The following is a 72,089-nucleotide window of genomic DNA, read 5'->3' as shown; positions in this document are numbered from 1 at the left end:
GATAGTTGCTAACTTTTGTTTAGTTGCAAACTATGTTGTCAAAAGTGATACGTGGTTACCTAGTCAACTGGTACTGCCTACCCTACTTGTGTTCGCCTAATCCTCCCAGAGCCAATCCCTAGTTAGACAGCACAGAGTAGGATGACATTGTTTTTTATTTTTGAGGTCTTAAATTAATCCTATGCACTTAATTCCTATATGTTGTTTTTTGTGCTTATTTTCTTTATTACTTGAGAAAAATGATTGATTGGGCCTTGTTAGGGACTGTTGCAATCGGATTGATGTCAACATATATTCTTGTTAAAACCCACACACATACATGTGCACACATGCATACACAAAAATTTGCGAGTCTCTATTACAGCTAAATGTTTCTAGAAGAGATGTTCTTGTAAGAGTAAATATTTAGTGCTATGCTGCTATTATGCATTTTAGAGCATACTTGGATCAGCATAGAGAATCTAGTACAAGACTAATGTGTGTTGCCAATTTGCCCTTATCTTCCCTTTTTAAAAAATTTCACAAGGTCTATTATATTCAATGATAAAATGATTGTGGGGGTGCGCTTCTTAGGAGCCTTAGGAGGTCATTGTTAACATAATTCCTGCTTACATGAGTAATTCAAACCATTTTCATCTTCCTAGGTGTTGATTAAATGACATAATCGATGCCGATATTCTTTTTAGAATAATTTCTAGTGTATCAGTTGAAATTTTGTGTTGATTCTAGTGGAGTGGGTATTATTCTTGATCGTAAAGATACCAATGCTCGACTTTGGAGAGCATCACACAATTTCACTTTCGCCCACTGATTAATTGTCAAGCATTTCACAATTTACTAAGTTCTTTCCTCATTCATGTATGTTATTAAGGAGCTTCATTGTTTCCATTGGTTAATTGTTAAATGCAATTGAGTTTTCCAAATAGTCTGAGTCATATATTGCAAGTTTATATGACATGATTATTCAGGAGGTAGTGATGCTTTTTCAGTTTCCAGAAAGTAGCGAATTTTTTTTACTGAGATTCTAGCTAGATTATGGGCGTAATATCTTTCAATATATTATGGAATTATCTGTGCGCATACATTTGTTCCATTTTGTATAGTTGTCTTAAGGTGAGGCAATTAATTAACGATTTAACTTGAAATGCAAGTGTTTATGTTCATATATAGTTATGCTCATCATTGTTGTCAGATATCCTGAAGGTATTGCAAATCAGGCGCTCGACGACATTTTTGCAGATACTTTTGGTAATGATGTTGACAATGATTCAGTTATAGATTCAGATTCGGAAAGTGATGGTCTTCTTTCTGAGGTAATGTCATGCTCTTCTAAAAATCCGGCCTCATCTTTTTCTAATTCCTTATTTATTTATGAAAGAGTTCTGAATTCTGATATTGGTTTCAGGATTTGAATGGTTCTTATCTTGTTAAAGATGGAAGTGATGATAATTCAGGTTGGAACATAATTACAATAGTGAAATTTGGTGTTTGAAATATCCTAAATTTTTGTTTTAGTAAAATCGCAAGAGGATATTTTTCAATATAATTGTTGTTGTTGTAGATGAAAGCTACCATACTGCTCTATCTGAGCAGAACAAGACAATTCAGGTGGAACTCGTGAAGCAGAAAAGTAAGTTAGATCGGCTGAAGAAAAAGGTAAGAACGACCTTGTACTTAATTAAGACCTTGAAATGACCATAGATATGAAGCTCAACATGATGGTATGTCTAACTAATATAAACATGTAGGGTTTGTTTTAAAAAATTTCTCTCCTATTTTGAAGACAAAAAAATTGATGGCTCACATTCATCATTGTAATGCACTTAATTTTACCCAAAATGAACTAATGCTGGGGATGTCAATCGATCACGTTTGAGTCAGGTATCTGAAAAGTACAAATCTGATTAGTTGAATCGGTATAGCAAATGAATCTGATTAATAATCAGATTCGGATGCAATTTTCAGATTTTCATTTGAATTTGGATCCAAGGGTAATCCAACCCAATTCCTTATAAAATATATCTGATTAGCTAACCGAGTACAGGTTCAATATTTCCTTTTCCATCCAACTCTAAATTTGATTAAGCTAGATCCGGATAGGTCAGATTCACCAAGACCTATATCTCAACTGAATATTTCCAGTTTACTGCCCTGGCTAATGCTCAGAAAGATTTTCATGTTATGACCCTTGAAATGTTGTATTCTTAAGTATGAAGAGCATATTTAAAGCAATAGAAGTGCTTTTTGTTTTTTATTTTTGCTTTTGTGTTTGCTCATAAAAAGAAAACAAGTGCATCTTTTGTGATATAGACAACTCTTCATACTTCTTTCAGTACGACATTATTTCTGGATGCTTGAAATATTAATAAGGTTATGTTTGCTTCATTGTTTCACCAGGACCCAAATTTTGGTGAGTTTCTGGAAAAGCATAGTTTGGAGCTTCAAGCTGCAAGCAATGAAGAAAAAGTAAGACGTCCATCACTTTCCAGTTTCCACATGGCCATCATTGTACTGGCTTTCGACATTCTATTATCATTTTATCATTGGTAGGACTCCTATTGATATTAAAAAATTCTGATGCCATAAATGGTTGTCTTCTTAGGTTGTATGTCATGTTATCAAGCCTACTCTTCTCTGTTCTTTTTTCCTTCACCCTTTTTCTTTTGTTTTTTTTTCTAGTGTGTGTCTATTCCAGATTGGTGTGCTCAAATCAGGCCAGATTGGGTCCAACTAACCAATCCTGATTGATTCCATAGATTATCCATACCAGTGGGAATCAATTTTAGAGTCAAGTTGAGTCAGATTAGTATAAAGTGGAAAGTGTCTGGTTGGACCAATCCATTGATTAGATCACCCAATTTTAACGTTCTTCTCATCATTTTTTGATAACTTTGCAGTGAATTTAGGTGGTTTTGTTCTTAGTTGTCATAGGCGCTAGGCGAAGCCTAGGCGGTGAGCCCCTAAAAAGCCTAGGCAGTCTAGGCAATGCCCCAAATAAAAAAACAAAAAAAATATATACAAATATGTAAACAAACTACTAAAATTAATAACAAATATGTATACAACATAAAATCAATCAACAATAAGCAATAGACAAAACAAAATATGTCATCAAACACTATAAGATAATTATATTAAATAACCTGCTCAATACATTGTCCAACACAAAACATTTAACAACACAATACATTTAACTAAACATAGAATTCTGAAACATATGTCTATATATAAAAGTCATCTTCATTCTTCAGTATCAAACTTCATTTCAACGATTTCCTTCATTTATTGCATCTTTTAGTGGCTTGAGATGATGATGGCAGATCATCTTCATACAATTTCTGTCCCACAAATGTTGCAGGTACTTGTGCCTTTCTCTCATCATCTTTTTTAAGACTAGTAAGAAGCTCAACACAAATATCAGAAGGAATGCTATGTTTACATAATTTCACAGTGGAGTTAATATGTCCCACAACATGATATTTAAATCTATACAATCCTTCATGCATTATAAAATCACAAAAATTACACTTCACTATTTCTTTGGCATCTCTAAGTCAATAGTGTACAATATTTCAATGCAGGTTTCTTTGAGAGGCATCCTCCAAGACCTCTACCCTCCATCGACTTACTAGAACACGAATTAATAAATCTAATCACTACAAAGATGTAAAATAATGTAACTGATAACCATGTTAAAAAATGAAACAAAGAACAATGGAATAAATAAACCATGCAACTGATAACCAATGCAAAAAATTAAAACATAACCAATTAATCACCAAATAAAAATATAAGCATACAGACATTTAACAAATCTACACACATAACATAATTAACTTTAACTGTATTTAAGTATAAAATAGTAAAAAAAAACCAATAAGTTTATAATAACAACTTAAATTTAATCCTTAGATGAACTTGAAAGTCTATCATCATCTTCATTGATATATTGCTCTTCTTCTTCAGTTTTATTTGCAGAGTTAGCTTATTCCTCTTCTTCTTCCACCCTCACCACCTTCTTTCCTTTGTCAAACATTTTCTTTCTTAGGACATTAGTTACACGTATTTTTACCCCCACCCTATGCCTTAACGCTCTGGATGCCTTATCAACAAGATCTCATGTAAGTGATGTGTCATTTTCAAAGATTATCATTGACTTCTCTTAAGACAATGGGGTCGAGATCTCCTTTTTTTCATTCTCTCCTCATACCTTCGTTTCAATTTATGATTATATTGCACAAAAAACAAACCATTCAACTTTTTGTGCAAAAGTCAGTTTCTTTTCTTTGTATGAATCTATAAAAATATATATAAAGTTAAAATATATACAAACTGACAAATATTATTTAGTAATTAGTAGTAAATAATATTTTACTGCTTCAAAAGTACTTCAATCACGTTCACAACTGAATGTAATGCATGCGAGACCTAAGACTTGAACAACAAAGGTCTAGAGCTGGAGACAACCAATGGCAAAAGAAATCCACCAATCTACTATAAAAAAATCAAATTACATATAATTAAAGTATATGTTGAATCTTGTTTTGAGAAAAGATAGAAAAGTACCTTCACGATTAGCCCTAATCACCCTTAAGTAGTGATTAGGGTCAATAAAGAAAATTACACTAGAGACCATTGAAAGTTAAAATATAAACAAGACCACCCAATAAACCCCTCACGATAATAACTCTCAACACTCCCCCTCAAGCTGGAGCATAGATATCAATGATGCTCAGCTTGTTACAACACTTTGAGAATTCTGTGATAGGAAGGGGTTTGGTAAAAACATCTGCTACTTGATCTTCTGAAGAAACATGAAAAGTTGATATATTTCCCACTTGAACCATATCCCGAATATAATGACAATCTATCTCAATATGCTTAGTCCTCTCATGAAACACATCATCTTAATAGGCAGAGAAACCTTTATGCTCAATCCGGTAAGCATAGATTTTATCCAAATCATTTCAGTAGCAGTTTGTGCCATGACCCTATATTCTGACTCAACACTTGATCTTGCTACTAAAGCTTGTTTCTTGCTTCTCCATGAAACTAAGTTGCCACCAACAAAAACACAGAACCCTGTAGTAGACTTCCTATCATCAACCGACCCTGCATAATCAGCATTAGTATACGCAACCACATCAAGATTTGCCTCTTTTGTAAACAATAGACCTTTTCCTGGAGATGTCTTCAGGTATTTAAGAACCAGCATAGCTGCCTCCCAATGAACTTTTCTTGGTTTATCCATGAATTGACTCAATTTGCCAACAACAAATGATATGTCAGGCCTAGTTACAGTAACATAGAGAAGTTTTCCAATGAGAGTCCTATAGGACTTACTATCAACTGCCTCAGATTGCTCGTCATACAAGAACAGTTTAGGATTCATGGGAATAGTGGTTGGTTTTGTACCAAGCATCCCTGTCTCCTGTAAAAGATCAAGCACATATTTACTCTGAGAAAGAACCATACCTTCTCTATTTCTTGCTACTTCGATTCCCAACAAGTACTTGAGAGGACCCAGATCCTTTGTAATAAAGTATTTCTGCAGATATGCCTTGGTGCTTGAAATCTCCTGCTCATTATCTCCAGTTAAAATTATATCAACATAAACAACCATAGTCACAAAACCCTTAGAGCTATTCTTTATGAACAAAGAATGATTTGATGGTGACCTCTGAAAACCAAATTTAGACATCACCTCAAACAATTTGTGAAACCATGCACGCGGGCTTTGCTTTAGGCCATATATTGCCTTTTTTAGTTTGCACACTTTGCCACACTCTCCCTGTCGTTCGAAGCCAGGTGGTTGTTGCATGTAGACCGTCTCAGATAGATCCCCATACAGAAAAGCATTCTTCACATCAAGCTGAGTCATACTCCACCCATGATGAACAACCACAGAAGTAACTAAGCGTATAGTGCCCATTCTGGCTATGGGAGAGAAAGTCTCAAAGAAGTCCACCCCATATGTTTGGGTGTAGCCTTTGGCGACTAGACGAGCTTTGTGTCTCTCCAGAGTGCCATCAAAATGATATTTAATAGTTGTAAACACCCCAAATTTTCCTCACTCATTCTCAAACAATCCTCCTTGTTCAGTGCCAACCCTGTTAGGTCAGTGTAGGAGTCAAACCCCGAGTCAGTTTCAGAAAAGCACCATTTTACCCATTTTCATTAGGAAAATTACCATTTTACCCCTAGGTCATCCCGGACCCCAGTCAGTCGGAGTCAACCAAGCTCATTGGTCAGTTCAAGACAGTTAGAATATCAGTCATCTCAAGCTCATCTGAGCTCACAATGAACAGACCATTTTCATTTCTGACCATTCCTGCCAAAATGGGATCATTTCTTCAAAAATGAGCTCATTTCTCACTCGAATCCAAGCTAATTGTCTCAAAGTCAGTCATTCCCAGTCAGTCATGTTTCCCAGAGTCTAACTTGAGCTCACCAGAAGTTCAAGTGCTCCAATTTCAGTTCAAAACCATTTCCAAGTGTCTAGGAGCCCATTTTAGTCCATTTCAGCTCTTTCAGCTGAAATTGAGCCGAGTTCAGTCAGTTGAGTTAGTGTTTGAGACTTGATTTTAGTTCATCTCAGTATTACTGACCTTTGTTTTAGCTCAAACCCAGTTCAGGTTCGTAATTCACTTCATTCCAATGACCATTCCATACCATTTCTCTAAAAATGGCAGCTTTTCTTGAAAATTCAGTTGGAAAGGTCAGTTGAGTCAGTGTTTGTTGAGTTCATTTGAGTTCTGAAACTCTAAAACCCAGCTCAATCCAGTTCATTTCAGTTGAATCCAGTTCAAACCCTAATTTTCAGCTTTACTCTAGCTTGGCAGAGCTCGAAAATCATTTCTTCAACCATTTTTGCAAATTTTGTCAATTTTAACACTTTTTGAACTGGTACAAGTGTCAATCGGGGTCTAACATCCAAAATTCTTCATTCAGGGTTAGCATTTTGCATAGCATTTCATGTCATTTCTCATCATTTCATATCATTTCTCAGCATTTCATAACATTTCATCACATTTCATTTAATTTTTGAAGTCCAGAACTCTAGTTTTATAAAATTCAATCCAGATTGAGTTTTTAAAAGTTTTCAGAAATCAATTTCAAACCTCGGGTTTCCAAAATTGGCATTTTCACCCCAAGATTCTAAATTTGGAAATATTTTCTTGAGAAAAACAATCTGGATTTCTTCCAAAATCAAAATTTTAAATTCTATACTGGATTTGCTTCGCAACGAGCTATTAAACTTCAAAATCCGAGCTCGTTTAAAAAATTGCCAAAAATAGCTCATTTCATTTGGAAATATTTTCTCGAGAAAGACAATCTGGATTTCTTTCAAAATCAAATTTTCAAATTCTACACCGATTTGCTTCGCAACGAGCTATTAAACTTCAAAATCTGAGCTTGTTTCAAAAACTGCCAAAAATAGCTCGTTTCGTTTGGAAATATTTTCTCGAGAAAAACAATCTGGATTTCTTTCAAAATCAAATTTTTAAATTCTACATTGGATTTGCTTCGCAATGAGCTATTGAACTTCAAAATCTGAGCTTGTTTCAAAAACTGCCAAAAATAGCTCGTTTCGTTTGGAAATATTTTCTCGAGAAAAACAATCTGGATTTCTTCCAAAATCAAAATTTTAAATTCTATACTGGATTTGCTTCGCAACGAGCTATTAAACTTCAAAATCCGAGCTCGTTTAAAAAATTGCCAAAAATAGCTCGTTTCGTCTGGAAACTTTCTGAAAAGACTATTTTACCCCTCTAATCGTCAAAATGAATTTCAAAATCAAAATTTGGACCCGCTCTGAGATGGCCCATCCATGTGCATTTTCTTGTTTTAATTTATAAGAAAAAAAAATTAATTATCTTTTTCTTTATTTTTTTGGTTTGTTTTATTTTATTTATTTTACTTTTTTTTTTAAATTATTTTATTCTTCCTAAGGTGGGACCCACAAGGTGGTCACCCAAATCTCCAGCCCCACTTTCCATTTTTTTTCATTTTTTTCTTTCCCTTTTCCTTTTTCCCTCTTTTTCTTTCTTTCCTTTCTTTTTTCCTCTTCTTTCCTTCTTTCTTCCTTCCTTCCTCCCTTCTTTTCCCTCTTGCCCAGCCATTCACGTGGAGTCCCTTTCCCTTTCCTTCCCTAATTAAAACTAAAACTTAGGGAAAGATAGGATCTTCCCTAAGTTAAAAAAACCAAAAAAAAAAGAAAACAAGAAAGAGGCTACGGTGACCTCTTCACTCACCTCTTCCTATCTCTCTCTCTCTCCCTTGAACTCTCTCTTTCTCACCTCTTGGCTGTAGCTTCCAGCCATTGAAACAACACCCTCTCTCCTTCATCACAACCTTCTTTGGTGGCAGCAAGAGCCCAGCCACCTGTAGCTTTTCGTCAGCCACCCACCAACTTGCAGCCACCACAAGGGGAGTACCAGCAGCCTTCTCCAGCTTCAAGCTTCAGCAAGCTCCACCACAACAACCAGCACCTTCAGCCAGCAGCTGCACCACAGCCCACCTTGCTTCATCTTCAACGCATCAAAGGGGCAGCTGCTTCTTCCTCACACAGCTCCAACAATCACAGCAAAGGCCACCCTTTGCTCCAGCCCATCCAGTTTCCCTCTCTTTGGTTGCAGCCATAACCAACTTCTTCCAAGTGGCTGACTAATCCCCAGCCATCCCCTTCCACCAGTACAGTCACCTGCAGCCTCCAACAACACCCAAGCCATCTTCCCCGCCTCTTCCCAAACGATCCAAGGTAGGGCCTTTTTTTTTTCCTTTTTTTTTTTCTTTTTGTGAATGAACCACCATATGTGAATTCAATGCTATGAGATGAAGAGTTTAAAAATTCGAATGTTTTCAGTTTAGTAGGTTAATATTTACTTTTGTTTTGTGTGTTCTTTATTCCAAAAAGATGAAAAAGAAAAAGAAAAAGTATACATACTACATGTGTGGGCTAACTAAACGGTAAGATCCATCCGTTCAATGGATTTGATCTTCCATTTCGCAAGCCAACAACAAAGAATATATTGTATCCCCATTGATGTGCATTTTAATTTTATATTTCGTGATATTTTATTTTAAAAATACATGTAGATTAATTCATTTTCTTTTATTTTCATTCATCTTATATAGGATTCATTGTTACATAGTTTAAAATCTACAGAATCTTAGTTTTAGACAAAGTCCAACTGTTTTTTTTTATGTTTATTTGTTCATTGTTAAATCCCAAAAAAATTTATGTCAGTTGAGGTTATGTGTCAGTGATATTATGTCAAAAACCCAGTTTCATTCTGGTTTTGGAACCCACCTAAACCGATCAAACCCTACATCGGGTTTTCTGCCTTTTTGAATTTCCAATTTTCGCTTTAGCAGAAAAGAACCTCCGGCACCACCCTCATGGGAAATCCAAATCGACCTCAAAAAATTATAGCGGATTCATAATTGAATCTACTAATGATCTGGAAATTTTGAAGTTTTTCCAAGTAATTTTGACCTCTGTCAAAAATCGGATTTCCCAGCTCCATGAGAAAATCTCGATTTTCCTTCGTCAGGGTATAGACAGACCCTAATGCATCAAGTCCGCCAAATCTGTAGCTCGTCTGCAAAAAATTTCAACATGAAAGTTGTTCCTAACATGATTTCCTGTCATTTCCCAAAATTTTGGAATTTTTGGATCTGTTTAATTATTTTTACCGGATTTTCTCTTTCTGTCTAACAGATTCCAATGTCCAGAAATTCCAGAGATTTAGGTCTCTGATAATAGTGTGGTCTTTTCCAAACCGTAACCCGAATCTCAATAGTGTCAAAATATAAAATCTTCCTATGTTTGTCAGGGACATTTTCCCACAATTTCAGCCATTTTCCCATCTGTCTGCCATTTTCACCACATTTTCTACCGAAACCTGTCTGTTTCCTTCATTTCCTAGAGTCGTCGGATTCCGATCCGACTTGCCGGAGTGGCACAGCTCCGATCATAGGTCAAAAACAGAAAGTGTAAAAGGCAAAAATCCTTTCCTTACTGTCATCTGTCATCCCATAAAATTTGGGAAATTTTTATGGAAGTTTGATATCCTAAATCCCCTTTAGAATCAATATTTTAGGCAAAAATCATGAAATTTAGGGTTTTTATTTGAATTTCCATATTTAAAAATACAAAAAAATTAGATTTTTAAGCTTCATTCTATTTTTAGGGTTATTTTAGGTGTCCATGCCAAATTTGGTTTAATTCCAAGTTCATTTGCTCTATGTATTAGTTTATCTTTAAATTAAGAAGCGAAAATCAGGTTAAATTCGATATTTTATGATATTTTCGCCATTTTAGGGTTTTTATCATGTACATAAAGCATGTAGAATCATATTAGGGTTAATTTTAATCTCCTTTGCATTTCATATTTTTCAATTTTGCAAAATTTATTTCAGAAAACCCTGGTTTCAAGGCCATAGTCTTGTTATTGGGGGTATTTTGGTCATTTTGACCTAAATTTCGAAATTTCAATTTCTAATTCTCCCAAAATTTCATGCATATCATCATATTTCATCATATTATGTTTGATTTATTTCATTTGATTTTCAAATTTCCAAAATTTACAAAAATTCTTTCAGAAAACCCTGATTTCAAGGTCATCAGGGGTATTTTGGTCATTTTGACCCCAATTTCGAATTTTCAAGTTTATTTTCAAAATTTATTCATTATTTCTCATGTTTATATCAAAGGGGGTATGATTTTGGGTTTATATCTGAATAATGTCCGACAATTTCCCATATTTTCGGATAAATTCAGAAAAACCTACATTTTTGTGCTAACCTTGTTTTCTAGTTTTGCAGGAACATTCAAGAAGAAGACTTAGATTTTATTTTTTTTTTATTTCAATTCAATGTAATCTCAAATGTAATAATTTGGAATAAGAGTTACATTTCTGCTTAGAATAGGACTGCATTGCATATAGTTTAATTTATGCAAATTTTAATATGTGATGTATGATTCATGCATATTTATTTCAAATTCACTATGGTTTACACGAATGGCACGTGCACAAGCTTTTAAGAAGTTTATAAACTCGGTGGGATTCGTATTTATGGCCATAGTCAGAATACGAAGAAAACCAAGATTTATGATCTTCGTATTAGCCACATTCAACCTACACACTTAGGCTAACTTCAAAATGTACTGCATTTTTCAAAGTTTTAAAAGGATTTCCCAATTTCTCAATTGAAATTCCCTTTTCAAATTCATATTCATTCATTCATATCATTCAAATTGCATTATTCTCAAATTCGTTTTCCAATTTCAATTTCAGAAAATTCAGCTTTCTCAAGAATTTCCAAGTCTTTCTCAGGATCTAATTTTCTCAAAATCCTAAGTTTTCAAATGACATTTCAAAGCATTTCCCAAGTTCAAATCAAGATTTTCCTATGTTTTCAAATTCTCAAATTTCAAAATCCCAAGTTTTCAGAAATCGATTTTCTCATATTTTCCAGTTTTCCTGAGAATTCATTTTCCATTTCAAAAGTCATTTTCCAATAAATTTCTTAGATTTTCTCAAGATTCTCAAATCCATTTTCTCATAAAAGCAATTCCAAGTTTCCAATCTCAAAACCAATTTTCTCAGTTTTTCAAGCTTTCCTGAGAAATCACTTTTCAATGCAAATTTCTGATTTCCAATGAAATTCAATGATTTTCCCAAAAACTCCAATTTCAAGCACTTTTCCAATCATTTTTCCAAATGCATTTCAATTTTCCAAAGCAAACATCATAGTTTCTCAAACTTGCATTTTTTAAAAATTTCATAGCACAAGCCTGATTCTTTGTGCATTCTAGGAAAATAGAGCATAATTTAGCTATTTGAGTCAAATTAAAGCACGTAATTGATCCTTGGTTCAATTACCCCTGGTAAAGGCGCCAGGAACGGTTGAACCTCGTACCGACAGGCGGATCCCATTCCACGGAATTTTCCCGCAAATTTTAAAAACGGAGGCGAGTAAATTTTCAAAATCATTTTCAAAACTTTGGTCGAGTTTGACTCGCAAATTCGTTTCTCTCTCGCAAGGGAGGGGAAAAATTTTGCTTCTTCAAAAATACAACACTCCTCAATCTAGGACTTGTATGAAAACAATGTTTGCTTCTTCAAAAGTTTTCAAAATTCTATCTCTTTAGGACTTAGAGCCCTCTGTTTGCCTGCATGTGATCATATTTCAAAAACCACCCCACCTATGTCTACCCGGTCTTCACGTTGCTGGGCTCTCTTCCAGAACCATAGTTCGGGACAGAGCCTCACAACTGGGCCACTTATTTGGGCTAACGCCCCCCTGCCACGTACCAAGGGCCATAGTCCAATGTATATCGGCAGACGCTCAAGGATGTTGGGAAAACACAAGCCTAGACCCGGAGATGAGTTTTATGCCACGTACATCGAGCCTCGGCTCGAGTATATCGGCATAGCATGATTGAACACAGTTGATCTAAGCCTAGAGTCAGGATTAGGGTCCTAAAGCTCTTTCAAAATCAATGCATTTAGAGTTGGCTGCCTAGGGATTGCTGTATGTGCATAATTGTTTGTAATTGAATATATGATATTCATTTTTGCCTTATTTTCTCATATTTTTCCCAAGTTTTCCAAAATACCAAACAATTTTCCAAAATACCTCATTTTTCATCTTTTATGAAATATCTCCTTTTTCTCAAAAACCCTGGACGATTTTTCTAAATTATCCACCTTTTCCTTCAAAACTCCAGGAAATTTTCCATTCTTTCGTTCCTCTGGACTTCGAATTTCCAGCTTTCATTTTATCCTGCCTGCAATTTTCAAATTTCTTATATTTTTCCAAAGTCTAATTCCAGTCTTCTTGTCTTTCAGTCCAATGGCATCCAGTCAGCTCGATTCTGTTTTTCCTGAGGGTCACATCTCCTATGAGGTGCGACAAAGTCTTCCTGAGCATCGATCTCTTAGCACCGGACCCTTCTTCCCCCTGTGGTATTATGTCTGGTTCAAAAATTTCTCTCGTATGTTTCCGGACCACTTGAGCGATTGTGGGTTGGAATTGGCATCTGCAGTGGGAAAGTTGACAGTCAACGGCAATCTGATTCATGCACTGGCGGAGCGGTGGAATCCGCGCACTTGCACGTTCTGGTTCCCGTGGGGCGAGATGACAATACTGATGGATAAATTTTCAGAGATTATGGGACTGCCCGAGCCAGTCGATCAGCCTGGAGATCCATTAGAGCAGCAATTTCTGATCAATGTCAAGGGTCTGGACCCCAAAGATGTCGTAGCTCGCATGACAGGGGGCAAGTCTTTGCCACTGATTGAAGAAAACGAGAATGAGTACGTGAGCCTGATCGAGATCTACCGACAGCATGGAAAATTTGCAGAAGTCAACTCGCTGTCCAGAACAGCTCAAGAGAGAATTCAACATGCGATGGTTCTATGTACTGTGGGACTTGCTTTCTTTCCAGATGGACAGAATTAAGTGGATGTCAGAATAGTTCAGCTTTTGAGAAGATGAGGAAGTCGACAGACCAGCCGTCTCTCGATAGCCATGGCTGCGCTTGCTTTTCTATACAGAGGATTGACCCGCTTCACACTTGGAGAGTCCATCTTAGTCGAGGGATGTACTTATGCTCTTCAATCTTGGTTCCTTCAGCATGTACCGACCAGAGCTAGTTCATTCAGATACAACGGTAAGGAGCTCCTTCCAGTTGCGCGGTACCGATTCCTGCAGGAAGAAGAAGTGGTGTGGGACTATTTTGATCGAGAATTATCGCCTCCCAAATACACCTATGCATATGGCAAGAGATTCAAGTTGCTTGGTCCATTCTTCTGTGCTTACTATCATCCGGAGCGGTGTGTCAGGCAGTTCTCTCAGAGACAGAAGCGCGTAGAGATTCGTCCACTAGCTGGGGTTCTGCCAGAATTCGATCTCACATCAGATCAGTGATCCGAAACATACCATTCTGCCAAATATGGCTGGGATTCTTTCATCATTCCTACTCTTTTCTCCAATCCTCGTGTCTCTGCTGATCATAAAGAGTGGTGGCAAATTGTCTGTCTGCCCCCTCTTTCCCAAGTCCACTATTGATGCAATCATATTTTTCCTTCAATAAAAAAAAAAAAAAATCCTTCAATTTTCATTCTATCATGGTTTGACGACCTCGCCTAGGTGACAAGGCATATTTGCAGTTGTTCGTTCTTCTTGCAAAGAATGACAACATAATTGTCGTGACTCCAACGGCGACCCAATTCCTAGTAATGGGATGTTCTTCCAATTGTCTACCAAATTCTCATCAAATATTTTTTCTATATTCATTTCTATCCTGAATCTTCATCATCGAAATTTAATCATTCATTCTGTAGAGAGCATCAGTATTCCCAAGTGGTTCAGATCAAATCAAGCAAGAAGACACCACTGTATCAGGGCATCAGTGATTTTAGAAGCAGACAAGAAGAAATGGATTCTCCAAGATCTGCCAGAAGACAGAGTCTGAATGATAGGTATGACATTGATCCTGCTACATATCAGATGTTCAAGAAAATGATGATTAGGATGATGTCTGAGCAAGCTGAAGACAGTTTCAGAAAGGCTCCCATCAAGGAGAAGACATATGTCTCCTTCTCTCAGAGTATCACTGGTAAGAGCAACGAGCGATTCAGTGCATGTCTGCCCGATATTTTATTCTCGCCGATGTCCTCTATCATCGTGGATTCAGTTCTTAATGTTCCAAATGCCTAGACGAAGATGAAGCCAAAGAAGTCATGCATGAGGTATACTAAGGCATTTGCGGTGGTCACGTCGGCTACCAAACTCTTATCAAGCAAATCATCTAGGCAGGATATTATTGGAAGACTATGCAGCAAGATTACTACCATTTTGTGAAGAAGTGTGCTCTATGCCAGATACATGCACCTTTCGTTTATGCGTTAGCAACATATTTGCAATCTGTTATCTCTCCATGGCTGTTTTCTATGTGGATCTTTGATGTTGTGGGCCCCATCACTTCTGCTTCAAACAACTACAAATATTTTCTTGCCGCAACAGAATATTTTACTAAATGGGTCGAAGCTATCACTCTACGCATAGTAGAAGGTCGACATGTGGTCTCGTTCATCCACAAAAATATCCTATGTCGTTTTGGCATACCGCATGATATTGTGTTAGATAATGGCAATCATTTCAAGAATGAGAAAATGAGAACTTTCTGTTCGAAGTTCAAAATCCACCATCATTTCTCCGCTCCTTATTATCCTCAAGGGAATGGTCAGGCAGAGGCCACCAATAAAATTCTTATTAGAATCTTGGAGCGAACTTTGAAAACAGGTCGTGACTGGCATGAGAAGATCCATGAAGCATTATGAGCATACAGAACCACCATTCGAACTCCAATTAAAGCTACTTTGTCAGAACTTGTCTACGGAACTGAAGTAGTACTGCTTCTACATGTTCAGAAACCTGCTCTAAAATTTGCATCACTTCTAGAATTACCTTTTTATCAGTATCAGCAACAACGGCTAGTACAACTTGATTTGCTAGATGAAAGAAGACTCAGAGCAGCAGAGCACGCTCAATCATATCGTCAGAGGATAGCCATACAATATGCAAAATTTTTTATTGAAAGGAAATTCTGAGTCAATGATCTAGTGATCAGATCAACGACCTATCTCAAGCACCGCCCGGGTGGCAAATGGTCGCCGAATTGAGAAGGGCCCTATGCTGTCGAGGAAGCATTACCCCGCGATTCATATCTGCTCATCAATGCCGATGGTGTGGAATTATTAGACCCCATCAATGATCAACATTTGAAATTTTTTTACTTAAAACCTCTATTCCATCCTTTGTAATCCCTCAATATACTTTCTTCAACAATGGTCAAATTCTTCTTTCTTAGTTACACTGGGGCATTATTTTGAAAATTGTTTTCAAAACATCTTGTATGCAGGCAGGATCAAACAAATCTTTCATTTTGCATGCATGTGCATCCATTTACATCATTTTGCATTCATTTGCATACATTTGCATTCATTTGCATTTGCATGCATTCATTCGCATACATATGCATCATATTCATTTCCCCTTCAGGTTAAGGGATAAACTTGAGTTTCCCCTTCAGGTTAAGGGATAAACCTGAGTTTCCCCTTCAGGTTAAGGGATAAATCTGAACTACCCATTCAGGATAAGGGATAATCCTGAGACCCTGACAATCATTCTCGTTACAATTCCCAAATACTTTAAGAGCATAGGTCTCTTTTGAAAAATTCAAATTTCAAATTAAAAACAAGGTATATTTTCAAAACTCAGTGCTTGAACTGGTACAATTTTGAAATCCAGTGCTCAAACTGGTACACTTCCAAAATCCAGTGCTCGAACTGATATATTTTTAAAATCCAATGTCTATGTTGACATATTTTCAAATCCCGGTATTCATGCTGGTGTTCTTTCAAGATTGAGCACTTGTGTTAGTGTCTCACTGGTGGGTCGTATCAGTCAACCTCTCGGGTTCAGTCTTTGTGCTGATCATTCATCAAAGTTCAAATTTCAATTACCAATTCGGCCCTCGAGCCACCCAATTTCCAAATTTCCAATTTTGACCTCCGGGTCAACCAATTTTCAAATTTGATCTTCGGGTCACTCAATTTCCAATTTCGACCTTCGGGCCAATCAATTTCCAAAGTTTCCAATTTCGACCTTCGGGTCAATCAATTTCCCAATTTCCAATTTCCAATTTTTAAATTCCAAATTTCCAATTTCGACTTTTGGGTCAACCAATTTTGACCTTCGAGTCAATCAATTTCCAGTTTCCAAATATCAATTTCCAAATTTCCAAAATTTCAAATTTCAAATTTCAAATTTCAAATTTCAAAATTTCAAATTTTCCAAATTCCAATTTCATACCAATTCCAATCATTTCCTCTTGCGAGAGACCCTTTGTACAGGGAGAGTTCAAGGGAGCTCGTTCTTTTCGCATGCTATCCTTTGTTCACCTAGCCCCTTTTCAGGGAGAGTTTGAAGGGACTCGTGTCTATGTGAACCGTTTTGCAAAACAAATTTCCAATTTCATACAAGGAACCCTTAATTCAGGGAGAGCTTCGACGGAAGCTCACTTTCCTTGTGACCGCAATTTCAAACTAGGCCTTTTCATCATGAAGGACCCTCTTTTCAGGGAGAGTGTGATGGACTCGTTCCTTCATGACCAATTCACCGATCTCATCATTACCGGCCCCCTTTCCATAAGAGAAGCCTAATGTTAGGAAGTTTTGACGAAAGCTTAATTTCTCTTTGAAAGTTCGTTTTGCAAACACCTCCTCTTCAGGGAAGAGAGGAGTAATTCCTATTTCCAATTTCTGAATCTTCTCCTTTGGGGAAAGGAGAAGAATTTTTTTTGTCATGGGTGCGTTGCGTTGTGCTTCAGATGCTCGCTCTCACCGAAGATTTCAAGAACATTTTGCCAATTTGTCATTAAATATTTGTTGATTTCAAAATTTTTATTGTATAAAAACATTACTTCAGAATACCTTCAGTATTACTTTCGAAAGGACAAAGCTTTCGCGAAGAAGGATTCAAAATTCAAATTCTTTCTATTGGCCAACCAAAAGGATGAAGAATAAATCCCCGATATGGCCAGCAAAGGAAATTCAATATTGTTGCAAAGCCATAAGTGATCGGTATTGATCGCAGTCAATGGCACATTTTTAAAGATCATTCTTGGAAAATAAAGCAGTCAAAATATCCTGGGTGATACAAAAAAATCCATTCAATCCCTATATCTCCTCAATCACCTATAGCTGCAATTAAATATCTGCAAAAGGGATCTCTCAACTGTCGTCAAGATGAAGGCGAATTAGGCGAGTAGACCCCCGGGGCCAAAGAAGATTTGAATCATCTCCAAGATGACGGAGTTTGTGACGGATCCTTCCAGGGAAAGTTCAGAGCACCGTCAAGATGAAGGCGACTGCGATGGGCCTCCCGACAAACCCTAAAGGATATTTAATTTCTGCTATCATCAAGAGATTTCCAACCAAAGAGCCAATAACCGTCAATATAATCCCTGAGAGAAAAGAAGGATCGGAACATCTCTGAGATGAAGGAGTTTGTGACGTACCCTTCTAAAAAAAAAGAGAGAGAAAAGTCAAGACATCTCCAAAATGAAGGATGATGTAATCTCCAAAAACCCAAGAGAGCTCTAATTCTGCCAAAAAAAAAAAAAATAGTAGGCAGAAAGATCGTCATGAGAAAGAATTCCAGGATATCAGACTGCCAAATCTGCCAAAGAATCCTCTTTAAATTTTGTGAAATTCTATTATCAATATTCTTTCACAAATTGCTTTCACAATATCAAGAATACTCTCTTTTCTGCTCATATCAGGGAAATTGATAGCTTCCTTGAAAGAAAGCCAATTGCAAGCAATTTGAATTCGAATCTTGATTTTACGAAGTTAAGCCCAATCGGAGATAATACTTCAGGAAGAAAAGAGGGAATATTTTCAAAGCAATGTGCATCACTTTCAATTATTTCGAATCAACAATAATTTTCAACATTTTGACAATATTTTCTAGCTATCCTGGCGTGAAGCGAGAGCTTGAGGTTCATCTTTGGCGCATCCCGACATCAGTTGTTATCCCTTTTAAGGACTTGATAATGGGAGTTTTCAAGATTCCTTCCCTTCTGTTGGTATAATCTGAGCGCATGGGCTCTCAGATTCGCACACTTCCCTGTGTCCCCACTGTCCCACCATAGACAGTCCAATTTCGGCTTGAGGTTAAGCCACCAATTCCAGCAAAAGGTCATCAATTTCAAAAGTTATTTAGTCTCAGCAATGAGGCGCCCAAAATCAAACCCCTTTTCAAGCTTTAGGGACCCCAATTTCATTCTTTTGCAAAACCCCTATCGGACTCATTGTGCGGAGATCCGAAGGTTCCATCATGGTTTCTTCCTTCGAGGATTCCATTCATTTTCCGCCCAATCAGGATAAGGGTACAAACCTGAGCCTCCTTTGATGAGGTATTTCATTTTCTGCCCAATCAGGATAAGGGTACAAACCTGAGCCTCCTTTGATGAGGTATTTCATTTTTCCTCCCAATCAGGATAAGGGTACAAACCTGAGCCTCCTTTGATGAGGTATTTCATTCCCTGATCAGGTTGAGGGTTAAACCTGAGCTTCGTTTCTACACGAGGTATTTCCTGTCCCATCCAGGTTAAGGGCAAAACCTGAATATCACTTCTTTTGAAGTAAATTCTTTCCTCTTCATTCTCCATTTCATATCTACCTTTTTCATCAGGGCTAAATCTCTTCATATCCAGTCAGATCCATCTAACTGGGGCATTTTTATAGCCCAAATTTGGTGTGTTTTTCTTTGCCACTAAGCTCGTCTTCAAGCCGGCTTAGTAGCAAAGAGGGGCATCTGTAAACACCCCAAATTTTCCTCACTCATTCTCAAACAATCCTCCTTGTTCAGTGCCAACCCTGTTAGGTCAGTGTAGGAGTCAAACCCCGAGTCAGTTTCAGAAAAGCACCATTTTACCCATTTTCATTAGGAAAATTACCATTTTACCCCTAGGTCATCCCGGACCCCAGTCAGTCGGAGTCAACCAAGCTCATTGGTCAGTTCAAGACAGTTAGAATATCAGTCATCTCAAGCTCATCTGAGCTCACAATGAACAAACCATTTTCATTTCTGACCATTCCTGCCAAAATGGGATCATTTCTTAAAAAATGAGCTCATTTCTCACTCGAATCCAAGCCAATTGTCTCAAAGTCAGTCATTCCCAGTCAGTCATGTTTCCCAGAGTCTAACTTGAGCTCACCAGAAGTTTAAGTGCTCCAATTTCAGTTCAAAACCATTTCCAAGTGTCTAGGAGCCCATTTTAGTCCATTTCAGCTCTTTCAGCTGAAATTGAGCCGAGTTCAGTCAGTTGAGTTAGTGTTTGAGACTTGATTTTAGTTCATCTCAGTATTACTGACCTTTGTTTTAGCTCAAACCCAGTTCAGGTTCGTAATTCACTTCATTCCAATGACCATTCCATACCATTTCTCTAAAAATGGCAGCTTTTCTTGAAAATTCAGTTGGAAAGGTCAGTTGAGTCAGTGTTTGTTGAGTTCATTTGAGTTCTGAAACTCTAAAACCCAGCTCAATCCAGTTCATTTCAGTTGAATCCAGCTCAAACCCTAATTTTCAGCTTTACTCTAGCTTGGCAGAGCTCGAAAATCATTTCTTCAACCATTTTTGCAAATTTTGTCAATTTTAACACTTTTTGAACTGGTACAAGTGTCAATCGGGGTCTAACATCCAAAATTCTTCATTCAGGGTTAGCATTTTGCATAGCATTTCATGTCATTTCTCATTATTTCATATCATTTCTCAGCATTTCATAACATTTCATCACATTTCATTTAATTTTTGAAGTCCAGAACTCTAGTTTTATAAAATTCAATCCAGATTGAGTTTTTAAAAGTTTTCAGAAATCAATTTCAAACCTCGGGTTTCCAAAATTGGCATTTTCACCCCAAGATTCTAAATTTAGAAATATTTTCTTGAGAAAAACAATCTGGATTTCTTCCAAAATCAAAATTTTAAATTCTATACTGGATTTGCTTCGCAACGAGCTATTAAACTTCAAAATCCGAGCTCGTTTAAAAAATTGCCAAAAATAGCTCATTTCATTTGGAAATATTTTCTCGAGAAAGACAATCTGGATTTCTTTCAAAATCAAATTTTCAAATTCTACACCGATTTGCTTCGCAACGAGCTATTAAACTTCAAAATCTGAGCTTGTTTCAAAAACTGCCAAAAATAGCTCGTTTCGTTTGGAAATATTTTCTCGAGAAAAACAATCTGGATTTCTTTCAAAATCAAATTTTTAAATTCTACATTGGATTTGCTTCGCAATGAGCTATTGAACTTCAAAATCTGAGCTTGTTTCAAAAACTGCCAAAAATAGCTCGTTTCGTTTGGAAATATTTTCTCGAGAAAAACAATCTGGATTTCTTCCAAAATCAAAATTTTAAATTCTATACTGGATTTGCTTCGCAACGAGCTATTAAACTTCAAAATCCGAGCTCGTTTAAAAAATTGCCAAAAATAGCTCGTTTCGTCTGGAAACTTTCTGAAAAGACTATTTTACCCCTCTAATCGTCAAAATGAATTTCAAAATCAAAATTTGGACCCGCTCTGAGATGACCCATCCATGTGCATTTTCTTGTTTTAATTTATAAGAAAAAAAAAATTAATTATCTTTTTCTTTATTTTTTTGGTTTGTTTTATTTTATTTATTTTACTTTTTTTTTTAAATTATTTTATTCTTCCTAAGGTGGGACCCAGAAGGTGGTCACCCAAATCTCCAGCCCCACTTTCCATTTTTTTTCATTTTTTTCTTTCCCTTTTCCTTTTTCCCTCCTTTTCTTTCTTTCCTTTCTTTTTTCCTCTTCTTTCCTTCTTTCTTCCTTCCTTCCTCCCTTCTTTTCCCTCTTGCCCAGCCATTCACGTGGAGTCCCTTTCCCTTTCCTTCCCTAATTAAAACTAAAACTTAGGGAAAGATAGGATCTTCCCTAAGTTAAAAAAACCAAAAAAAAAAGAAAACAAGAAAGAGGCTACGGTGACCTCTTCACTCACCTCTTCCTATCTCTCTCTCTCTCCCTTGAACTCTCTCTTTCTCACCTCTTGGCTGTAGCTTCCAGCCATTGAAACAACACCCTCTCTCCTTCATCACAACCTTCTTTGGTGGCAGCAAGAGCCCAGCCACCTGTAGCTTTTCGTCAGCCACCCACCAACTTGCAGCCACCACAAGGGGAGTACCAGCAGCCTTCTCCAGCTTCAAGCTTCAGCAAGCTCCACCACAACAACCAGCACCTTCAGCCAGCAGCTGCACCACAGCCCACCTTGCTTCATCTTCAACGCATCAAAGGGGCAGCTGCTTCTTCCTCACACAGCTCCAACAATCACAGCAAAGGCCACCCTTTGCTCCAGCCCATCCAGTTTCCCTCTCTTTGGTTGCAGCCATAACCAACTTCTTCCAAGTGGCTGACTAATCCCCAGCCATCCCCTTCCACCAGTACAGTCACCTGCAGCCTCCAACAACACCCAAGCCATCTTCCCCGCCTCTTCCCAAACGATCCAAGGTAGGGCCTTTTTTTTTTCCTTTTTTTTTTCTTTTTGTGAATGAACCACCATATGTGAATTCAATGCTATGAGATGAAGAGTTTAAAAATTCGAATGTTTTCAGTTTAGTAGGTTAATATTTACTTTTGTTTTGTGTGTTCTTTATTCCAAAAAGATGAAAAAAAAAAGAAAAAGTATACATACTACATGTGTGGGCTAACTAAACGGTAAGATCCATCCGTTCAATGGATTTGATCTTCCATTTCGCAAGCCAACAACAAAGAATATATTGTATCCCCATTGATGTGCATTTTAATTTTATATTTCGTGATATTTTATTTTAAAAATACATGTAGATTAATTCATTTTCTTTTATTTTCATTCATCTTATATAGGATTCATTGTTACATAGTTTAAAATCTACAGAATCTTAGTTTTAGACAAAGTCCAACTGTTTTTTTTTATGTTTATTTGTTCATTGTTAAATCCCAAAAAAATTTATGTCAGTTGAGGTTATGTGTCAGTGATATTATGTCAAAAACCCAGTTTCATTCTGGTTTTGGAACCCACCTAAACCGATCAAACCCTACATCGGGTTTTCTGCCTTTTTGAATTTCCAATTTTCGCTTTAGCAGAAAAGAACCTCCGGCACCACCCTCATGGGAAATCCAAATCGACCTCAAAAAATTATAGCGGATTCATAATTGAATCTACTAATGATCTGGAAATTTTGAAGTTTTTCCAAGTAATTTTGACCTCTGTCAAAAATCGGATTTCCCAGCTCCCTGAGAAAATCTCGATTTTCCTTCGTCAGGGTATAGACAGACCCTAATGCATCAAGTCCGCCAAATCTGTAGCTCGTCTGCAAAAAATTTCAACATGAAAGTTGTTCCTAACATGATTTCCTGTCATTTCCCAAAATTTTGGAATTTTTGGATCTGTTTAATTATTTTTACCGGATTTTCTCTTTCTGTCTAACAGATTCCAATGTCCAGAAATTCCAGAGATTTAGGTCTCTGATAATAGTGTGGTCTTTTCCAAACCGTAACCCGAATCTCAATAGTGTCAAAATATAAAATCTTCCTATGTTTGTCAGGGACATTTTCCCACAATTTCAGCCATTTTCCCATCTGTCTGCCATTTTCACCACATTTTCTACCGAAACCTGTCTGTTTCCTTCATTTCCTAGAGTCGTCGGATTCCGATCCGACTTGCCGGAGTGGCACAGCTCCGATCATAGGTCAAAAACAGAAAGTGTAAAAGGCAAAAATCCTTTCCTTACTGTCATCTGTCATCCCATAAAATTTGGGAAATTTTTATGGAAGTTTGATATCCTAAATCCCCTTTAGAATCAATATTTTAGGCAAAAATCATGAAATTTAGGGTTTTTATTTGAATTTCCATATTTAAAAATACAAAAAAATTAGATTTTTAAGCTTCATTCTATTTTTAGGGTTATTTTAGGTGTCCATGCCAAATTTGGTTTAATTCCAAGTTCATTTGCTCTATGTATTAGTTTATCTTTAAATTAAGAAGCGAAAATCAGGTTAAATTCGATATTTTATGATATTTTCGCCATTTTAGGGTTTTTATCATGTACATAAAGCATGTAGAATCATATTAGGGTTAATTTTAATCTCCTTTGCATTTCATATTTTTCAATTTTGCAAAATTTATTTCAGAAAACCCTGGTTTCAAGGCCATAGTCTTGTTATTGGGGGTATTTTGGTCATTTTGACCTAAATTTCGAAATTTCAATTTCTAATTCTCCCAAAATTTCATGCATATCATCATATTTCATCATATTATGTTTGATTTATTTCATTTGATTTTCAAATTTCCAAAATTTACAAAAATTCTTTCAGAAAACCCTGATTTCAAGGTCATCAGGGGTATTTTGGTCATTTTGACCCCAATTTCGAATTTTCAAGTTTATTTTCAAAATTTATTCATTATTTCTCATGTTTATATCAAAGGGGGTATGATTTTGGGTTTATATCTGAATAATGTCCGACAATTTCCCATATTTTCGGATAAATTCAGAAAAACCTACATTTTTGTGCTAACCTTGTTTTCTAGTTTTGCAGGAACATTCAAGAAGAAGACTTAGATTTTATTTTTTTTTTATTTCAATTCAATGTAATCTCAAATGTAATAATTTGGAATAAGAGTTACATTTCTGCTTAGAATAGGACTGCATTGCATATAGTTTAATTTATGCAAATTTTAATATGTGATGTATGATTCATGCATATTTATTTCAAATTCACTATGGTTTACACGAATGGCACGTGCACAAGCTTTTAAGGAGTTTATAAACTCGGTGGGATTCGTATTTATGGCCATAGTCAGAATACGAAGAAAACCAAGATTTATGATCTTCGTATTAGCCACATTCAGCCTACACACTTAGGCTAACTTCAAAATGTACTGCATTTTTCAAAGTTTTAAAAGGATTTTCCAATTTCTCAATTGAAATTCCCTTTTCAAATTCATATTCATTCATTCATATCATTCAAATTGCATTATTCTCAAATTCGTTTTCCAATTTCAATTTCAGAAAATTCAGCTTTCTCAAGAATTTCCAAGTCTTTCTCAGGATCTAATTTTCTCAAAATCCTAAGTTTTCAAATGACATTTCAAAGCATTTCCCAAGTTCAAATCAAGATTTTCCTATGTTTTCAAATTCTCAAATTTCAAAATCCCAAGTTTTCAGAAATCGATTTTCTCATATTTTCCAGTTTTCCTGAGAATTCATTTTCCATTTCAAAAGTCATTTTCCAATAAATTTCTTAGATTTTCTCAAGATTCTCAAATCCATTTTCTCATAAAAGCAATTCCAAGTTTCCAATCTCAAAACCAATTTTCTCAGTTTTTCAAGCTTTCCTGAGAAATCACTTTTCAATGCAAATTTCTGATTTCCAATGAAATTCAATGATTTTCCCAAAAACTCCAATTTCAAGCACTTTTCCAATCATTTTTCCAAATGCATTTCAATTTTCCAAAGCAAACATCATAGTTTCTCAAACTTGCATTTTTTAAAAATTTCATAGCACAAGCCTGATTCTTTGTGCATTCTAGGAAAATAGAGCATAATTTAGCTATTTGAGTCAAATTAAAGCACGTAATTGATCCTTGGTTCAATTACCCCTGGTAAAGGCGCCAGGAACGGTTGAACCTCGTACCGACAGGCGGATCCCATTCCACGGAATTTTCCCGCAAATTTTAAAAACGGAGGCGAGTAAATTTTCAAAATCATTTTCAAAACTTTGGTCGAGTTTGACTCGCAAATTCGTTTCTCTCTCGCAAGGGAGGGGAAAAATTTTGCGATGATAACAATAGTGTACACCCACTTACAACCAACAATGTCTGCTTCAGAAGGAGGATCGACAAGCTCCCAAGTCCCTTGAGAAATCAAGGCGTCCATTTTTTCTTGCATTGCTTGTTTCCATTGAGGATCTAATAAAGCTTGTTGATGATTGATAGGACTGGAGATGGCAGATAAAGCAGATAGAAAGTTTTGCATGCTCTTTCCAATCTTGTCTGTGGACACAAACTTTGAAATTGGGTGCAGAGTACACTGACGCATGCCTTTCCTCAGGGCTATGGGCAAATCATTTTTAATCTCAGGATCTGCTCTATGATCATCAGGATAAGCAATAGAATCATCAACATAATCAGAATCACTGACTGCAGGAGAAGAAGACAATGAAGGGCCACGAGAGGAGGCTTGACGACGAGTATACACCAGTGGAGGATCATGGAACCGAGTTGAAGAGGGATCAGAACATAATGAAGGCAATAAAGGAACTGACTCCAAAGGAATGGGAGGAATGGGTAAGGGAAATGATGTGGACATATCAGGATTCACACGAGACGCGCACGGCGAGAAGTAAGGAATGGTCTCAAAGAATGTGACATCCGCACTAATATACTCTTTACGAGCAATGGGGTCAAGACATTTGTACCCTTTTTGGTTTTTTGGATACCCAAGGAAGACACACTTAGTTGCCTGTGCAGCTAGTTTGTCCCTAGTAGGTCCAAGTTTTTGCACAAAACAAACACAACTAAATACCTTAGGAGAAACTTTGAACAAAGAACAATCAGGATAAAGTTGTCTGATAGGAATTTGGTCATTAAGAGCAGTAGAAGGCATTTTGTTAATAAGGTAACAAGAAGTAAGAAGGGCATCTCCCCAAAAAGAAGTAACATAAGGGTTCGAGTTACTTTCAAAAGGTGTCAGTGTTTTCTTTCAGCTACCCCATTTTGCTGGGACGTATGGGCACATGAAAATTGAGGGCAAATCCCATTATCCCGATAAAATTGTAATAGTTTGCTAGATTTGAATTCAAGAGCATTATCAATGCGAACAATTTTAACAATGGAACCAAATTGAGTATTTATTTCAAGAATAAAAGATTGGAGAATACACAAGACTTCAGATCTCTCCTTTATTAAAAAGACCCAAGACACTCTAGAGTAGTCATCAACAATGACAAGGTAATACTTGGACTGAAACCTATTAGGAACCCGACTAGGCCCCCAAACATCAACATGAATTAGATCAAAAGGACTTTGACTAGTACAACTCTGACTTAAAGAAAAAGAACTACGATGATGCTTGCCCAACTGACATGCTTCACACTGAAAGGACGCTGTAGGAGAGACCTGTGGAATGACTCTTTGAAGCTTGGAAAGAGAAGGATGACCCAATCTGAGATGCCATTGGTAGGAATTAGAACTCGATTCCACACACGAAGTTGCTACTCCAACAGGTTGTGTAAGATATAAACACCTCCCTCCTCATGGCCTCCACCAATCTTCTTCCCAGACAGCAAATCCTGAAATACACAAGAACCCGGGTCAAATATAACTCAACAATTTAGTTCTTTTGTAAGCTGGCTTACGGATAATAAATTCTTAGGAAACTGTGTAGCATGGAGAACATATTGAATCCGTAATGTAGGGGTAAAATGCACATCTCCTTGCCCCACCATTGGGGATAATCTACCATCTGCCAATTTAACATGACGAGGGAAAGATGTATGAACCAGTGTAGAGAAACTATGTGAATCTCCACAAAAGTGTTGAGAGGCGCCAGAATCAATAATCCATATCTTACCTCCATCATCTAACTGAGTACCCGCAGAGCATGCCACATCAGTCACTACAATAGAGGCAGACACAAATGCAGAACTCTGAGAAAGAAGCTGATCATATTATGCACGACTGAGAGTAATCGTATTGGTTGAAGAAGTAGGCACAGGTTCAGTGATGGAAGAGACAACCGGAGTTGTTGCTTTGGGGAACGATAATGAGCTCTGAGGGCGACTTCTAGGGTTCTTATCCCAACAACGATCCTCAAGGTGCCCTTGCTTGCCACAATATGTACACTGAAGCCTGCTACGACCTCCACTGCCTCTTCCACGACCTCTGCCTCTGGAAGAACTAGGTAAACCATGCCCTCCTCCACCAGTGACAACAAGAGCTGAAGTCTGAGAGTCTCCATGAGGCGGAGGAAGGGTAACAGCAAGACGACTTAACCGGTTGTAGGCATCAGCTAGAGTCGGGATCTCTGAGCTAGTAAGCATTTGCACCTTGGCTACTGAGTAATCTGGAGATAATCCTGATAGAAAACGAGCCACCATAGTCTACTCCTGATGGGTTTTATGATTAGTGTAGCAGGGAGGACGAACAGAGTTGAGCCTTTTATAGGCTGATTTAACTGATGCATAATATTGGGAAAGATTCTGATTACCCTGCTGCAACTGAAATATCTCTTGCTTAACTTACAAAATTCTACTGACATTTTTGTCTTGAGAGTACGTGTCACGTAATGAATCCCACATCTCCTTTGCAGTAGAATAGTAAATTAAGCCGTCTGCAATATGTGGCTGAACACTGTTCATAATCCAAGACATAACAATGTCATTATCTTCCTGCTGTGTGGCATATTTCCCAGTTTTCTCTGTTGGTTCCTTTTTTAACAAAATATGTTTTCGACGATGTCCTGACACAGACATCATAAAAGTCCTCGACCACCTTTTATAATTATTGTCGTCCAGCTTTACGGACGACCCATAAGAGAAGGGATTAGCAAAAGCTTTGTACTCTGCAGACACTTCAAACCTTTGTTCACCATCACTGGACTTTATTTCAGCCATGGTATTTCACTGCTGACAGTAGCTAGCTAATGAGCCGGATAATAATAATAACCAGAAAGTAATCACGAGCAAACTGATAGTAAAGGAATAGATTCCAGCTGAAATAAAATCCTTCTCTTGCAATATATATATATATATATCACAGACGCCACCAGCAAGATAATAAATCTGATCACCACTATAAAAATTAATTTTAGATGACAAAAATTGATTTCACATCTGAACTTCAACAAAAATTAATCAGATCTGATTAAATCTGATTCCAACAACAGCAAGCACTACAGATTTAACGCTTACCACATCAACACGACTCTGATACGAGCAAATCTGATTCCAAAGACAGCAAGCACTACAGATTTAACACCTACCACATCAACACGACTCTGATACGAGCAACAGTCAGTCAGCCACACCATTCAGATCTGATCCAACATCAACGCTCCACGCTACATGACATCCAATTACTGCACGATCTCAGATCTGCTCCACCCAATCACAAAATGATTGCTGATCTGATGCAACACGATCATGATGTCAGATCTGCTCCACGCAATCTCCACATGATGGTAGATCTGATGCACCACGATCCATCAATATTACTGAGGTGTCATCAACAAGGAGCAAAAGAGGAACACACGATCTAGGGTGTCTGATCAGATCTGCATATTGTGTAGAACTAGTCAGATCCCAGGTCGTGAGACTGAGGAAAGAACCTAGGGTTCGATCAGAAGGAAGATCGAACAAACTAGATATAGGCTAGGAGGAGAGAAGAAGAAAGAAAAAAACTATGATAAAGAGGGAAGAAAGAAATTCAGCCTAGGCGTTAGATTCTCCCAAGAACGAGAGGCTTTGATACCATGTTGAAACTTGGTTTGAAAAAAGATAGAAAAGTACCTTCACGATTAGCCCTAATCACCCTTAAGTAGTGATTAGGGTCAATAAAGAAAATTACAAAAGAGACCATTAAAAGTTAAAATATAAACAAGACCAACTGATAACTTTTCTGATTTCCAATAAACCCCTCACGATAATAACTCTCAACTGTATATAAGTTATAAAAATAATGCAAAAGGGGTTATATGAAATTTAATCATCTTACCTAGGGTTTACAACAGAGTTACCAGTCAAGGAAGCGGGAGCGGGAAACGATACAAGAAGCGGGAGCGGGAAGCGAGACACTTTCAAAAATTTAGGAAGCGGGGAAGCGTGGGACCACTAAGAAGAAAATTACGAACCGTCTCGGAAGCGACCAAGGAAGCGAACCGGAAGCGACCTAGGAAGCGAACCGGAAGCGAGGGGGAAGCAAAAAAAATGAAAAAATGGGGAAGCGTGGGGGATGCGAAGGGGAAGCGCGCTTCCCAAAAAAGGGGGATGCTTCCCCACACATTTCGGAAGTGCGACGTTTCGTGCTTTCGAAGCGCGCTTCGGGGAAGCGCGCTTCCCCTTTTACCTAGGCGCTTCCGGTAACTCTGGTTTACACTTTCTTCTTCCTCTTTGCTAACTCCATTCCAAAAGGCCCAATAGCAGTTCTATATCTTATGAGTTGGTCTAGTAGTGTGTCTCGATCCTCTTCGCTTTGAACAAGACGATCGACACAATCATATAAGTCATTCTTTATCTCCTCATTGGACTCGATATTTTTATACTTATAATATATGACTGGATTCAAATATAGGTTTGTTGCATGCAAAGGTTTGTGCAATTGATTGCTCCACCTTTTATCGATTATCTCCCAAACCCAGCCGTATATTTGTTTATCATCACACACATTTACCTACTAAGTAAAAGAATTGAAAGTAACCATTATAGAAGCTAAGATAAAATGTAATTTACAATTAGTAGAATACAAAAAAATTAATTTATAATTATACTTTTATTTTTTCCTTTCCACGATCCATTTTCTTGTAGATGTAACCCATAGCAGGCTTTTCATCGCTATCAACCAATCGAAGCATGTCAAACAAGGGGGCCATTATTTTCAGAGCACAACTCACTCTCTTCTAAAATTTTGAACTCAAAATCATGCTTTCACATCTTTTACCAACTGACGTTTTGAAAAACTATTTTTTTCCCAATCATCTCTAAGAAATATGAACTTTAGGCATTTTTTCCAATTATATATGCTTTCTAGAGTAAAAAAATGGCAAATTTTGTCACTGCAGGCCTATGTAAGTCCTTTTGTGTGTGTGCTCTCATCATACTCAACACTTGAGAATGTTTGTAATGAATACCACCAATTGCCATGCTTTTCCGGAAATGTTCTTCAACTCTTTCAATTATCCTATATATTCCAACATCATATCTATACAATGTGCAGCACAAAGAGTCCAAACTAAATGCTTTCTCTTATCCATAAATAATTTACCTGCTTTCACATAGTTTGAGGTATTATCAATAACAACTTGAACCATATTCTCCTCCCAAACTTCAACAATATCATTCAACAATGCAAAAAGCAAATTTGCATCTTTTACTTCATTTGATGCATCAGCTGATTTCAAAAACATTGTTCCCAAAAGGCAATTAACAAAAAAATTAATGAGTGTACACCCTTTTGTATCCATGTTTGGACCAATGCACTTTGTATTGGTCCAAGAACTCCTTCATTTCTTTATTCAAAAGTATTTCTCGCAACTCGTGATATGATGGAGGCTTCATCACTGGTTCAAATTGGCCTATAGCTTCAATCATACTGTAAAATGAAGGCAACTTTGCTGTATTAAAAGGTATTCCACCGTCATAAAATCACCTATTAATGTACTCGTACACTGTTTCTCTTTTTTTCTTTTTGAAGCAATTTTCAAACATAGTTTGTTTGTTTGCTTGCCTTCCTTTCTCTGTTGAATCACTTTGAAAGTATAGATCCATAGCTCTTTTGGTCTAAAGCCGAATGTACTACTCCCCTCCATCTATGAAACTGCATTCACGTCCTTCGCCTTAATCGGAAGCTGAGAATAAACTTTCATTTCTTTCGTATATATTAACCGTCTCTCTCTTATTTTTTTCATCTCTATTCTTCTTTGATTCCTCCATGTACTTAGAAAGTACTTGCTTGATTTCTGCAATTGTTTTATCATAAGCCTTCACTTTTCTTCCAATCCCAAGTAGATTCCGTTTTATTTTATATATACATCCTTTATAAGTTCAACATTTAAGGTATGTCTGTAACACCCCAAAATTTCAAGCTTGCAAACCTTTCAAAAAAAAAACAGACAAGAGACTAAAAAGGAATCTCTTCATCTCAGAGATGGTTTACGAAATCAGCGGAAGACTATACTTTTATTAATTTCAAAAAGGCAAGCTGACAACTTTGAGCGCGTTAGCTAAAAGAACCAAAACGCACAACACATGCTACTTGTAAACACTTGGAAAAGCCACTTTCATTTAAGAAGTTCTTCAAATAGTATAAAATTCGGATATTCCAAGGAAAATCCGTTATAAAACCCCAAACAACAGGACGCGAGCTAAGAGCAGGAAGAAGAACGTCTTGGAGCCATCTTGCCATCGCGCCATCGCCTGTGGTGTACCTAATCATCACCTGTACCCATAGATTGGGTTAGTTTCACGAAAAACTAGTAGGTGCACATGAGAGACTACAAGGAACTGAATTATGCAATTTAATTCAGTAGATTACGCAGTTTAAAGCAAATATGCAATTAAACAGGTAAGCAATGCATGCAGATAACTAGTGCAAACGCGTAAGTAGTGCAAGCGAATAAGTAGTGCAAGTGAATAAGTAGTGCAAGTGAATCAGTAGTGCAACGAATCAGTAGTGCAACGAATCAGTAGTGCAGTGAATCAGTAGTGCAAGGAATCAGTAGTGCAAGCGAGTCGGTAGTGCAAGCGAGTCGGTAGTGCAGGCGAGTCTCACGGCTCAGCAACCAATGTGAACAGACTTTATGTTCCGATATTACTGGCCTGCGGGTACGTGCAGGCAAAACATAGAAACAACTGAGACTAGTTCGGGCGTCTATTATTCTATGTATTTTCAATAACCCGAATAGCTAGTTGAGTCCGCTCCAAAGGGGACGGCTTTAGCCGAGAGAGGATTCCTCAGAGGCTGAAAAGCAGTGCCACGGATGCATCCAACTTCTGCAGAAGTGTTGAGCCAACTATTGTAGCCCCTTTCCCCTAACTCCAATGACTGGGGAGGCCGGATCATTGCCCGTGGGGTGGTTGTTAACAACCTGTCCATTGGAGTTTTTGTATCGATCTGTCCTCTCCCTTGACAGACAACCAGAAGCGAACGGGTGCGTTAGGGGTTGCTTAACTAACGACCCATTCTATGCTGTGGTCTTTAAACCACTCGAGCATCTTGCCTGTGAAGGCGAATGTGAGGCCATTTATGTGATTACAACAGTTTGCATTTAGCGTTGTTCGAGGTCGCACGACCGTCTCATCCGATCATCGCAGTACTAGACGTGTCCTGCACGACTACAAGTACTCTAGGATAAAGGGGGTATAGCTCCTCAATAGAAGCCTCAACAGGTGTGTTTCACAAAGATGTAAAGTTTATCAACTTTACTCTATCTTTTGAAACTGCAGTACCTTGTGCCAACATGATGCATGTGATTATCTCGAATCACATCCGCTATCGGGGTATCTACATGTCTCGCATGACTCGATACCGGCCTCGATAGACGGGATACGGGTTTCTCAACAGAACACCTGCAAAGAAGTTCGCTCGCTCCCGACTAAACTCTTGTCGCAAGAGGGAGAGTGGTAAATGCTTCTTGCATCCTCCACGAGGATGCCCTTAAGGCATCCGCAAAGAGTAAGAACCTGCACGTCATCTGCAATAGCAAGGCAATACCAACACAAATGCAAAAGCAAGAGCCTAGGCGCAGAGCGCGACGACAAGGTAAAGGGCAAGGATTGCGAAACCGCATCCTTGAGTGAAGTGGATACTCGTATAAATATATATATATATATTTGTATATATATATATACAAATATATATATATATATATATATATATATATATATATATATATATATATTCATTCAATGGTCGCTTTTAGTTCAATTGAACTTAATTCAATTATCCAAGTCTTCTGTGCAATTTTTCCCCTACCTTGGAGGGTTACGAGCTTGCTGACGTCTGCGGACGTACACGATTGACGGCTCGGGTCGCGGAGTGCGAGTGGGATCTGTCGTAGCTGCAAATATGCGATATTAACAAGCAAACTCTGACAAAAGCAAAAGCAAGGCAAAGACTCGACTTTGTCGATACATAAGGTTGGGGCCAACCGTCCCAATTGACTCGAAAAGAAGATGGGGCAGGATCAAAAGACTCTAGCTGCCAAAAGAGGGATGTAGCCCATGCGAGCAGATGACTCACGCTACTAGGAATTCCTCGTTGGAGACCAACAATTGTAATGATCTGTCCCCATCACGATGTAGCTTCCAAAGATTTCTCGGGCCTGTCGGCCAAGGGTATAGGCTCGCGCACAAAGGGCAGGGGGCCATCGGCCCCTGCTGGCAAAAAAGAAAGGCAGGGGCCGATGGCCCCTGCTGGCAAAAGAAAGATAGGGGCCCATCGGCCCCTGCTGGCAACAAGGCAGCGGCCGATGGCCCCTGTTGGCAAACAGAAAAGCAGGGGCCATAAGCCCCTGCTGGCTAGCAAAAAGAGAGGCAGGGGCCCATCGGCCCCTGCTGGCAACAAGAAAGGCAGGGGCCATAAGCCCCTGCTGGCTCGCAAAAAGGAAGGCAGGGGCCCATCGGCCCCTGCTCGCACACGGAAAGGCAGAGGCCAATGGCCCCTGCTGGCGCAACTAAAAGGGACAGGGAGGAGGGGCTCGGCCCCTCCCCTGCCATAGCCCAGAACAAGGAGGAGGGGCTCGGCCCCTCCCCTACCGTAACGGAAGCAAGGAGGGGGGCTCAGCCCTCTCCCCTACCATAACGGAGAGCAGGGAGGGGTGTCGGGCCCCTCCTCTGCAAAAAAGGGGGCACAGGGAGGGGGTTTGACCCCTCCCGTGGGCACACAGAGAAGTGAGGGAGAGAGAGAGAAGAGACGGAGAGGGAAAAGAGGGAGAAAGAGGAAGCGATGGCGTACCAGGGGGTTTTCGAAGGAAGCTCGCCGAAGAGGAGCTCGCCGGAAGGAAGGGGGGTCGCCGATGTCGGTGGCGGTGGCTGTCGGGGGTCGCCGGCGTCGGTGACCGTGGACGAGCGAGAGAGGGAAACAGAGAGACAGAGAGCAAGTGGCGGTGAGGGGGGTTTCGTAACCCTCCTCCCGCCTGCCTCGCTGTCTTTTAATGACAGCGAGGGGCGGTGGCCCGGGTCGAGTCCGGGTCGGATCCGGATCTGGCACAAACCAAATTTTTTTTTTTATTTTTTTTTGATATTACATCCTACTCTCCTTAAAATAATTTCGTCCGCGAAATTTCTATAGCATAAATTGGTCAAAATACAAGTCAGGGTATTTATCCCTGATATCTGACTCAAGCTCCCATGTACATTCACTAATTCCATGGTGTTGCCAACGTACTTTTACAAGAGAAATCGTCTTCGACCTGAGCACTTGGTCTCGACGATCAACGATTGCCACTGGTCTTTCCTCGAACGTCAAGTCCTTTTGGATATCCACATCATCATAATGAATGATGTGCGATGGGTCGTGAACATATCTTCTCAGCATGGATACGTGGAAGACGTTGTGAATCTGAGCGTACTGAGGAGGCAGCGCAACGCGATAAGCCGCTTCGCCGATCCGTTCCAGGATCTCAAAAGGTCCGACGAATCGCAGACTCAGCTTTCCCTTTTTCCCGAACCAGAAGACGCTCTTGGCAGGAGATACCTTAACAAAAACCATATCTCCTGTTGAGAACACGAGCTCTCTACGTCGACGATCGGCGTAACACTTCTGCCGACTTTGCGCGGTACGCAGACGTTCCCTGATCATCTGCACTTGCTGAGTATAGTGTTGTAGCACTATAGGTGAATCTAGCATTCGTTCACCAACCTCATCCCAGTAAACGGGTGATCGACAAGGCTTCCCGTACAAGGCTTCGTAAGGGCTCATACCGATACTGGCATGGTAACTATTATTGTACGCGAATTCTGCCAACCCAGTATGAGAGTCTCATTCTCCCCTCCAGTCTAACATGCACGCTCGCAGCATATCCTCCAAAGTTTGAATCGTGCGTTCAGATTGTCCATCAGTCTGAGGGTGGAAGGCGGTGCTGAATTTTAGCTTTGTGCCCAAGGCCAACTGCAGCTGCCCCCAAAACCTGGAGGTGAACCTCGGGTCACGATCGGAGATGATTGACACAGGAATACCGTGCAATCTCACAATCTCCCTGACATAGAGGTCTGCCAAGCTGTCCAGTGACTGACTGAGCCGTATAGGGAGGAAATGCGCCGATTTAGTGAGTCGATCCACGATCACCCAAATCGCATCGTGTTTCCTCCGCGTCCTCGGCAAACTGACGATGAAGTCCATCGTGATGTCCTCCCACTTCCATTGTGGAATCTCCATTTGCTGCATCACTCCGCCTGGTCGTTGGTGCTCGATCTTAACCTGTTGGCAAGTCAAGCACTTCAAAACGTACTCGGTTACGTCCCGCTTCATTCCATTCCACCAATATCTGCGCTGCAAATCTTTGAACATCTTTGTGCCGCCTGGGTGGATCGTGTACTTGGACTTGTGGGCCTCAGCGAGAATCTCATCCCTCAAAAAAGGATCTTCTGGCACCCATAGACGATCCTTACGCCATACACCTCCTTCGTCACTCAGTCGGAAGGGGGTATCGGCCCGCTGCGCTAGAGCCTTCAGCTTTTCGTACTGCGCATCGATCTTCTGACTGACAAAGATCTTTGACAATAGCTCAGGCTGAGCTACCATGCTGGAAAGACTGATCGAAACTGCAGTAACCGCAAATGGTTCCCATGATATCAGATCCTCGATCAGCTTCCACCCCGCAAATGACAAGTTTACAGAAACGTTGGGAGACTTGCGGCTCAGAGCGTCGGCCACAACGTTCGCTTTTCCTGGGTGGTAGGACAAGGTAAAGTCGTAATCCTTGAGGAATTCCAGCCAACGTCGCTGCCTCATATTCAGCTCCTTCTGCGAGAACAAATATTTTAGGCTCTTATGATCTGTAAAAGCCTCGAACCGCTCCCCATACAAATAGTGCCGCCATATCTTCAATGCGAAGACCACCGCTGCTAACTCCAAGTCATGAGTCAGGTAATTCTTCTCATGTATTTTAAGTTGGCGCGATGCATAGGCGATCACTCTATCGTTCTGCATTAAGACGCAACCCAAACCTGTCCTGGAAGCGTCTGTGTAAATCACGAAGCCGCCTTGACCCGAAGGTAAGGCCAAAATAGGAGCAGTCGTAAGACGTTCCTTCAACATCTGAAAACTGCTCTCACACATGTCGTCCCACACGGACTTAGCTTCTTTCTTCAGAAGCTGCGTCAAGGGTAGAGAGATCTTAGAAAAGTCCTGGATAAATCATCGGTAATACCCAGCTAATCCAAGAAAACTCCGAATGTCACAAACATTCCTCGGTTGCTGCCAACTGAGTACAACCTCGACTTTCGCTGGATCCACGGACACACCTTCCTTGGAGATGACATGTCCCAAAAACATGATCTCCTCGAGCCAAAACTCGCACTTAGAGTACTTAGCGAACAACCGCTCCTTTCGCAAGGTTTCGAGAATAACTCTCAAGTGCTCACGATGTTGCTCCCAGCGATCTGAATACACCAAGATGTCGTCGATGAACACGATCACGAAGGTGTCCAAAAAGGGTTTGAACACCCTATTCATGAGATCCATGAACGATGCAGGAGCGTTAGTGAGTCCAAAGGGCATGACCGTAAATTCGTAATGCCCATACCTGGTCCGGAAGGCCGTCTTGGAGATATCATCTCCCTTAATTCTGAGTTGATGGTACCCAGATCTAAGGTCGATCTTTGAGAAGATCCTGGCCCTCTGCAACTGATCGAACAGATCCTCGATGCGTGGCAACGGGTACTTATTCTTTATTGTCGCCTGGTTAAGCATCCGATAATCGATGCACAACCGCAATGATCCGTCCTTCTTTTTCACGAACAAGACGGGAGCTCCCCAGGGCGAGACACTGGGGCGAATGAATCCCTGATCCATCAACTCCTGCAACTGCTTCTTGAGCTCTGCGAGCTCGGCTGGCGCCATCCGATATGGAGCCTTAGAAATTGGCGCAGTACCCGACAGCAACTCATTGCTGAATTGCACCTCACGAGGTGGAGGAAGGCCTGGCAGTTCCTCCTGGAAGACGTCTGGAAAATCTCGAACAATCTCCAAGTCTCCCATCGGGACTCGCGTCGGCCCGGACTGGATGACACTGACCAAAAAGGCAGTGCATCCCTTCCTCAGGTAGCTCTGCGCCTTCAACGATGAAATCAACTTGCTCGCGTGAACGGGTTTCACGATCTTGAATTCCATCTTGAGCATTCCTGGTGGAGATAAAACAATCCTGCTATCTCGGCAAAAAATCTTGGCATGATACTTGTGCAGCCAATCCATGCCTAGGATGACGTCAAATTCTGTCATCACTAGCAGGATAGCACAAGCCGGTAAATGCCAATCTACTAAGACTACGTCCAACTCTGGTACGTAGGCCGCACAAATGGTATTTTTCCCAATCGGGTTATACACTTCAAGTGTATTATGCAAGGGTTTTACAGGTATGTGCAAACACTCGGCAAAATTTACCGAAATAAAAGAGTGTGTGGCACCACAATCAAAAAGCACAAAAGTCGCTTGGTTAGCGACAAAAAGGGTACCTTGCACTAGGTCGCCCTTGGTCAACTGCTCAGCCTTGGCTTAGTAGACGCGTCCCGGTGCCCTCCTTTGACCGCTCGTCTGTGATGGTGGCGACTGATACTGCTGTTGCAGCAGTGGTGGCCGAGGGAGCAAAGGTGCTCCGCTGGTCTGCCTGGAATCATCAGCCACCTTTTTGCGGCAATCACGGACGTAGTGGCTCATCTTGCCAAAATACAGGCATCCGCCTGTGTCGAGCGGGCACGCCTGCCCAAAGTGAGATCGCTGGCATCTGGGGCATACGCTGCCAGCCTGTTGCCTGGCTGGAGGGTTGCCCTGTGGCCGCTGACGCTTCGAAGGAGGATATCGTTTCCTTCCTCCTTCGCTCTTTACAGGAAGGAGCGATCGTTTGTCTGGGTCACCGGAAGGTGTCTTCGGCTCACCACCCATAGCGGGTGGCCTCCTGCCCTGAGCACTCTTAGTGCGCTCCCATGCTTCACTCAGAACGGTGGCAGCAGCAACTGTCGCAGAGAAGGTCGAGGGCATGCTCGTTAGGACCCGATGCATGAGTCCCTCCTTCAGCCCCCGAACAAACTTTCCTGCTCGCTCGCGATCATCCGCGAACAGGTTAGGGCAGTAGGGTTTCAAACTCTGGAATTTGGCGATGTAATCCGTCAAACTCGAATTGCCCTGGCAGAGCTCCAAGAATTACACCTTCTTCTTCTCCCTTGCGTGAGGCGGGAAGTAGTTCTCCAAGAAAGCCTTTTTGAAAGCTTCCCAAGGAATGGGCGAAATCCCCAAAAACTGCACACCCCGCGTCATGTCCCACCAACTGCGGGCATTCCCCTTCAGCCTGAAGGTCCCGAATAGCGTCTTCTTGTCATCGGGCACTGACAAGACCTCGAACACTCGTTCTACCTCCTTCACCCAGCTATCGGCCATGTCTGGGTCGGGCTTGCCGTCGAAGGTCGGGGGATCAAGCTTCAAAAATTTCTCATACGTCACTGCGGTATGCGGGATCGGCTCAGGAACGGGCGCTGGTTCCCTTTGGGAACGAATTTGGTCTCGCATAGCCGCTGCCAGAGAACCTAGGGAATCCATCACGAATCCCCGCTGATCTGACCATTCGTCAGCAGACCCTTCGTTCGAGTTCCTTGCCATCCTTGGAGTAAACAAGGAATACCCATAATTAGAAATTTTAGGAAGCTCAAAACAAGCAAAAACATAAGTACTATTCATGTTTAACATGAGTAGTTTATGTAACCCCAGCAATGCTGGTATATACACAAAACATGTCAAGCCACTTAACTTAACAATGCCTTGTGCACCTACTAAGCAAGAGGAAAAGTATACTCACAGCGCGATACAGATGCTCAATGGTCAAGAATCCTTGCTTCCCTTAGCTCTGATACCAAGTTGTAACACCCCAAAATTTCAAGCTTGCAAACCTTTCAAAAAAAAAAACAGACAAGAGACTAAAAAGGAATCTCTTCATCTCAGAGATGGTTTACGAAATCAGCGGAAGACTATACTTTTATTAATTTCAAAAAGGCAAGCTGACAACTTTGAGCGCGTTAGCTAAAAGAACCAAAACGCACAACACATGCTACTTGCAAACACTTGGAAAAGCCACTTTCATTTAAGAAGTTCTCCAAATAGTATAAAATTCGGATATTCCAAGGAAAATTCGTTACAAAACCCCAAACAACAGGACGCGAGCTAAGAGCAGGAAGAAGAACGTCTTGGAGCCATCTTTCCACCGCGCCATCGCCTGTGGTGTACCTAATCATCACCTGTACCCATAGAATGGGTTAGTTTCGCGAAAAACTAGTAGCTGCACATGAGAGACTACAAGGAACTGAATTATGCAATTTAATTCAGTAGATTACGCAGTTTAAAGCAAATATGCAGTTAAACAGGTAAACAATGCATGCAGATAACTAGTGCAAACGCGTAAGTAGTGCAAGCGAATAAGTAGTGCAAGTGAATAAGTAGTGCAAGTGAATCAGTAGTGCAACGAATCAGTAGTGCAGCGAATCAGTAGTGCAACGAATCAGTAATGCAGCGAATCAGTAGTGCAACGAATCAGTAGTGCAAGGAATCAGTAGTGCAAGCGAGTCGGTGGTGCAAGTGAGTCGGTAGTGTAGGCGAATCTCATGGCTCAGCAACCAATGTGAACAGACTTTATGTTCCGATATTACTGGCCTGCGGGTACGCGCAGGCAAAACATAGAAACAACTGAGACTAGTTCGGGCGTCTATTATTCTATATATTTTCAATAACCCGAATAGCTAGTTGAGTCCGCTCCAAAGGGGACAGCTTTAGCCGAGAGAGGATTCCCCAGAGGCTGAAAAGCAGTGCCACGGATGCATCCAACTTCTGCAGAAGTGTTGAGCCAACTATTGTAGCCCCTTTCCCCTAACTTCAATGACTGGGGAGGCCGGATCATTGCCCGTGGAGTGGTTGTTAACAACTTGTCCATTAGAGTTTTTGTACTGATCTGTCCTCTCCCTTGACAGACAACCAGAAGCGAACGGGTGCGTTAGAGGTTGCTTAACTAACGACCCATTCTATGTTGTAGTCTTTAAACTACTCGAGCATCTTGCCTGTGAAGGCGAATGTCAGGCCATTTATGTGATTACAACAGTTTGCATTTAGCGTTGTTCGAGGTCGCACGACCGTCTCATCCGATCATCGCAGTACTAGACGTGTCGTGCACGACTACAAGTACTCTAGGATAAAGGGGGTATAGCTCCTCAATAGAAGCCTCAACAGGAGTGTTTCACAAAGATGTAAAGTTTATCAACTTTACTCTATCTTTTGAAACTGCAGTACCTTGTGCCAACATGATGCATGTGATTATCTCGAATCACATTCGCTATCGGGGTATCTACATGTCTCGCATGACTCGATACCGGCCTCGATAGACGGGATACGGGTTTCTCAACAGAACACCCGCTAAGAAGTTCGCTCGCTCCCGACTAAACTCTTGTCACAAGAGGGAGAGTGGTAAATGCTTCTTGCATCCTCCACGAGGATGCCCTTAAGGCATCCGCAAAGAGTAAGAACCTGCACGTCATCTGCAATAGCAAGGCAATACCAACACAAATGCAAAAGCAAGAGCCTAGGCGCAGAGCGCGACGGCAAGGTAAAGGGCAAGGATTGCGAAACCGCATCCTTGAGTGAAGTGGATACTCGTATAAATATATATATATATATTTGTATATATATATATATATATATATATATATATATATATATATATATATATATATATATATATATTCATTCAATGGTCGCTTTTAGTTCAATTGAACTTAATTCAATTATCCAAGTCTTCTGTGCAACTTTTCCCCTACCTTGGAGGGTTACGAGCTTGCTGACGTCTGCGGACGTACACGATTGACGGCTCGGGTCGCGCAGCGCGAGTGGGATCTGTCGTAGCTGCAAATATGTGATATTAACAAGCAAACTCTGACAAAAGCAAAAGCAAGGCAAAGACTCGACTTTGCCGATACATAAGGTTGGGGCCAACCGTCCCAATTGACTCGAAAAGAAGATGGGGCAGAATCAAAAGACTCTAGCTGCCAAAAGAGGGATGTAGCCCATGCGAGCAGATGACTCACGCTACTAGGAATTCCTCGTTGGAGACCAACAATTGTAATGATCTGTCCCCATCACGATGTAGCTTCCAAAGATTTCTCGGGCCTGTCGGCCAAGGGTATAGGCTCGCGCACAAAGGGCAGTGGGCCATCGGCCCCTGCTGGCAAAAAAGAAAGGCAGGGGCCGATGGCCCCTGCTGGCAAAAAAGAAAGACAGGGGCCCATCGGCCCCAGCTGGCAACAAAAGAAAGGCAGGGGCCGATGGCCCCTGCTGGCAAAAGAAAGACAGGGGCCCATCGGCCCCTGCTGGCAAGAAGGCAGTGGCCGATGGCCCCTGCTGGCAACAAGAAAGGCAGGGGCCATAAGCCCCTGCTGGCAAACAGAAAAGTAGGGGCCATAAGCCCCTACTGGCTAGCAAAAAGAGAGGCAGGGGCCCATCGGCCCCTGCTGGCAACAAGGCAGGGGCCGATGGCCCCTGCTGGCAACAAGAAAGGCAGGGGCCATAAGCCCCTGCTGGCTCACAAAAAGGAAGGCAGGGGCCCATCGGCCCCTGCTGGCACACGAAAAGGCAGGGGCCAATGGCCCCTGCTGGCGCAACTAAAAGGGACAGGGAGGAGGGGCTCGACCCCTCCCCTGCCATAGCCAAGAACAGGGAGGAGGGGCTCGACCCCTCCCCTACCGTAACAGAAGCAAGGAGGGGGGCTCAGCCCTCTCCCCTACCATAACGGAGAGCAGGGAGGGGTGTCGGGCCCATCCCCTACAAAAAAGGGGGCACAGGGAGGGGGTTTGACCCCTCCCGTGGGCACACAGAGAAGTGAGGGAGAGAGAGAGAAGAGACAAAGAGGGAAAAGAGGGAGAAAGAGGAAACGATGGCGTACCAGGGGGTTTTCGGAGGAAGCTCACCGAAAAGGAGCTCGCCGGAAGGAAGGGGGGTCGCCGATGTTGGTGGCGGCGGCTGTCGGAGTCGCCGGCGTCGGTGACTGTGGACGAGCGAGAGAGGGAAACGGAGAGACAGAGAGCAAGTGGCAGTGAGGGGGGTTTCGTTACCCTCCTCCCGCCTGCCTCGCTGTCTTTTAATGACAGCGAGGAGCGGTGGCCCGGGTCGGATCCGGATCCGGCCCAAACCAATTTTTTTTTTTTTTTTGATATTACAATGTCATAGAATTCAGATCTTGTTTATCCTTAATATAGGCCCACTCCCATGCTGGATCACCTGATTTTCTCTTAAAGTTCTGAATATGTTCCAAATTTGAAAATGTGGACCCACTAGCACTTGCAGATGAAGCCCCCTTCCATTGTTCTAAAAAATGATAAGAATCTAAAAAAAGGCAACATCTAAATTTGCTAAATAAAAAGGAGTAAGCAACAAATAACATATCAGCAAAATATGAATTCATAATAAAAAAACCCTTAAGTTTTTTTTTGTAATTGCAGCACACATTTAATGACAACTTTAACTGGAGCAAACCCTAGGTTTTTTATTAACTATAAAAAAGTTTAGGTGTGTTTTTAACAATATTGAAAACTTAGATGTGTTTTTTATAATCAACCAAAATTTAGGTGTTTTTTTTTAAATGTCCCCCAAAAAACATAGTTAAACCTAATTTGAGTTGGGTTCTGGTCATTATTTTATGCCTATCCTGATATTTGGGTTTGGGCTCAGTCAGATACCAGACATGGATCCGGCCCATTGACTGCCCAAGATGAGATCTGTGAACTTATACCCAAACAAATGTTTATCTGTGCACTTATACCCTAACAAATGTATATATGTGCCCACACATGCAACATTGGAAATAGCCAGTAACAAAAATTGGAGTGTGGCTGAGATTTGTTCGGATCACAGTAAATCTTTTTAGAAGAATTTCTAACTTGTCCTCACGGGAATTTGTAGGGGATTTTCAAAAAATGATTGTTTTTCTTTCATAGAATCAGTAATTTAGAGAAAAAGTCAAAAGGAAATTTACAAAAGCCAACAAGCGAAAATGTTTGGTTTATAAGAGGAAAAAAAAGAGAAAAACATAACTGCCACAACATAGATGAAAATATTATTCATGGCAACATTGATCCCAATTTCATGGAGATACTCTTTACACTGGTGTATAAAGCAGAGCTACCGGAAGCTTCTTAGATAGGTGGGAAGCTCGCTTCCTGGAAAATCGCTTCAGAAGCGTGATACTCCTCGTTTCCGAAACTTGATGAGAACCTCGATTCCCCCATGCTTCTCCTATGCTTTCCACACGCCTCATCTATTCTTCTTATATGTTCTCTTACTCAACTTTTCTTGTTTTTTATGTGTTTTCTCTCACTTTTCTCACTCACTTCCATGTGCTTTCTCTAAATTGGTAGTCATCATTTTTAGATTTTGTTATACATTTAATTCTTACACTAAAAAAACATGAAATTTAATATTCGTCACTTTTATTTTAGTTTTTATTTGTGTTTCATTTTGATTTTCATTCGATTCATATATTTCTTTTATTTATTATTCGCTTCCCGCTTCCTATATATTTTAAAATTCATTGCTTCTCGCTTCCGCTTTCTGTATCGTTTCCCGCTTCTGTTTCCTAGTCTGGCAACCTTGGTATAAAGTGATCCTAATAAACCGATAATGTCTATTTAGTACAAATATGACACCCAACAGTTTGCTTCATCACTCTTTTTTTTTATAGGCAAGCCATCACTGAGCATTTGATCTTTCTAGATTTATATTCTGATCAAATATATCACACTCACATCATTGGAATCACACCACGGAGCCAGCCCAAACTGTGAAGTGTGAACTCAAAAGGACAATTTAAAAATGTTTAAAAAAATGTGAAATGTTAAACAAAATGCTACCAAAGAATGTCCCAAAATATGATGAAGAAAACCGTGGCACCAACAACTTGAAACACTGAACACATTATTAAAATACTTTAATTCTTTTTCTTCACTTACCATTGTTTATAAGGTTCATATGGAGAGTACAACTTTTAAGAGAGAGAGAGAGAGAGAGAGAGAGAGAGAGAGAGAGAGAGAGGTAGCGGTACCTGTAGAGGGAGGAGAAGGTTGACCTTCTTCGACTCTGCCCTAGCGAGAGAAAGGAGAGAGAACGGAGCGAGAGAGAGTGGAGCAAAAAAAGGGGAAAAATGACCCTTTTCCCCCTTTTATACATGTTGATAACAGTCAACGGGAAAAAAATACCGACCTAGGCTTATGCCTAGGCACCACCTTTGACAACTAAGCTTACCATTAACTAATGCTAAAATCCATAAGTACCCCTGAAAAAATGAAATGTACACATAAATACAAAGAGGGGGTACCACACTAAATGTAATACACATATGATACATAAGTCTCATATGTGATTTAACATAAGAAGCGAGAATATAGCTGTAAATTCATAAAACGATATTAAAGGCAAAATATCACAATATTTTAAAAATATCATAAATTTATATATGTCATGATATTATCGTGATAATATCATGATATTATAAGTTGCCTTTTACTTTTTATTATATCTTAACTATGTTTTTCTTCTTTCTTTTGTTTTTTTACTTATTTTTTGTATTATGTGTTGCTTTTCTCACTTATTGCTACTGTTTTTAAAAATTTTTTAAGCACCAAGTTTATATTTATCAACCAAACCTAGAGAAATTGCCTTGCTAAGATATGTCCGAGACCGATATTTGTGACTATGATAATATATATTTTTTGTATTTATATAATGCATGTCTACCTATTTTATTGCTTGTTGATCATTGATTTATATTTTATACTACTGTGATATAAAAATTTCTAAAATATTGTTTATTTTGTTTGATGCCATTATTTGGGCTATTTCTTGATTCTTTCTTTCCTGTGTTCACTTATTCTCAACTTTTATGTGTTGCTTACTTTGTTAGCCTTCACATGACAACTTTCAGATGACGAAGGTGAACCAAATGAGAGCAGCAGCAACAAAACCGAGGAAAATTCAAGTTTATGTGAACATAAAATCCTCACAAGTTTCTCCATTGATTCATGGTGCCAACAGATCATGAATCAACAAAACATCTCTGTGCTTCCTAATCTGTTAAATGGATTCTGGGTTGCATGCCATTATGGAAGTGATAACTCTGATGCTCTATTATACAAGATTCAGACAAGAGCAGCTTTCTGCAAGGTTTTGTTAATTGTGCTTCATGAAGCAGACAGTATATTCCGAAGATTATTGGGAATGTCAAGCTCTGGTTGCAAGGACACTGTACTGAGCTTGCAAAATACTTCAAAATGGGCCTCAGTGAAACCACTGGTTAAGTCTTACATCAAAAGTACATTGTATCTTCTGACTCAGGCTACAGATACACAGATAATTGTCTTCGTCCTTTCTCGGCTCAGAGATTCAGTTATATTTTTAGTTGCATTTCCGGTTTTGCTACAAAGGCTTAGCAAGGTAACTGTTGTTGAACAAGCTAGAATCTATTGAGAAGCAAAAGATATGCATGTGTATGCGTAAACATGCACGGATGTGCCCCATGCTATCCATGTGCATGCTTGTATTTGTGTGCTGACGTTGTCATGTCTGTGTTTTTCCAAAAAACATGTTTGTTTTTTAGTTTTATGCTTTGTTCATTACATTAGGCCATTTCTACGGCAAAATCGTGAGACTTCTTTTAAATGCAATGAAGTTTCCAGGATCTATATTGCATGATCTTGCTGGTACAGCAGAAAGGATATATTTGGTATTTCTTTGGGAGAAAAGTTTTCTTTATGAGGAAAGACGTAGGGAACAAGGGGTTTCAGTGCTAAATTTTTTAATGAGCAAATGTGGTTATTTCACAAAATTCATTTATTGCAGATGGAAAACCCTTTTTAGGTGTTTGCATCTATTATTTCATAATAATTCATATTTTGAGAAAGGTTTTTTCTTTGTTTGTCTCAAAGTGCTTGTCCATCACATGGGAAGAGGTGTACTTAATCAGCCCGGAGGTCACATAGATTGGAACCCCTACAGTTAACTTATTATCATTATACATGAGATTGATTTGAACCGTTGCTGTTACACTCGGCTATTGCAAGGGCATTCTTGTGATGAATGTCTAATAACTTATCGCTTAATGGATTTTTATTATCTCATATGTGAGGTGATTGCAGATTGCCATCCACCTATGGGCAACTGGAGGAGGGAGAGTCTCTTTGGCAGCATTCTTACTCATCCGAAGCATGGTTCTGCAGTTAAATTCAGATTGCTATGATTCCTTCCTAACGAACATGTACATAACATTTTTGGCACACTCCAAATTTGTTGAACCGGAAAACATAAAACATATCCAGTTTCTTGCTGATTCTGTTGTGGAGTTGTACTCACTAGATATTGCTAAGTCTTACCAGAAGGCATCCATCCTTATACAGCACCTTTCCAAGGTTTTGCAGCATGCCCTCAAAACCAAGACGGAGGTCAGTTTTTCAACTCATGCATATCACAATTTTAAAAGCCAAATTAGTTTGCTAGTTATCGTGTCTAATTGTTCCTGCTTGTCCATCTATGCATAATGTAGAATATTGCAGTTATTGAATATATTAAAAAGTCTAAGATTTTAGGTTATTGAATATTGTAATATTATGCATTATTGGTTGTTTTGGTACCCTTTTTGGTTATAGTATATCAAAAAGCTTAGCCTTTCAAGAGGAAATATTTATGTAGAACCTATATATATGAAATATGATGTTACAATATAAAGAAAATTCCTCAGATCTAGTAAACCATCTCCCCCCACTCCTTCACTTTCTCTCTCTGTGAAACTTGCTAGGCCCTTGTTTGGTGCCTTCTTTGATAATGGGAAACTCCTAATAATACTTAATATCCAAAAAAAGAAAAAAAAAATTCTGAAAGAACAAAAGCACAATTTATAATACTTGTACAGTGTAGTCGATTGAACTTCAACCTTGCGAAATTATGAACATTATGTATGTAACAAACAAACCTTCTCATTTCCTTAAGAGTCATTGACACTTCCAATTCTGTAGATTGGACTGCAGAATTTGCAATTTGATCAAGCCACATGATCAAGATATAGCTGGATAGATGTCAGACACATCTAGGGATGTAACTGGGTTGGATGTGGTTTCAATGTAGGCATAATTGGATATAACCGATGTCACATGGACTCGGTTAGGAGGTCGATGCACCCGTGTCGACACACCCCGACACGGGTGCGGCTTCAGACACGGGGCAGACTCGGTCAACAAGTGTTGGACTCGGTCAATGCATCGGGGCCGAGTCCGTCCACTTTATAGACTCGGTCAACTTCGACCGAGCCTATTATTGTCCATATTTAAAATTTATTTTGGACTCGGGTCGGGTCCGATCCGGATCCAAAATGTTTATCGGGGTCGGGGCCAAACCCTAAAGAGGCTACGCAAGGGGAGGGGCTTACGACAGACCCCTCCCCGCTGATCTTTCCCTCTCCCCCAGCCGTCCCTCGCTCTTCGTCCCCTTCAGTCTCGCCTGCGACCCAGACCCTGACGATCGTAGCCGCAGCCAGCCATCGGCGGCCCCAGCCACCGGTCCTCTCAGGTATGCACTCCTCCCTCTTCCGTTCTTCTTCCCCTTCGTCCGGTAGGGGGCGAATCCCCCTGCCTCGTTCGTGTTTTCCGGCAAAGGATGGAGGCCTCTGCTTGAGTTTATTTTTCAGTAGGGGGCTCCCGTGCCTCAAATTTGTTTTTCGACAGGGGGCTGCCCCCTGCGTCAGATCTGTTTTCCGGTAGGGGGCTCCGCCCCCTGCCTCAGATCTATTTTCCGGCAGGGGGCTGCCCCCTGCGTCGGATCTGTTTTCCGTTAGGGGACTTCGCCCCCTGCCTCAGTTTATTTTTTGGCAGGGGGCGGAGCCCCCTACCTCGTTCGTGTTTTCCAACAGGGGGTGGAGGCCCCTGTCTCAGTTTATTTTCCGGCAGGGGGCTCCCCTGCCTCAAATCTGTTTTTCGGCAGGGGGCTGCCCCTGCCTCAGATCTGTTTTTCGGCAGGGGTCTCCACCCACTACCTCAATGCCTTTGTTATTTTCTATCAGGCACACAGTTAGAGGGGTGGAGCTCTTGTTACTATGTTTTTGAAGTGTTTATTAACTTTATTTACTTATTTTCTATTCACTTTTCACTTTTCAGATATAATGGCGAGTTCTAGTGGTGTCAATAGAGTTGGTTCAAGTTTAACTCTGAATTAGAAGTTTCTCAACCACTTTAGAGGCTTGTGACAGAAGGGATAAAAAGCTAGTGGTGGTAGTGGTGGGAATGTGCAGTTTCATTATAATTTATGTACGATTGTTTTCATGGGTTCTTATACGCGTGTGAAAGCACATCTTTTGCATATTCGTGGTCAAGGAATTAGGAAATGTTCTGGGGTTGATAAGGACTTGTTAAAGCAATTAAAGAAAGAACAAGAGGAAGCTGAAAAGAAGAAAATTGCAGAGATGAGAAGCGATTCGAGCTTTTGAAGAAAAGAAAGATGGAAGGCAATAAAACAATACAAGGATCATTCAAAAACATGGCAAGAGCAGAAATTAATAAAAAGATTGGTCGATTCTTTTACTCAAGCTCAATTCTTTTTAATGTAGCTAGAAGTCCATACTGGAAAGATATGATTACATCTTTGACTAATTGTAATTTGAGTGGTTAACAACTTTTCTTGCAGAGGAAAAAAATAGAATTGAAGACTTGTTAGAGACCAAAAATTTGCATGAAAACGTCATGGAGTGTCTATTGTTTCTGATGGGTGGACTGATATACAAAGGCGTCCACTGATAAACTTCAATGCTTACTCACTTAATGAGCCAATCTTTTTGAAGACTCTTGATGCATCTGGGGAGTATAAAGATGCTGAATATTTAAAGAGATTATTTGTTGAAGTGATAAAAGAAGTGGGTGAAGAAAGTGTGGTGCAAATCATTACTGACAACGCTTCAGTTTGCAATCGTGCATGAATGAATTTGGCAAGTGAAGATACATATTCACATATTTTTTGGACTCCTTGTGCAGCACACAATTTAAATTTGGCACTTAAGAGTATATACAATCCATCAAAAGATAATGCACATGCACATGAAATGTGTTTATAGATTGAGGAAATAGAGCATGATCGAAATATTAGAAATTTTGTTGTAAACCATCATCATGCCCTTTCTATATTTAATCGGCATTCTGATCTCAAGTTACTGAAAGTTGTTGAAACTCGTTTTGCTTCTCATTGTTATGATGCAAAGAATTAAGCAACTCAAGAATGCATTGATGATGATGGTGGCTGATAAAGATTGAGATTTTTATCGCACTGAAGATGATGTTAAGTCTCAAGCTATCAAAAAATGCATCTGTGATGATTTTTGGTGGGATAAAATTACACATTTTGTTGAATTTATAGAGCCTATTTGGGAAATGTTGAGAGAAGTTGACAGAGATATACCCATGCTTCATAGAATTTATGAAACGTGGGACAATAAGATTGAAAACGTTCAAAGTATCATTTTTAAACATTAGAAGAAAGATGTTGCACTTGATGATTCAGAATTTTACAATTATGTACATTCAGTTTTAGTGAGAAGATGAGATAAAAGCAATACACTTTTGCATTGCATGGCACACTCTCTCAATCCAAAATATTATGCAAAAAAATGGTTGACAACAGGTGTTGGTCGTGTTTTTCCAAATGAAGATCCTGAGATATCAAGGAACAAAATGATATATTTGGGAAGACTTTTTAATGATCCTCACATGTTTAAGGTTATAAATAGTGATTTTGAAAAGTTCTTTACTGGAAGATTTGATTCTTTAGCAACACTCATAGCAAGGGACGGAGAAGATCCCCTTAATTGGTGGGCAACATATGGATCAGATACACCAAATCTGCAATGTCTTGTAATGAAGTTGTTATCCCAACTTGCTACATCATCGTGTTGTAAAATAAATTGGACTCACATATGTTCAAATTCACAACATTAAAAGAAACAAACTCACTAGTAAAAGAGCAGAGGATTTGATTTATGTTCACTCTAATCTACGATTAATTTCTCGTCACACCAAAGATGAGTATATGTACTTTTTTTTCTTTTGTATTCAAAGTTCATATTTAAATATTTATATTCAAAGTTTGAAGTTAGATACTAAGTTAGTCATATTTTGATGTAGTTGTGAACCATCTAAGTATTGAGATGTAAATCCAAAAGATTTTGACTTGGAGGGAGAACATGATTTGCATACTCTCAACATGGACTACCTCGATCTTGTTCTTCCCTCTAATTCAGACGATGGGGCAGATTTATGATAAGTTTTGTTGTTATCACACTCACAAGCTTCTTTATGTGTTATATTTTGGTAAGTTTGTGTTGTTACTTCAATAGAATTACTTTTTTATTTTTGTTGTAAAATTTACAATCTTATTATTAATTTATTGTTATATATATAATTATATATATATTTTTAAAATATATATAGCCGAGTCCCTGTCTTCAAAATTTTTGAAATTGTGCCGCACCCGTACCCGCACCCGTACCCATACCCGTACCCACACCCGCACCTGCACCTGCACCCATGTGACATAGGATGTAACCTAATCAGACTTGGAGTTGGATGAAGAGATGGGTGAGAAAAGCCTTTAGCAAGCCAGATCCTATCAGCGTAATTTGTGTGTGTTGGTTCTGAACCATGATGCCATATGGTGATGTGCACTATTGTTTGCATGAATATAACCAGCAAATGTTAGATGTACCCCCCGCAGACATGTTCAACATAGTTTATTTACTATATTATGAGGTTTTATCATGTCTAATATACCATAATCATAGTCACAATTATATATATATATATATATATATATATATATCGTGTGATAATATCAGGTGCAGAAAAGAAAGAAGAAAGGAAGGAAAAAAAGGAGGGAAGAAGGAAGAAGGAAGAAGGAAGAAGGAAAGAAAACTGTTTTTCCTAGTTTTTTTTTATTTTCGCATTTTATTTTTAAGTTCATAGATTTTCCTGGGATTGATTGAAAAATATATAATATCCTGATATTTTGCCTTAGCCGAGATATAGCCAAGACCGATATTTGTGACTATGATTATAATACAGTTTCAAAGATGGTGAAAAAACGAAGGCTCACAATTCATGAGGATAAAAAATGGTCTAAAATATCCTATTAAAATAAACTTTAATGCATAAAATGGAAAATAGAACATCCTAAAATGATCCAAAGGTTAGTTTTTGCTTTTAGAGGTTAGATCTGTGTAAAACAAGTGTGTACCACCATAAGTTATGGTGGTTCAGTACCACCATAGAAACACCATATCCATATACATATGTACACACGTGTACATGCATATATATATACACACCATTGTCACCGATATCGCTGATATTTTGAATATATCGTGATATTATCGGCAATTTCAAGCTTGCCGATAATATTGGGAATATATCGTGATATTTTCAAAATATCAGCAAATAAAAAATATCACGATATTTTTGTGTTTTTTTTTTAAATTAAATTTGCATTTCCTATTTTTTTGTTTCTTTTATATTTTAAAACCTTTAAAACATGTTTCTTTATATTTTTGAAAGAAAAATAATACAAAACTTATTATTTTCTTAGGTTTTTTTGTTGTTATTTATATTTTTTTCAATTTTTTAAACTCCCATGATTTTCCCAAGATATTCCCAAGATTTATCAACTTTTGAAAATCTCTCCGAGAAATACCCTCACTGAGAAATTACCTTTAACGATACAGGTGACTATGATACACACATTTTAAGCCAGATATTATGTTGGATTTGGATTAGGATATAAAAAACTGAAAGATAGTCTGTTCTGATTAGCTAATTGGATATTGAAATTTATACTGAATCCCTCTAAATGGATTTAAGCCAGTTGAATATCCAACCCTCACATCCTTAAGCGACATCTGCATAAGACCTATTTAAATCTTTAGCCCTGTTTCTTCCAAAACCATCCTAGTGCCATGTTTATTTTGGCCAGGCTACACTTCACCCCATGGCAAAGGCTTGGCCTGATTGCCTAGGCATGGGCCCATCAGTTTCAGGCCCAAGCTAAGTCTGTCCTGCACCATGTACCCAGCTCAATACCCACCCCTTCTGGAAGAAAGAGACTGAGGTTGGGTCAGATGATGCACTTTGGTTTGACCCAACACCATTAGAGATTGGAAATCTTTAGAAACATGTTTCTATTCTACTTGACCAGCACAATGAAATTTCTCTTGTATCTATGTCCTTCAAAGCAATCAGAGAGTTGATGAAATGGCGAACTTGGATTTTATGGTGACATATTTATTATAAATCCCCATTGATTTCATACAATTTATTTTTCATATATTTTTTTCCTGAAGGTGGCAGTATTATAACTTTATCCACTTGTATAGCTGAGGTGTATTATAGTTGTCTTAGAACATAGGAATATAATTTTAACTTTATAACCCTAACCTTGTTTCCTTCTTCTATAATTGTAGTAATATTTTATTTCCAGTTCCTATGATCTAGCATATATCTCATAAACTCCAAACAAAGGGTTTATATGATTGACAATAGAAACTTTAGAAAGTCCTTCAATTGTTTAGGAGTTACTTCTCGCTAATAAAACCAGATGATGCGGATAGATGGATATGTGTTTTGACTTTTGAGCTTCTCTCGATTCCTTGGGTTCTGGAACAATTTAAAAAAACGTGGCATGTTTAAGTCATTTTTAGTTTGAACGACCATCCCTGCTTAATTAGTGTCTTTGGGCTTTGTGACCCATGACTTGCAATTAGCAAATTCAGTGACTGTGGGATCAACTTTGCAAACATCTTCAAAAACTACTTCAAATAACCAGGATTAACTCATTTTTTTCCAATGTGAAGTTTGAACGCTTTTTTTAGCCATCTACTTTCTTTGATGATGATGCCATCTTATCATTTTAAGAAAAAGTGAAATTTGGATATCAGGACTAACTTAAATGTCTTATAGTCAAAGAGCTAGGCAGTGCACACGTGCCAGCTTGCTGTGTGGCTCAGAAACACACAAAATAAATTTTCAAAATGAAAAGATTGATAAAAGGCTTTCAAGATCTAGAAATTTTCTGAAATTATATGTTTTAACATTGTATGCAAAAAACAGTTATAGTATAATATGAAATTCAAGGTGGCTGTAATGTTAAGATTAACATCTTACACCATTACAAGATGTATGCTAATATTAGTAAAAATTGTGCACCTACTTGAGCACAAGATGGCACTGTGACATGCACCCAGGAAAGCAAACCGGCATATTTAACATAATATGAAAATCCATGACTCTGTAAATACATTTGTATGTGATGTTGATTGTTGAACAGAACCCAGGAATTCAAATAAAAAAAAGAAAGAAAAAGTTTCAATCACAAACATAACTTGCTATTCTCTGTCTTTATAGACTTTTTTTTATTAAGATCAAGCATACTTAGAAGCACCTAAGTGATGTTTACATGAGGTTTCCTGAGCATGACTTTTATCGCCTAGTGCTAGCACATAGGTAGCCTTCCCAGTCAGTAAGCTGGCCTCACAATATGGGTATAGGCAGGGACCCATGTGAAATATAGATATTGTATTGATCTCATTTCTAAATCTTTGTCATTTTATTTCAGCACCATGAAATGTTCATGATCCAAAGTTATATTATTTTACCAATTTGTCTCCTTTCACTTTATTCAACTAGAAACAGTTCTTTTACTTGTTTCCTGAAGTTACTCTGTGCTCTATTAGTTCAGAGCCCCGAGTGCAACAAAACTAAATCCCTTAGGTTCTTTCACTAAAAGGTAAAGGAAAAAGTCCCTTTAGATAGAGACTCTTCAGAAAAAGGATCACCACCTCTTTGGGTATGCAAAGGCTAGTTCCTTTGTTCTTGTGCTGTTGTGCATGGCCAATGGATAATGTTGCATAGATTGGACGATCAATGACTTTCTTGTGCCACTGAGAAGACATTGGTGTAGATTTGGAAATGGTGGGTAATGACTATTTAGAGGCTTCTCAGAAGTAAAAGAAATACATGTTACTGTATGGATGAATTTATCTCACATGCAAGTTTATCACCTCCAATCACAAGTCATAAGGTCTTGGACCTTCATGGCGTGGCCTCATTGCTCTTTCAGGTATTTTTTATGATGTTTTCCTTTAGCACAAACCCAAGTATTGTGTCATGAAGGTTATAGAGGGTGTGGTTCTGCTCATCATGACAGAAATTGCATATATAAAGGGTTTATTGTGGGCAAACTATGGGTGACACCAAGCTTACAGAAATTAATTATTATTTCATGTATGTGAAAGTTGCAAGTGAGAAAGTTTACCACAGTGAAGATAATGATGCTACACTTGTTAATTTGCCACTAAAAGAAGTCTGAAGTTTTTATAGGATGAATTCCATGTGTGTGAGCATTATTTTGCATTCTCAAGTGTGTTTCACTATGTTTCAGACCACTATCTGATTTGATATAGATAAGCTATGGGCGATTTCACAATTTCATCGGCCAACACTGCTGGGATCTATATTATGTTAATTATTGGAACTATTGCAGCATGGTTTGATGTTAATTGGAAAACCGACAACTTCTCTAGTTTCCTCTGCCCTGCTCTCATTCATGTTCTTATGGAATCAAGTCATTGAACCTAGAACGGTTCTTACCCTTCTTGAGAAATTCACTGTGATATTGTTGTTTCCCAAATATAGTGAGTGTTTTGCCTATTCCCCACAATTTTCTGCTTATTTGTTCATAATTGTGGTTGCAATTCTGTTTGTACACGAGATCCATATTTCTCTATCTTCTTTCTAATATTTTACATATTTTTCAGGATGGACTAAGGAAAATACAAGATTGGCAGTATGTAAACTGCCTTGAACTTTGGGTTAAGTTTGTATGTGCTAACATCAAGGAACATGATCTTCAGAGTTTGCTATACTTGGCAATTCAGATGATAAATGGACTTGCCCATATGTTGCCTGGACCTCGTTTCTTTCCTTTGAGGCTAAAATGCATCCATTTGTTGAATAAGCTTTCACATTCTAGTGGCGTCTTCATTCCTGTGGCTTCTTTATCTCTAAGCTTTCTAGAATTTGGGGAAGGTGGCAAATCTGATAATAGTGCTCCAAAAGATTTTAATTTTTCAAGTATGTTGAAGGTTGGTTCAAGTGGAGAGACTACCTCATCAGTTTTCAGGATCTTCACTGTCTCGGCTCTCTGCTTTACTTATTAGTTGGTTACTTGTCTGACAGGTGCCAAAACAGCTACTGAAAATGAAAGCATACCATGAGCAATGTGTACGCTCTGCAGTTGAAACACTTTCAGAGCACTTTTTTCAATGGAGTTATCATGTATCTTTCCTTGAGTTGGCTTTTGTTCCACTCGTCAGCTTTAGAAAGTTTTGCAAAAAGACAACCAGTGAGAGCCTCAGACGTCTTGTAAAGCCATTCATGGATCAGGTAAATATTTTTGAATAAGCTTACATGTTTGACTTTACGATAGCACGTGCTCAGAGTTGTGTTTTTTATCTGTAAATTGATTTTCTTTTGACCAACAATGTGAAACATTGCTCAGGGAATCCTTAGTACAACTAACTTGGGCTGACAGAATCTGTGTCACAAGGTTGCACCTACCCCTGACCACAATCCAAGTGCATAAGGTGAAGGGGCTCTGAACTTGGGGCAAGGGCACTTTGCTTCAATTCTACATCTACCCTTGCCACAATTCAAGATCATATGAGGATTTTGTACCTACATTTGATTATGTGGAACCAGCCCTGTCCACTTCATGCCGCTGCCACCTGAACAACCTTAAATTGAATGGTCTAAGCTTGGAAGCCTGTAGTTCTAATGAAAGATTTGTTGGTTCGAGACAAGAAAAAAAATTGATGACCAATGCGGTGTTTCAAAACCTAGCAAGCTCAGAACCCATCTTAGGATGCAGGAAGTGTAGCCAAACTTCTCCAGGTTTGTGCCTAGAGTTAGATGGACTTGGAAAATCCAATACCCACCAATTTGGATTAACAAAACAACCAGCCGGGACTGAGTTATCCACTTGGCGCCAAGTGACACAATCTTGTTCAATGAATCAATATCATGGTGATAGGCTTAATCCTATCCATTTGGATTATGGTTATAAACATTATTTTATACTAATGAAGAAGCAGTTCCCAACATCTCTTTTTTATTAGACGGGGAAAACCTGGCCCAGTCTGGAGACTTGGCCCAGACCTGGTTGTCTATCCAGGAAAAAATCCTGTACAACTACCCTGCCTCATGAACAGTACTGCTGTTAATATATATATATATGTTAAAATATATGTAATCATGTATATATATATACCCGATAAAGGGTATTTCTATAATTCTGCCCATTAGGGGCATTTCAGTCTTTTTACTTTTCTTTTATTTCCTTTTTCTTTTCTCTTTTCTGATTTTCATTTTTCTTTTTTTGATTGTAAAATGCATTAAATGCATTGCATTGGGGGTCTCTGTTAAATTATGTATATAAATATATATATATATATATACATACGTATATATATACATATATGTATATATATATACATATTTCTTTTTTTTGTTTTCTTATTTCTCCAAATACCCAATAGGGGTATTTTGGTAAATCCCCATGTAAACTCTCCCCTTTTCCTTTTCTCTCCCTTTTTTACTTTTTCTTTTTTTCTTTTGCTTTTTTAAGACCACAAGGGGCCCCACTCATCTTGTCGTTCGGGCCCCAACGGTCATATTTTTGAGATACTTTTTAGGAATTGAGGTTGCCTATTCTCTCAGAGGATATATTCTCTCTCAAATAAAATTAGCTGCTAACATATGTGCTAGGTCAAAAGTTTTCGATAAAAAGGTGGAAACCTCAAAAGTCATAAATACAAAATTAAGACTTGAAGATAGTGTATTGCTTGAAGATTCTATTTCATATTATCAATTGATTGGATCTCTCATTTATCTCTCTATCACCCAACCTAATATCACTCATGTGTTCATGCAGCAAGTCAGTTTTAACATGCCCCTACCACATTGCACATGGCAGCAATTTTGAGGATTGTGTGATACATTAAAAACACCGTTTCAAAAGAGCTTTTTTTTTGTCCTCTTCATCATCTTTAGATCTAATTATCCGGGGTGGTAACCTAAATGATAGGTTTTTGTATTTTTTAAAGAGATTCGTTGATCTATTGGAGGTGTAAGAAACGACAAAAAATATCTTTATCTTCAGCTGAAGCCGAATATCAGGTAATGACTATGACAACAATGGAGCTTGTGTAGCTTAAAAGTCTTCTCAGTGATATGGAAATCATCATCTCAACACCTTCGAAGAGTGTTATGACAATAAGAGTGTAATCTACATTGCGAGCAACCATACCTTCCATGAGCGAATCAAACATATTAAGATGGATTGTCACTATGTTTGTGATGAATATCTAAGAGGAACTATTACGTTGCCGTACCAGTTGACAAATTTCTTCATCAAAGCTCTTTCCGCTCCTCGATTTCTCATTCTCAGCAAACTTTCGATCATTTTCTCGTAAAGTTTGAAGGGGAGTGTGTATATATATATATATATATATATATATATATATATATATATATATAAACAGTTTGCCCAATAAGGGCATTTTTGTCTTTTTGTATGTAATTATAGTTGTTTATTAGAAACAACTATTTTTTCATTTTCTTATTTTTGTCTTTATTTTCTTTTTTTATTTCTATTTTATCATGTCATTGGGACCCACTCTATAGAGTCGATAGGGGCCCCAACAGTAAAAAAATATGACCGAGGGAGCTCCCCAACGTCTCTATGAAAGGGAGCTCCCAATGGTCTCCCTCTTGTATTTGTATATAAATAGGGGAGTGTTCCCCCTATATTTTTTCATGGCTTCCCAAAGCACATTTTCAATAATATTTTATTTTTAATTGACTCTTTGTATTGTCCTTTAGTGGACTTTTGTCTATGCACTTTTGTGCTTGTCTATCTTCTTTGTAATTGTCCACTTATGTGCTTTTGCACTTTGCTTTTGTAATTCCACATACTTCATTACAACCGCTTGCATCAGCTTGCACACAGGCACATGACTGGTTTTGATCTTGAGATGTGGGATTAGCATCACTCCTCAACCCCACTCCGCTGGCCAAATGCACACTCTGCTGCAGGGCCAGCTCCCAGCATCTTACCCAAAATCATTTTAAGTATTTGTTGCTGATAAAATTAAAACAAATCCCTTTTGGTGTTTGTGATATGCACTTACACTTCAGCTATCTGCGACATTTCCTAGACTGGACCAGATTCCATGCAACACCCAAAATAATGTCCAAATGAAAGTAGCAGGATGATTTTTGAAACATCCTCTGTTGTGCTCTTTGTGACCAATGTTAAACTAATTGATGAAATAAGGAAAAGAAAATTAAACTAAAACATAGTCTTGGTGTTTAGTTGACATCAGTGAATATTTTAGGACTGTTTCATATTGTAGTATATAATGGTATTCTACAGATGCAAACTTTGTAAGCAGGATGCACTAGTAGTGGATTTCATGATGGACATATCATCTTCACATATTTTTTTTTGTATTAATATCATGCTCTTGAAGTTTCTGGATATCATAATCTGACATCAAATATTCATGAAAAGAGATGATGTCTGCTTTTTTCTTTTTCATTCAAGCTTAAATTACGGGAGAGTATGAAAATGAGCTTTTCTTGTAATTAAAGACTTGCCATCTTCTGCGCTCTTCAGCATTCAAGTATCAAATTAATTTGGCAATTCTCTCACCTTTTTCTTTTTCCTATGATATAGGTTGAGCAGAACATAGAATTTGTACAGAAAAAAAGGGATGAGATTGCTTTTTCTCCAGATGACCAAGCATCACTTGAATCTTTTCTCCAGGTGTGCTAGTGTTTCTCTTTTTTTTTTGTGTTTACTAGCCATCTTCTCTCACCAACTGTTCTAATATCTCTAGGATGAAAAGAGAAAAGGGAGTGCTCCTTTCCATAAGTATCATGCAAGGATTGTTGAGGGATCTCTTTCTAAAAAAGCTGAGAAGAAATCAAGGTAATAGATGGATTTTTGTTAGAAATCTCCAATAATTAATTAATTCTCTGCTTGGCTCACAAAGGCTTCAATATAATCACAAAACGATATATACCCAAAAAAATGCGATATTTTAAAAATACTGCTAAAACCCTCACGATTTTTTGTAAGATTTTGAAATATACAAAAAAATCATGCCACTTCTTTTGATGGTGTGAACTTTTTTTTTGTCAGCAATCATTCAATGTTGAGCTGAGCTGGCATTGAATGGCGCATGTCAGGCAGCAGTGAATGCTGACTACCGATGGCAATGGCTTTTCACTAAAAGAAGGGGAGGCACCCTCGTTTTATATAGCAGCTGAGAGGGCCTTCCCTCCCCTGCACATTTGGTATGGTACTATTCAAGTAGCCGATTAGACTCTAAACAACTTATGCATATTTTTTTAAAGGGAAACTGTGTTATATGTTGCGTATCATTTAAACTTCCTTCACCCCATTGCTGAAACTACCTTATATTATATGGTATTTTGTAAATGCCCTTCACCCCATTGCTCAAAGTAACCTATGTTGTATAGTATTTTTGTAAACGCCCCTTACCTCATTTTCAAAATCTCTCTCTCTCTCTCTCTCTCTCTCTCTCTCTATATATATATATATATATATATATATATATATATATATATATATATATATATATATATATATATATATATATAAGGTGCTCCCAGAGCACCTACTCTCACCTAATAGAAGCTTCAAATTTTCAGAATCTGAGTGCTTTTTTCGTTGATCAGACCCTATAGATATGATCTACAACTTTGCTTTCTAGTAGGAGGGAGTAGGTGTTCCCGGAGCATTACTCTATATTAATAATGATAGGGTGTTCCCCGATCACCTACTGCCACCTAGTAGAAGCTTCAAATTTTCAAAATCTGAGTGCTTTTTTCGTTGATCAGACCCTATAGATATGATCTACAATTTTTATTTAGTGGAAAAAAATGTTTGGATCATGTGATTATGTCATACATGTAGTTTTTTTTAAGATCTTCATAAATCAATGGCTCACAAGGTACCAAAATTTTATGACTAAAAAAGCCTATTTTGAACATGATCCAAAACATGATTACTATCAAATACACTGTTTTAAGTACATCTATAAGATCTGATTGAGAAGATGCAACCTACAAATATGATTTCTAGTAGGTGCTCCGGGAGCACCCTAGGATTGCTCTATATTAGTAATGAATGTATAAATTTTCAACTTACAGAGATTTTCCTGAGGAAAACTCACTTTTTTAACCTGAGAATGAGATTTGTAACTGTGATACCCAGGGTGTGCATCCCTTGCTTTAATCCCAAGCATCAAGCTCCCTGGAGGGATTTTATGTGTTTGGGAGTGGGCCATATGACAGAGCATCAATCTCTACCGGGCCCCACCACCTGAACTGGGGTTTCCTCTCAAAAAATATAAAAAAGGCAATTCTCTGTCTGCCAACTAGAATTTTTGCTGAATAAATTCATCTTACTCTGGTGGTTGTCAACTTGGTATTGCAGCATTTTGGAAGAGCCGGCTTCAAATTCTATTGAAGTTACAGAGCTTGTAAGTAGAATGAAAAGGCCAGGCAAAGGGAAAAGAAACTTGAATTTAAATTCTCCGAGTAAGAAGAAGAAACATAGAACATGAGTGTGCATTTCGTATACCTTTTTAACCGTCGTGTTTTTCATTATTGTTTAATATTGAATGATAATAACTGGATTAGTTTTATTTAGTTTTAGTCATCTAAATTATGTACATGCTGACGAAGTTTTTGAGAGCTTATATGATGAAATATTTCCACTGGAGATCCGGATAAACGACAATTCATTGAAAGGTTTAGTGCATGCTTGATATTGACTGATCTAATTTATCAAGATATCTGTGCATGAGCAAGTGACTTTTTAAGTGTTGCTGTTTCCAATTAGGAGATTCAATTCATATAAGTAGATTCACATCGATTTTAACATAAGGATATGTACTTCATGCAAGATTGATTGGCCTAGTTGTTTCCTCTCATTTGATCGTTTGACTAGTCACCTCCTCTGTAGATGTTTTTAGGTTTTTTAGTATTGTTTAGACCATTTAATTTCCTTTTTAGGCCGTAGATGCCGTTTGACTCAATTATTGGCTGTTGGGATCGAGTCTATAATAACTGAAGCCTATCTTTTATTCCTGTTATCCATCTTTCTCTCTCTCTCTATCATTTTTTAACCTAGTGTGAGTCCCTTTCATTTTATTAAAGGTGCTATCTTAAGTGATTTGTGCCAGGCAGTTTAGTTGGACAACACGTTGTAGATTAGACTCCATGAGCAGGCCAAGCTCAGTTGTATCCTCAAAGCCAAATTGTGTAAAGTTCATTGCACCAAATAATTATCAGAAGTTGGGCAATTTTCACTTTATAATTCTGGTCAATGTGTTGTATAATTAACACAATCGCTTCCTTGTTTGGGGTTGGTGACGGGGTTTGAACTGCTTTCTACTACCATGTTTTTTTTTGGTTTATAATTATTCATTGTGAACTCCTTATATACATAAAAGATATAAGACATTGGAATAATTAATTAAAAAAGATTGTAAATACAAAGAAAGAATTCATAAAACAACTTCTAATAAATACAGATTTTGTAAACCATCTGTACTCTAATATAATGTTATTTGTGCTTTCGCCGGTTGTGGCCAATTTCATCAAAAATGATTGCACTTGTATTACCCAACATTTTTGTGTTCTGTTTTTTGTTTCTTCTTAAGGTATCATGTTTTAGGATGCGCTTTAGGTGGTAAGACTGGAATAAGGTTTGGAGTGATGTGAGATATTATCCGTCATTAGAAAAAATGAATAAGTATTATATGCAGCTTGATACGATTTAATAGTGTAGAACTTATCGTAGTAATCTTCTGATAACTTGTCTTCGTACAAAATGCATGTGATTATATGTTTGCACAAAATCTCGCTAACCTGTTACTCTTTACAAGAGCATGTTTGTTTTTTAAGATAAACATTGCAATTGTGAGAGTGATTGTAGGCTTTGTATCGACGATGAAGGCAATGCACTACTTGAACACCTAGATTTCGTGCTTCTTTCTTACCATCGTCCAACTTTTTTTTACTTTAGGCACCACACATGTTATGGGTATTATTCTTTTGGTTTTCAAAAAGTTTCATCATCATGAGATAAAGTTTTTCAATAAGAGGATTTAGTGACTTGTCATGTATTGTGAGAATCCTCGCATTAAATCTCTTTACTATATTAGAGGTTAAGCGCTTGTACATTCTAGTTGAAAAGTATATGTTAGCCTAATGTTTTTCTTTTATGACCTTAGTTGCATACTTGTATGCATCTTCCCTTTGCTCCTGAATCTTTTTAAGAAAATAATTATACTCTTGTCTCGTGAGTGCTTTGGCTGTGCTTTACCAAAGTTGACCTAGTGATATTCCAAATTTATGTTAAAAGTTTTTCGTAGTGTTTTGTGTAAAATTCAACCTGACAATTTAGCCATGTATGGGAGAACATATTGTGTAGCTTTGTGTGCTTATTTGAGATAGCTGTTAATTGTACTTTAACTTTGGGTATGTCATTGTATTAGTGTCTCAATTGTGCATTCACATGCATAAAAAAACTACACCCATGATTCATTCGACTCGTTATCTATAACAGTAAATGCAACCGAAAATATTTGATCACAAGGATCAATACCATGGGTTGACAACAATATTTATGTATTTTTCTTTTAGGAATGTGTCATCTACTATAAGAAGTGGAGGGCTTTCTTTAAAAAACTGATCAATGCATGCACGAAAAGATACGAACATGTACATAAATCTATGTCGTCTATCAGTTTCAATGCACATTGTCGATCATCGGTTAGTCGTCATCAAATAATGACAATAGGCAAAAAGCATCTTGAAAAACTCTTCGAATAAACCATATAGGATTACCTTAGTCATTTCTCATTAATGTCATGCTTGTTTGTACGTAACCTTCATACTTTCCTTGCGACTAATGTCATTTAAGATTTCTTTTAGAGTTAACTTTGGGTTATCGTGTAAGTGTTCAAGAATAACACTTGAAATCCACTTGAAAGATATTTTTTTCACTACTACGTTGTCCAATGATCCACCACATGTATGCTCACTTTGATACTTCTTCACTTGAAAGAATGATGTTTTCTGCACCTTTGTTCAATGGATCCTCCAAGTGGAATGAACCATAGTCCGCAAGTTATTTCTCATGCATACTACAGTTACTCTGTTATTGCAGTTTTTCATAAATTTTATTTTATAGTTATTTCTTATCACATGATCTTTAAAAAATTATGATAGTGCTAAAGATTATTAAACCTTTTGTCGATAACAACTTCTCGATCTTTTGACTATATTGATAGCCATTGAAATCGTTCTATATCATTAAGTCTTTTGTTACACAGTTGCTCAAACAACTAAATTGACTTAACATCAATGATTGCCAATTGCTCTTTATTGAAATAATATTCATTGAGCAATAATGTAAAGTTTATAAATTTCTCAAAATTTTTAAATAAATAAAAGATTTTTTTTTGTGAATTATTTTGGTATTTAACTTTGATTAAATATCATTTTTTAGCAAATTACTTAGCTAATATTGATTGATTAATTAGCAGTTATTTATGGATAATATTTTGGCATTTATTGAAGTTATTTGATATTTAATTGGGCAGTTATGAGGTTTTGTATGAAGTATTTGGATCTCGACCTCAATATAGATCTAAGAGGATCAACCAACTCAAACGCAAGTTTGAACTATTTGAATGAACATATAAGATCCACTCGATCTCAAGTTATTTAGGATTGGATCTCCAAATGATTTCAGTCAACCGAAATAGATTTGGGTAGGGTTTTGATTTATATCGGGGCTTAAATCAGGCATAGAAGAAATTTAGATCCATTTGAGACGCAATTGGATCTTTCTTTAAAGTAGAAAGTGTCTTGGATTTATTTAGAGACCCAAATGAATTCTACTAAGTAAAATAAGATTTGGATATATTTAGATGACCCAAATGGATCTCACTAAGAAAAGGACTTTTGGATCCACTTGGAGACCCAATTCGATCTCATCAAGTAAATAAAATTTTAGATCCATTTGTGACTCAAATGGATCCTATTAAAGTATAATAAATTTGTTTGGATCCACCTAAGACCCAAATGAATCTCATTTAAATAAATAGGATTTAAGTCCACTTATGACCCAAATGAATTTAATTATATATATATATATATATATATATATATATATATATATATATATATATATATATATATATATATATATATATATATATATATATATATATATATATATATATATATATATATATATATATATATATATATATATATTAGTAGGTTGGATTTGGATTTAATGAGATCCAAATAGGTCTCACCAAAATCCAAATCCAAGCCCACTTGTTTTCCTACTTAAAACTAAAAAGAAATTCAAAACCAAATTCTAATTTCAAGTTTTTCTTTCCACACTCGCCTTTGAAAATGTTTTTTCCCCCTACTTTTTTTCAAATCAAAAAGGTTTTCCCCCTTTCTAATTGGATTTTTCCTTTTTTTCTTCCTATAAATATTCTACTCATGCCCCCTCTGCCCATTACATTCCCTCTCACCTGTATCATAAACTTCACTATTGCTCCCCTTCACCCTTCACTCTCCCCTCTCTCGTGTAAACCCAGCACCACCACCACCAGTCCACCACCACCACCACCACTGCCCATCTCTCTCTTGATTTTCGTCTTGCACCATACCATTGCCACCCGATTCTCTCCTTCCCACCAACTGGGCAGCCACCGATGGAACCCACCAGTGCCACCTTCACTGACTCCTGGTGACTGCTCTCAGCCGCTCCTGTTGAACAACCTCCTCTCTTTGTTGAACCACCCTGTTTTGCCTCACATAAAATAACAATTGAATAACATGCTTTTCATCATAGATACTATGCAGCATCTTTGATATGCATTTTATCATTCATCATAAGCATTTACACAGGCTTAAAACTACGTAATAATTTCAGAAACATGCATATTCAAAAAACATGAGCCATATACATATATTTATTCATAAAATCTTGAAATACACTCGTATTTAACTATTCATAAAATCCAAAATACATATGTTAGAATATGTTTGTAAAACCTGAACATATACGTGTCTTTTATTGAAAACATGTTCAAAATACTCACATATGGAAAATTTTGATACTTTTTTAACATATGCACATTCTTGTTTATGAAAAACAAATATTACTTAAATATATATTTTCTCAAAAGGCATGCAACACAAACAATTTTTGAATATATATATATATATATATATATATATATATATATATATATATATATATATATATATATATATAAACTATGTAATTATGAAAACCCCAAGCATTTCAAAAAACCTAAAACTACACATATATGTTAAAGTCATTATAAACCTACCTTGTAATGCATGTGGTCTCACGAGAAATAAAGAAATTTCAAAAAGGCTCTCGAGAATTCTCCTCGATTAGCATGACATTGATCGTATTTTATTGACGATCCAACTATGAGCGAGGACACGTATGCTAACCTCGATTTCCAGTCCGATGATGGTAGTGAAGAACAAGGTTGTGGCGAAGGTGATGACCACAAGCGGTAGGGTCAAGGTTGGCGAAATGACCTCGCTGAAGGAGGTGATGGCTTTTGGTGACATCGAGGTCAAACTCGTGCTCAACTCAGCTTGGCTAGGTTGATTGCGGGTCAGCTGGACCGACCCAAGTTCAGTTCCCCAAACGTGAAAGTGGGCACCGACAGGCTCTGTTGAGCTCCGGTTGGTGAATTGAAGAAGAATGGAACTTGTGTTTGGAGATATGTGTTAGTTACAGTATATTGCTGCATTATGGTTGTTTTGTGAATTTCTCATCTGTTGGTGAATTCATATACGATAAGATGAAACACTTATTTCTTGGTTTGTGTTGTAATGGTGAATTCATATGTGATTCTATTTATATGCAAAATTATGTGTATGTGCATGCATTATGCATAAGAGCATGATGATGTCTTAATCTACCCCAACATTCTTGAGTGTGACTGATACTGTGTATTGTGTGTGCATGTGTGCACGTGCATGATTGGTTTGTAACATACTATTGGTGTGTCTGCTGTTGCTTTTCAGATATGGATTTTGATATGTTAAACAACTGAAGATATAGCTGTTATGCTAATATAAGATCTGTCTCTCTTTCTCTCCTTTTTTCGCTTGACTTGAACGAAGAGATTAGTAATGTCCCTTACCAAGGGAGCAGATTTTACAACTCCACCGAATGAAATTGTGCAAAAACATGAAATTAAGGCTGATGCATTTATGCGAACTGCTAAGAATCATGCCAGCCATTAATGTATTATGAAGCTGTAATATAGACTATGTTGGTCGCTTTCATTTGTGGTATTTTTCTGAATGTAGCCAGTTCATGAATGATTAAGCATATTTTCCCCTACTTCGTTGTGTTGAAGGTCATTTGTAAGGAGTGGAGTGGGAGAACAATGTCTACAGGAAGCACAAGGCTGGTGGTATGCTTATTTATGAAACCTACACCTTATACATTTACTTATGGGAATATATTTATCCTGTTTTGTATAAAACTTCTCAGGTCTTGGGTGTTCCTTGGGAGGTAGATGATGAAGGTTTAAGGCAACACATGAGCCAATTTGGTGAATTGGTTGATGCAACAATTATTAAAGTAATTGTTCAGGCACTGTTACTGTTTTGTTTGTTTTGAAATAATTAACTTAACATTGTACTTGTTGTGCCTTATTTTAATTGATTTTCTGCTTCTATGGGTTGTGGAACAAAAAGGGCACCATTACCTTCAATTATTTGTCAAATGCTTTTCTGTGGATTCAAGCACATGCTATTGTTTACACCCTAGCTCATAACTTCAAAAAAAAAAAATGATGACTGTGAGCTCCGAGTCGAGCCATGTTCCGAGAAATGCTATCTTGATGGTGCTCATGGCACCCTGACAAAAAAAAAAAATTAAGTCCATACAATGTGTGTGAACCCCAAGGCGGGTTCGGGATTTTGAGAATCATCTTTGGTGCGATGACTCGCACAGGAAAATAATTGAGAAATCAAATATGAGATTTCTGAGGCTCTGGGTATACCTGAAAGAAGGTATATGTTACCAGACCCCTCATAGTGCGATAGCTCGCACTTGGTTATAAAGAAAATGTAAAATGAAATATAAAACCTTTGAGACTCTGGGTATACCTGAAAGACGGTATATGTTACCGGATTCTTCAGGCTCTGGGTACACCTGAAAGATGGTGTATGTTACCGGACCCATGATCTACCTTGGAGAGGGTAGGTGGTATGAGCTTCATGGATGTTCGTGTTTTCGTGAGAGTTAGGCATCTCACCGTATGGTCTCAGTTCACTACAATGTCTATGCCTGTGCTTACCCACAGGGTGAGAGTAAGATAAACATTAAATAATTTAAGTTGACTGAAAACTTATTCCTGAAGATTTATGTACTGTTGATATGACTTTCGTAAAACTTGTAGAATCTACAGCTTGTGCTAATGTGGATAAATGTATCTTTAGTTCAATCCTCTTTTGCACTGTATCATGAATTGAAAGCATAATCATTTTCTTAGAATGATATAAATTTTCATGCTAGTTATATCTGCAGTTGTTGCACATATTTGTACACAAGACACTGAGCACCACATATAGATATAACGCTTCTTACGCAGACAGGGGAGTCTGACCCTTCTGCATTAAAATTTTTCAGGTAACGCATAATTGGAGCTTCGTGGAGTCATATTTGGAAGTAGTCAAGAGATCTCAGTTTTTCAGTGTTTCCTATTTGAACTCTGATTAGTAGATTTACATTTCTGTTAAGAGATGTAATTAATGACATTAATGCTTTAATTAATGAATGGTATGCTTTTTTTGGTACTTCTCTGTTTTACCCTGTAATGCACCCGACTTGTGTTTTTCGCACTTCCGCTATTTCAAAAAAAAAAAAAAATTTTACTCCAAAATTTTTACTATAAAAAGTTGGGGCGTTACATATTGACTCTACAAAATTACAAGTACTGAATAGTCTACTGGAGCGGTAGCAGAAAGTTGTGGTGATGTTGAGAATCAGTCATTTTCCTTTCTCGAGAACTGACTATTGAGTACTTGTTACTACTGTTTTTTTGTAAAGACATTATGATTTATTTTGGAATGAAAATACTCTGATTTCTAAAACTGAATCATTTTAGAAATGTTATCTGCGTTAAGGATTTAGTCTTATTATTGTTATCGATCGAATTTATAACTCGCCCGAGGTTTTCAATCGGAGCAAAAAAAATTGTGCAAGTTTTAAATCTTGGGGCATTGCAGAGAACTTAGTAAAACCTAAACATTAGCATAAAAACATAAAACAATTATACTTCTTAATAAATGCTCATATAGTTAATACAACATACCAAGGTTTGAGCTTCCCATGTATGTTTAATGCATCATTTTTTGCAACAATTATTTATCTCAAGCCATAAGTGTCTTGGTCATCTCCTATCGTTTCTGAGTTTGGCTCAATAGATATGGTATAGTCATGATTAGAGTTGTTGCTACTATATATGTCATTATCATTTTCTACCATCTACGCCATCGTTAATTGATTGTTCGATCGTATAAATTAATAAAAATTTATTATCTCATCCTTTGATTCCACGCATGCAACAATCTTGCATTTTCAACTTTTAAAATTAACCATGAAAATATCGCATCCAGCATCACACTTACATCTAAAATATAAATTTCAATGTGTACCGACCTTTGTCTTTAGCTATAGAAGGTTGAATGTCATTCACATTGTTGCGATGATAATCACTAGCACTGAGCTGCAACGCTGAATATTTTGTCTAATCATATACATTAATTGTTCATAAAAGTTTTGCATTGTTTGCACATCGAATATCTATATTCTTAATCGGTTCAGGCAATTGCATGCCCTCCACATGTATAACATTACTATCATTAATTGTTTGGAAGACTTGCATGTTTAGGACATCAACATCATTCACTGTTTGAAACAATTTGATGTTTGAAAATGAATCTATGAGATGAATGCACATTCTCCACAGGTTTTTTATCATTGCATTTATCAACATCTTCTTCTACATCTCTTCTAAGTGTTTCTTAAGTATACTGGAGGCTAACTAACTCTTCACTATATTCGATTTTAAGAGACAACATAGCCATGAGTTCTTTAAAGCTAATATTTTTTAGACTACTAAAGCTCTCTAGCTACGATCATCAATGAGACGCTAGTGTAGTTTAACAAATATTGAGGTCATCATTAACTATATCGGCAAAAAACTAATACGTATTACACCAACAGAGTCAACCTTAGCCTCATTACACCAATACAAAAACACTTAAAATTAAATAAAGAATAAGCAAAAACACATAAATCCTCTACAACACACACACACACACACACACACACACACACACACATATATATATATATATATATATATATATATATATATATATATATATATATATATATATATATATATATATATCAAAAAACCCCTAAATGGTAAATCACGCCAAAAACTATTTAATAAAACACAAGAAAAGTACACACAAGAAAAGCTAAAAAGCTAAAAAGGAGAAAGGAGAAAGGAGAAAAAAGGTTTGTATGGTTTTCCATGACTTTGGTATAAAATATGTGATTTTTGGTATTTATGATTTTACGATTAATAGAGAAGAATGCATAAATAACATAATTTTGCACACTTGAGAATCACAAAAAAATATATGTGAATATACATTTAAATGAGTTTTTGCCTTAGTCGGCGGGCGAAACAATATAGCATGCAAACTTCGTTTGCCTATTTGCGATTTTGAAGAGCAGGCGGATTTCAACAATTTTAGGGCATTTAGAAAAACACATCATTTTTGTGGTACAATACAATCATTTTTTGAAACTATTTTCGATATTTGGATAGTAAAAACATAATTTTTACTTAAATAACATAAAAATAATAAAATAAGGTCAGTTTGTGTCAGTGTCTATGTCAATCTGCTTGAGTATACCCACTCATGTCACCAGGGACTAGGGTTTCAACGAGTCAGGTACCTGTCCCATCAGGGTATACCCAAACCCGCCCATATAATAAATTGTTACGTTAGAGTTGTGATGGTTCACAAAAATGAAATCCCAAGCCCAGTCTCGCATAATTTCTGAAATATATTTGTACTAAAAAAGTATATATAATACTCAAGTCAGGTTGGATATCTAGCAAAAATTATAACCCAAACCCAGTCCGCATATTCTTTGGGTTGGGTTCAGATTGATCCAAATATTATTTGGGTTTGGGTCGAGTTGTGTACCTGGTACAAACCTGACCCATCGACAAACCTACTAGAGACACACACCCAACATGGCGTGCCTCTATGACCTAGTTGAAAAAATATTAGATCAGCTCCAATGAGCACACATAGACGCAATTTATTATCAACATTAGCCAATCAACACAACCCATGGCCACCTTGTTCAATCATACTATATTAAACAAGGGAAAAATATTGGCTATCTTAGATTATACCATACTCTCTAATAGAAATCACCTATTCTTTAGCTTTTTCTTGATATTTTTATGAATCAAGCCATATGGATATGATCTATATGTTTTGTTTAGTACAGAACAGGTTTTATCAATGGTGTGAATAATCAGATTGTCTTGGAGTTTAAGAATTCAATGGTTTACAATGCGTTAAAATTTCACTATTAAGAAAACTACCCTATCCAAAGTGCATTTTCTAATAAATCGGCCGTGCCTAATGCATTCATGTGGTCATAAGAATAAAACTAAGAATACAAAAATCGAAGTACAACCATCATAAGAATAAAACTAAGAAAACAAAAATCAAAGTACAACCATCATAAGAATAAAAAAGAGAAAAATATATCAATATAGCTGGCAACCGATATAATGTATTAATACAATTCCAAGACTTCTGGATTTGGAATCGGGTTGAGTTTAGACCATTATTCTTTTTCGTTGAAGCTTTGTTTGGATCCAATCTATTTCCCCTTGTTTACATGAACAACTCTTATTACCAACCTTCTTTTGAAGTATTGCCACACAAAAATTGATTCTAGACCCAACACAGATATACCAATCTAGATGTTTAAAATTTTACTTTCAGATTCTAACCTACTATGAACTTGGACCCACCCAGTGTGCTAGTCTGGGTCGTGGGTATCGACTCTCATGTCCAGATCCATAACCCATCGAGGCTTCTTGGTTGAGGGTTAGGGATGTCAATGGTTTTGACTTGGGTCAGATATCCAACTGAAACCCAACCCACTCAGCTGGGTTAGATGAA

General features: G+C 38.1%; 1 protein-coding gene and 2 long non-coding RNA genes across 3 annotated transcripts; all 3 read left to right on the top strand.

The window, feature by feature from the left end:
- The first annotated feature begins 1,211 nt into the window (after nt 1-1,211).
- Nucleotides 1,212-2,462, top strand: LOC149818486 (uncharacterized). Its single transcript, XR_016427093.1, has 4 exons — nt 1,212-1,313; nt 1,406-1,454; nt 1,562-1,656; nt 2,398-2,462. It is a non-coding gene; the product is annotated as an uncharacterized LOC149818486 (long non-coding RNA).
- Nucleotides 2,463-38,114: 35,652 nt separating this feature from the next.
- Nucleotides 38,115-59,508, top strand: LOC149818485 (protein REBELOTE-like). The gene is made up of 6 exons (XM_089986223.1): nt 38,115-38,165; nt 45,739-46,029; nt 46,731-47,033; nt 55,430-55,756; nt 55,851-56,057; nt 59,410-59,508. Exons 1-6 carry the CDS (start codon nt 38,115-38,117, stop codon nt 59,506-59,508), a joined length of 1,278 nt encoding a protein of 425 aa, XP_089842349.1.
- A 62-nt stretch (nt 59,509-59,570) lies between these two features.
- On the top strand, nt 59,571-67,438 carry LOC149818484 (uncharacterized). Its single transcript, XR_016427383.1, has 3 exons — nt 59,571-59,664; nt 67,208-67,264; nt 67,345-67,438. It is a non-coding gene; the product is annotated as an uncharacterized LOC149818484 (long non-coding RNA).
- The last annotated feature ends 4,651 nt before the right edge of the window (nt 67,439-72,089 follow it).

Source organism: Nuphar pumila, chromosome 13, assembly GCF_984573655.1.
Source record: "Nuphar pumila chromosome 13, dmNupPumi1.hap1.1, whole genome shotgun sequence".
NCBI classification, from domain to species: Eukaryota; Viridiplantae; Streptophyta; class Magnoliopsida; order Nymphaeales; family Nymphaeaceae; genus Nuphar; species Nuphar pumila.
Note: the sequence above shows the minus strand (reverse complement) of the source record. Positions and strands in the feature narration are given on the sequence as shown.

Excerpts from the sequence above, each read along its gene's own strand:
- LOC149818485 (XM_089986223.1), top strand. The coding sequence starts at position 38,115 with ATGGTGGCGACTGATACTGCTGTTGCAGCAGTGGTGGCCGAGGGAGCA. Across the intron at positions 55,757-55,850 it reads ATTTTTCAAGTATGTTGAAG|GTGCCAAAACAGCTACTGAA; the intron begins GTTGGTTCAAGT and ends CTTGTCTGACAG. Across the intron at positions 56,058-59,409 it reads TAAAGCCATTCATGGATCAG|GTTGAGCAGAACATAGAATT; the intron begins GTAAATATTTTT and ends CCTATGATATAG.